This window comes from Haemaphysalis longicornis, unplaced genomic scaffold (assembly GCF_048455015.1).
Source record: "Haemaphysalis longicornis isolate Haplotype H1 unplaced genomic scaffold, Haemaphysalis longicornis Haplotype H1 scaffold_2, whole genome shotgun sequence".
Classification (NCBI taxonomy): Eukaryota; Metazoa; Arthropoda; class Arachnida; order Ixodida; family Ixodidae; genus Haemaphysalis; species Haemaphysalis longicornis.
This window is the reverse complement of record NW_027526295.1, coordinates 153,838,548-153,909,958: the sequence shown is the minus strand read 5'-3', so window position 1 is coordinate 153,909,958 and position 71,411 is coordinate 153,838,548. Positions and strand designations below refer to the sequence as shown.

At 48.4% G+C, this 71,411-nt stretch overlaps 1 protein-coding gene, 2 long non-coding RNA genes and 1 pseudogene across 4 annotated transcripts; 3 read left to right on the top strand and 1 right to left on the bottom strand.

Moving 5' to 3' along the window:
- The first annotated feature begins 13,872 nt into the window (after positions 1-13,872).
- Positions 13,873-21,493, top strand: LOC144168370 (uncharacterized; annotated as a pseudogene). Its single transcript, XR_013322176.1, has 3 exons — positions 13,873-14,038; positions 18,330-18,663; positions 20,928-21,493. The product of XR_013322176.1 is annotated as an uncharacterized LOC144168370 (transcript).
- Positions 21,494-23,974: 2,481 nt separating this feature from the next.
- On the top strand, positions 23,975-32,261 carry LOC144168369 (uncharacterized). Its single transcript, XM_077697372.1, has 5 exons — positions 23,975-24,001; positions 24,315-24,511; positions 26,375-26,532; positions 29,849-30,182; positions 31,768-32,261. The coding sequence occupies exons 1-5, from the start codon at positions 23,975-23,977 to the stop codon at positions 32,150-32,152; spliced, it is 1,101 nt and encodes a 366-aa protein (XP_077553498.1). The 3' UTR covers positions 32,153-32,261.
- Positions 32,262-47,514: 15,253 nt separating this feature from the next.
- On the bottom strand, positions 47,515-57,602 carry LOC144167457 (uncharacterized). The gene is made up of 3 exons (XR_013322003.1): positions 57,470-57,602; positions 54,931-55,033; positions 47,515-48,068 (listed from the first exon to the last, which is right to left on the bottom strand). It is a non-coding gene; the product is annotated as an uncharacterized LOC144167457 (long non-coding RNA).
- Positions 57,603-57,790: 188 nt separating this feature from the next.
- LOC144169353 (uncharacterized) lies at positions 57,791-67,606 on the top strand. Its single transcript, XR_013322430.1, has 3 exons — positions 57,791-57,923; positions 60,362-60,464; positions 67,339-67,606. It is a non-coding gene; the product is annotated as an uncharacterized LOC144169353 (long non-coding RNA).
- The last annotated feature ends 3,805 nt before the right edge of the window (positions 67,607-71,411 follow it).

The window sequence follows — 71,411 nt, the reverse complement described above, 5'->3', positions numbered from 1 at the left end:
CCGCAAGCAGTCGGTGCTTATGGCAACAGCACCACGCCAACGAGAACTCGCTAGCGCGCCAGTGCCAGCCTGCGCGCGTTCTGTGAACTAGTTCGTGGAGCAATGAACGTTGCGGCCCAAAAAAAGGTGAACTCAGTATAGAAAACACCGGCGGAAAACGAAAAAGTTAACTTATAAAAAAAAAGCACGTACTCGCGGTGATTCGAACTTGTGACTTGCAAAACACTCGTGCTGCCATACCTAGCGCTCCAAACCACTCGGCCACGGGTGAGGGGTGCCGACCTCGGCAATATAAGGTACATATAACCAGTTTACATGTATAACCAGTTTGCACTTTTATTTAGTTTTAGCATTTCAAGCAGCTTAGGTGACTATTTGTTGCTTTGCGCTCGTGCAGTAAGCATCCCCCAAGTTTCCACAATATCTCACGTCTAGCAATTGCATTTATTAGACGGAAAAGCGTTCGCAGATGCGTATTCGTGCTGCTGGCCGCTGTGCTTGTTCGCCCAGCGCAAAAAAAAGTGCTTCCCGCACCCTAGTTTTACGCTGTACGGTAAAAATATCAGTTGATTTTATTTCCTTAGTACCTATATTGACTTCGCTGACTCTTCTCCCGCCTTCAAGAGGCCTTATATTTTCCTACTGGCGTACCAGTCAGCGAAGCGTCGCATGTGCGCTTGTGTAAAGCGACCTTGACTTGGAGGTAGATACAGTGTACAAACTAACCAAGTAAAGAAATGCACATTCTTCCATTCACAAACGTGTCCTGGCTTCGTTTCAACTGAGCGAACGAATTGCGACGACCCGTCGGCGGCCGGCGGACGAAACGCTGGGCCGACTGACTCTGTCTGAAGGCCGGGGCCCGTGCAGTAGCGCAGCCAAGTGCGAGCTCGGCTCCTCCCGACGTCACACGAAAACGCCACAGAAAATGGGCGAGCGTAAAGAGAGGAGGACAACATTTTCGAATTCATTTTTCTACTAAATAAAATCGCGTAAACGCGCCCAGAGTGGTCGAAACATGGCCTGGAGACTCCGGACTGCAATTTGCGCTAGTAATCCCGCAATGTTTACACATCACTTCGGTGTCCCTTTAAGCACTATGGAGTCTCAGACAGTATATTTCAATACTACAGCGATGGTTGTGATGACACGTCCACCTCCGTCATGCCCATGCCGACGCCATCCTCTACACCATAACACCTTGCAACGCCAAGTGTACGTACAACTTCGCCGCAGTGTTCAGTCTCGCCTTGTCAGGAAACTCCAGCGCCGGCTACGGCTTGCAGCACTACAGAGTCGACCTTTCGCTTAGTGGAATCTACGCAACACCATGCCGCAGCGCCACAGGTTGTAGCGTCGGTTTCACCGACCCCAGCAAGTGTCGACTGCTTTGCCGCTCGTGGCTGCGAAACTTCTCTGCACGGCACGAGTGAGAGCGATCTTCATGAGCGCTGTACTGCAGGTGTACGACAGCCGTCTTCCTCGCCTCGGGTGGAACAGCCTCCAGCAGCCAACGACAGATCGAGGACTCCGGGAGTCGAAGCTACCTTCGAAGCACATCAGCTTGCTATCGACAATCTTCACACTCTGGCTACGATGGTGATATTAGAGCAAAGATTACGGAAAGACCCTCCCAACAACCATCGCGAAAGAAGTATTCCATGACCCCATGCAATCAAGAGACGCGTCAAAAGCTGGTCCCCAGACGTCAACCGATTCCCTGCTCCAGGACAGTGTTAGGTAGACGCAGTGACCGGGGCTGAGCCGTCTGTCTACAAATCAAATAGAAGAAACCAGCTTGCAGGATGGGGATCCGACGTCATTGGAGTCCAAGCGCAGCTCATCATTACAAAGCTCCTCTCTGACGCCTCCCACCGCGTTTGCGAAAGCAGCCCAGACAGCGATGAAGCCACAGAGACCACACAGGGGCACAGTCAACCCGCACTCCGGTCGTCATTCTGCTGCACCACCCTTCACCTTGTCGCTGTCCTTCGAGTTACGCCTGCCGTTCGCTCCACCATCAATTGAGCAGCCGCTTCGCACCCCGCAACGCGTCCGCGGCCGCACTCCCAGCCTCGACCACCAAATGTTGCCCCTTACCCAGACGCTACCTCTCCGACGACCAGGACCATGCCTTTTACTCCATCCCTGCCACTAGACCACTGACTGCCCACGGACTCTCTCTGGCTACGGACAAACATTACATGTGCCTGTGAACTTCGTTCGATAAGTGCTTCTCCTACCGCCCCCCCGCTCTAACGTACAGTACTGCACAAAACAACACCCAGCTCAGTTTTCTCTATCACGCTCCGCGCTAGGCGGGGAGCCCTGTAGCGCCACCATCATCATCTTCTTCAGCGCCACCATCATCATCAGCAGATTGGCCAGCTGGCACGGAAGACACTAAACACCTGGCACCCGGACTGGAGCGGCACCCCGGTTCTACTTGCCTCGTCCTGACCACGGCACGGCCAGCGCAACCTCAATAAACGTGGGCTCGGCCACACCGCCTCGTCGGCCGCTACACCAGAAACAAAAACAAAGTGCGGCGACACAAACCATAAAATGTAAAAAAAAGAACATCCACCCCTATGTCAAGGGACGACGATTGTTGAACACGAGGCTTTCTCGTGAGGCAGCCCTCGGTTCTAGTCTGACTTTGGACTTTGACGTGCAGAGGGTTTGAACTTTGACTCGCTGACCCTTGACTTTGACTCGCACGCAGTTTGTACCTTTCATCGCAGCGGCTTTTACTTTGAACCTTCGCCATTTGATTTCGCCCAAAGAAATCTTTGCGTTTAACCATCGCCGTCGTTAGACGGGGGAACGAGCCCACTCGTCACAAGCCCGCTCGTCCCCGGGGATGTCGTCGTAGGACAACTCGTATCCACGGCCTCTTAGTACAATGCCATCTCGAGATAAGCCCCGGATACATGGACTCGACGAGAAAGGGTTGAGTCGACTGGCGGGTTCAGCTACCTCGACCCCGCCCGCATTTGTAGACAAGAATTTCCACTGTGTACTGGGCGCCGCCATTTTTAAATGCGAATGCATTTCTTAGTCGGGGGTTGTCGTGCTCCGTCGGCGTGCGCCTGCATTCCTCCAGCGTGAGCGCACGTGAGCGCGCGCCTCGTAGTTCTGCCTTCGTCGTCGTCGTCGTCGTCTCGGCGCGGCGGACCCGCGCCGCTACAGTCGGGGGTTGTCGTGCTCCGTCGGCGCCCGCAGGTGTTATCTCTCCGCGCTCCTCCTCACCCCTAGCAACAGCTGTGGCGCGCCTAGCAACCGGAGCAGGTGGTAGCTCGGGCGGAAGTAGCGGAGGGCAAGGGGAGAGGAGGAGCGAGCTCGGGCGTGTGAGGGCGCTCGCATCGCGGAGCTCGGGCGGAGTAGTGGAGAGTGAGTGGAGATGAGGAGCGCGCTCGGGCGTGTGAGGGCGCTCGCATCGCGGAGCTCGGCGGGAGAGAGAGCTCGCGCGCGGGGCGGGCGTGTTGCGCGGGTCTCTCTCTCCTCTCCGCGTACCCTCTCTCCGCTCGCTGCGCTGGGAAATTGTATATAAATGCAGTGGAGCGCACGCCTCTCTCCGTTACTGCTTGCCGCAGCGCACTCATCGGTGCACCCAATGCATTCGCATTTCCGCACGATCCCATTCGGGGAGGTGGGGGGAGTTTTTTAACGACCGGTGCGCCATCTGGCGGGTATTTCTTGGGGACTGCGTTGCGAGCAGACGACGCCGCAGTCACACGCTGTTGTTTCGTGCCGTGCGTGGATATCAGACGTCCCAGCGGCATCAAAAATCGGTAGGTGACATTTATTCGGTATGTCATCAGCGCGAAGTTTAACAGTGCTTTAAGGAGAACGTTCAGAACGTCCGAGCGCTGTCACGTTTGCCCATAAATTCCGTTCTCAACCCGCTAAGGCGGCGTGCCACCCTGCGCACGCATTTTCCTCACGGGGGTTGCCTGTGAGGCTACGTTTCGCCGCGCCAGCAGAGCATTCTCTGTTCATTTTATTGACGGGGAGCCAACAGAAATCAACCCGACACATATATGCTGCAGCACGAGTACGCTAAAAAGGCGAGCCGAAAGCGAAATAGTAGCGTCGCGGTGGCGGAGCACGCCCGGTCGTGTCGGTAATTAAATTGCTGTTGGCGGTTCTCACCCACCGCTGAAACACAAGAATTCTTTTGAGCAAGCAAACGGCCGTTAAATCTTGGAGTACCTAATACCAGTGCCCTTCAAGGACTGCGCTAATACGTTGCTCCTGTGTTTGTAGCAGGAAATAGTGTTATGCGGCGGCAAATGTGTCTCCTGCGAAGCTGCGAATGCCTGCTACGCACGCCCAAAAGGCAGTGGTTTGCTACATTCAGCGAATGCCTCTGATCGCGCGGTAGGGCAAATTTATAAGCATGGCATCCTGCTGCCGGTGCGCGAACGTGAGTCGGTTCTTAAACCGTTGCCATGATATATTTGATTTGCCTGCACAGGTCGTAGACGTTACATGCTCATAAAAGTGAAATAAGTTTTAACAATATCTGCCGCCGCATAACATTCTTATAAACATGAGTAACATGCTCAAAAGAACTTTTGCGTTTCAGCGGCGAATGGGAACCGCCATCAGCAATTTAATTACCGACACGACCGGGCGTGCTCCGCCACCGCGACGCTACTATTTCGCTTTCGATCGGCTCGCCTTTTTCGCGTACCCGTGCTGCAGCATATATGTGTCGGGTTGATTTTTGTTGGCTTCCCGCCAATAAAATGAACAGAGAATGCCTCCAGAGCACAGAAATGTGCGATAAGGATTGAGCATGAGGGTGATTACACAGTGCTTACAAAATCAGCCCACGACCGTACTTGCCCTCGCAAATTTGCTAGGTTCGAAATCTTCCCGATTCAGCGCGACGACTCATTCGCGGCGGTACTCAAGGGACGCAGGAAATTTGTGCAGCGAGTAGACTCCGCCCATGCAGACACTTCTTTTGTCGTGGTGCACTTCGCACGTTTCTTGTATAAGCACTTTGCGCTTACGTTGATTGTTGTTGCAGCCAACAACGGTGTAGTGACGCCCGGACGAGTAGATTAAAAAGTCGGGCGTCTTTCTGGCGTGGCGAAACGTAGCCTCACAGGCAACCCCCGTGAGGACAAAGCGTGCGTAGGGTGGCACGGCGCCTTAGCGGATTGAGAACGGAATTTATGGGCAAACCTGACAGCACTCGGACGGTTTGAACGTGCTCCTTAAGGCACTGTTAAACTTCGCGTTGCTGACATACCGAATAAATGACACTTACCGATTTTTGATGCCGCTGGGTCGTCTGATGCCCACGCACGGCACGGAACAACAGCGTGGGACTGCGGCGTCATCTGCTCGCAATGCAGTCCCCAAGAAATGCCCGCCAGATGGCCCACCGGTTGCCGCAAAATGGCCGACTCGGCAAAATTCTGGTCTATATGAACCACGTCCAAAGAATCGAGGTGAGGGTAGCGGAGGGGTTTCCGGCAAAGGAGCTTCCGTATTTTCACGATTTAAACGCGCACCTTAAACGTGGTTTCACACACGTGGTATCCGCTCACTGCTACCACCCATCACGCTCTTCGTCTCGCTGTGTCACTCCACTCTTGATGAATTGAACGGAGGTTTGTCCAATGCAATTCAAATTTCCCACTTTCGCAGAGCTCGCACGCCCCCTGCCTGGAACAGCACGTGCGGGAATTCTGTTATTTTTTTGCTGCCCTTCCATGTCGCATGTGCCGGTGTCTTACTGCGCAGTTTGGAACGCGCCGTTTCTGGCGGCCACTTTTAGCGTCCTTCTAAGGGTCAGGAGTAGGGCGACACGCGCGTCTTTTGTGTCATCACTCTCACGTCTTCCCCCTCACTCTTGTTTCATGCGTCGCTGCCAGAGCTCTCTCCCCCTCCTTAGACGTTGAATCCAAACCACCGTCCGTCTCCCCCGTCTCCACGTGTGGGCGTAGCTTCGTCGGCAAGACGACGAGCTCTCGCTCCTCTTCTCTATGCGGGCCGAGGTTCGATCCCTGCCGGTTCCGGTAGTTTATGTAGGCAGGGTGTAGCCAGCAGCCAGTAGCAGCCTGTTATGTTTGTGTTGCCAGTAGTAGCCTGGGAGTTTTCTGCTGACGCGGACACGAAAATTTCCTTGGCTGGTTAAAGGTATGCTACTCCGCAGTAATAATCTCCTCCGCAGCCTGCAGGGCTGCGGGATCTCTGCGTAAGAGGTCAAGGGCTGCATGCGCTCGGGTTAGGCAACGCTGCTCTCGGCGCCTGCTCGGCGGATCAGTTCCCGAGCCATGGCGTCCTCCGCCTCGTTTCCAGGGATGCCGTGATGTGTCGGAGCCAATACAATCCTGATTAGCCTCTTCGGAGGCTGCTGCTGGATGATGCGCAGCGTTGTTGTGTGCAGGCGTCCCCTAGCGGAATCCCGACAAGCCTGTTGCGAGTCAGTGACAATGACCGCTGCATTAGTTTGTACGACGGCGAGGGCGACGGCCACTTCCTCCGCTTGTGCAGTATTGTCGCCGGCAAGAGAGAGGCTGCAACGGTGCTTGTTTTTGACTACTACTGCGGATACCGTTGCGGACCTACCCGGATAAGACTCCGTTGTTGGTTGATTGCCATAGATCTTGTATATGGCTTTTGCTATGGGTTCCCTCCTGTTGACATGGTGCACGGGTGCATATTACGGGGAAGGGGGTATAGCATGATGTTTTTACGGACTTCGTGCGGTAGGTTTCCCGTGAGTGCAGGGTGGTGGTCGAGTGGAGCCGAGAGCCCTCCCCGTGGGGACCGCCCTCCCCGTTTCCGTTATCCCCAGCCTATCTCTTTTGTTTGTGAGATGAACGTCCACTCATTCATTTCAGAGACAACTCGTCTGCTGTGCTAGAACTATTCGGAACATGTTAACTTTTTATTTCGTATTGCTACTCCGCTGCTCCCCTAGTTTCTCTTTTTTTTCTTCTTACTCTAGAATTCAACATACTCACTTAACTATTTCTTCTGCTCCCCTATTTTCGTCTTACCTAAATGGCTTTCATGACTAAAATTTTTTCTTGGACAATACCCCCAGTAGGTGTGCGCTTTAGGCCGCCACCACCACCACCGGTACCAGCGCTGCGCGGGTTCCCAGAGCGTGCCTCCAAATTTGACCCGGCGGCTTCCAAGCGCCCAGCTCCATCGGTGGTGGGCGTTTCTTCCCACCTTGCCGCCGCACGTCCCATAAGAGGACCCTTGGAGCTGGGAAAGCCAGCCGGAACCAGTCCCAGCGCGCCGCTTCCTCATCCCGGCCGGCCGAGCATCCCCCCTGAAGGACCGCCGCAGGGGTTCCTAGCCCGGGTTACCCAGGACAGTTCTCTTCGAGGAACTGGGCGAAGCAGGACACAACGGAGCCCGACGTCACTATGCTGGATGACTCCGCCCGCGAGCCACGGGCCAAAGAGTCGATGGAGAAGGTGGCAACGGGGCAACCCGTCCTATCGCGCTCCAAGGGGTCAAAGTCCTCCTTGACCAAGGTCTCAAAGGCTGAGGTCCCGCACAAGCCTCCCGCAGCCACTGAGTAAGCCTTGTTTGAGTTTCTTCGTAATACGGAACGAAGATCGATGAGCTGTTTTGGTTTTATCAGAACCGCCGTATACTAGATATTGGAGTTCAGACTGTTCACTTTGTTCGCACGTCCTTTATAATTTTGTGTGTCCTGTAACCTAAAGCGCCGTCTAACAATAATACGAAACCAACTGTCTCAATTTCTTCCCTTACTTACGTATATTGGAGATCTATAGCGTTTCAGGTCATTTGTGTTACAGCTATAACGGCTGTCTCAGTACCTTTGCGCTCGGTGTTTTTGTTCACACCATATTCGTCATGAATGGAAATAACCGCGGCGTGTAACGGAACTACCGCTATGACGAGCGCAAATGCACAATTCTTCAACTCCTACACATGATGTCCCCGCCTGGAGCGATGCAAGACAGAACTCAACCGGGCACGTTTCTATGTTCTTGTAGGGTGCGGATAATAAAGAACTCGTTCATGTGGTGTATGCACGAACAGGGAAACGGAAAGGGAGAGGCAAAGGAGGGGGGAATCTCCAAACTGTAACGAGGGGAATAAGCATTTCTCGCAGAAACAACTTTAGCACGAAAAGGGGGTGAAGTTCGCCAGGTATAGATATGCAGTTGGTGGCGGAAACAAACGAACAAATTTTCTTAAAAACCTAAAACCTAAATCGTGCACATCAGGGCAGATTTATACACGCGTGTGTTTTACAAGCTTTTACTTCGCGCTTTCAGTGCCGCCAAAGGCTGCCTTGACTAAGATCTCATTGCATTAGTTTTCCGATAGTACCAATCTAAAATACTTCAATAGCAGGATTGCAGCTCGAATGCAGGGTGGTCTAATCTGAGCTATCTCACTTTTGCTGATTTTTTTAGCCCGGAAGCACCATTAGACCACTTTGCCGGTTTCTTGGGAATTTTGTCAAATCTGTTTGTGAAGCCAGTGTAAAAAAGAACGCTTTTTGGTGAAGGAGAATTTTTTTTTTTCTTGGAGCCCTTTTCGTGAAGTACCTTTTGTGAAGCCTCTCGTATTTTAGTGCAAAGCACTATTAGTCTACCTCTGCCGGTTTCGCGGGAAACTTGTGAAGCCTTGATCGCGAAGCCAACTTATTTTAAAGCTCCTAACTCGCTTGCGAAACGGTTGTTAATACCCAGCAGTTGGTGGGGCGAAGAGAGACCGGCGTTTGGCTTAACGTCACGCTTTGGAGTGGACCAACGCAGTCAACTCGTACCCACATATCGATCCATAATGAACGTGACGTTCCTTAGCACGCAGTAAGGCTTGAATTCAAAGTATCCAACGTTACGCCTAAGCATGGGACGTCAGGTCTAACGTCATGCTTTGAGGTCCAACGTCGTAAACTTGTACCAGTGAAAAAAAAAGTACTCAGTTTGCTCATTGTACGTCAAGTTGTGTGTGCCGGTTGACGTAGTTTGACCTCAAGCGAAATTTTTGGCTTAGGGCACACATTCCTGGCAGTTGGCTGCTGTTAGTATAAAAAGCTATAGATACCCATGAAATAAAGCACACCCGCTGGGGTGTATTAGCGCTTTATGTACTGAATGCATGATGTCACATTAGTTAATTAATTAAATAACTGATAGATTAATTAATTATTTATTTAATTTGAGGGCAAGCACTACAAGGTTTAAATGTCTGCCGAATTCTGAGTTGTAGGCGCACTATAAAGCCTAGCAAAGTTTTAGAAAGGCAGTGAGTAGAGCATACCCTAATTATTTACTAATTAATTAATCAATTATTTATAATTAATAATAACGAATTAATTATTAATTACTTTGAGGTCAAGCACTACAAGGCTTGACTACGAGAAATTTCTGCCGTATTCTGAGTTGCAGGCGCGCTCTAACGCCTAGCAAAGTTTTAGAAAGACACAGAGCATACCCTCTTTGCGGTATTGGGCAACACTTGGGGAGCAGGAATGTTTGCTTCTTTCTCACAACATTACGTAGCTGCTGCAGCAGGACCGTTCGCCATGTTTTAGGGGCGAAGCCCCTTAGGGGATCTGGCTGTCGGCGCCTTCGGCCGTCGTCGTCATTTCATGTGGTCACGGTACTATAAAACACCGGTACACTGGACTTCCAACGCCTCGCGCTAGAACTTAACGTGTACTGGGACACTCGTTTTACGCCTCGCGCTAGAACATTTCATCTCGGTGGGCAAAACCGCGTACTTAAAGAACACACCGGGACACTGGTTTTACAGCGCCTCACGCTAGAACGCTTCGTGCTTCAAAGCCGCGAGATTTTTACAGCAAAGCTGTATACCTCTACCCCCGACGATTTCATTTCCGTGGGCAAAAATGCAAAGGCGCCAAGAATACTCTTATACACTGCATGCTTCGCCCCTCCCCAGGTTTCACGTTAGTGCAGATGATCCGGGATTTTTTCAATGAAAGGAGAGCTGGGATAAGGATGATGAATAAACTTCATTGTTGTGAGTCAAGGTGCTGATATTAGGGCACCCTTCCTGTGGGAGGCGTCTTTAGTCGAGGATTCCGTGGATCATGCTAAACATCCGGCCGTGCCCGCTCCCCCAGTCGTCGCTGGACTGAGAGGTCGGAACTGGTCAGCAGTTCCACCCACAGAGTTAGTTTTTCGACGAGAATGTGTGTCCTTCGGACAGCTTAACATTGGCATTGCTCCACTGAACGGTCTTTAAGGTCTACTAAAGATAATCAAAATATTGTCTCGTGCAACAAAATACGACTGAAATTCACTTGAAACGTTGCCCTCAGAGGGAACAATGATGAGGGCGCACTTTCGATACAGCGGCATGTCCACTAGGACTCGAGGTTGCATAATGAGGTAGAGACGTGTGAACACTCCGCGTAGGTTGCATGCTCTCAATTTTTGAAAGCCACGGCTTTCTTTGGGTGAAAGGAGCGTAAAATGTTTTCTGTGTGGGGGTGTGTTGCATGGACATCGAAACGATTCGGCTCCAAATCTAAACGCATGTTTTCGCGCTTGAGCACTGAACTAACTTTCATAGCACACCGCGCAGGAGGTAAGAATAAAGAAGGCTTCTGGATAAGTGAAACGAGAATGGGCTTGACGGGGGGAGGTGTGCGTTGTCAGAGTGCTCGTCTCCCTGCGCAAGCCGTCATGCATCTTTCTTGCTTTTTTCGGTAGCCATGTCATGCATGCTTCACGCGTTCATTCGAAAGGAGGAAAGAGGGTAAAGCCTTGCACGGCGTCGAGTCGGTTCTATCGGCGGCCACACGATAGGCGTGTAAAATCACGGCGTTGCGCACATATCGCAGAAAACGCTCCCACCCAACGCATTCCCGTCTTCATTTCATCGGCGGACGCATTCTGCGGACGCCTGCCAAAGCAGCAGCTTGCGATTGGCCAGAGAGTGTTTAAGCAGCAACCTGTGGTGCCCTGCTGGGGAAAGCGGTTCTGTTGTCACACTCCAATTGCACCCTCTGTTGACATAGTTGATGGCGATGTAAACCAATAGTACCTCTTTTTTGGGAGGCTAGAAAATTTAGTTCATCAGATAGCTGAAACGGTGCCGTTTTGCGGCACAGTTTTCGCTATCAGAGTAATTAATGCCCTGTAAGAATGCAAATGTTGCTGGTGTCGAACCGGAACCGAAGCGAAGTGAAAACCGGGACCGACCCGATATTTTTTCCGGAGCTGAACCCGAACACGAACTGTTATTTTTTTAGCACGCTGAACCAGAACCGGAACTGAACGGAAAAATATAAATAACTGTTACCGGTTCACGACAAAACGGTTTAACCATCCGTTGTTAATATTGCGTGCTCAGTGTCATTCAAGGAGTTTCCAGGTACCTACGCTTCCAGGTACACCTACACAAAATCAACGCTAAAATAACGAAAGAATTGTTTTTTGATAATTCTCTTGCGTAATATTTTACTGTTATGTATGCCACAAAAATGAAATTTAGCTTTAATTTTCCCGAAACCTGTCATACTGCGTTGGCAGGGCTATGGTGTCTTTTGTATTGGCCCCCTTACTGGATATAAGAATAAAACTAATTTCGTCAAAAAAGAGGCAAGCGATTGTCTGCTATTTGTCACGGGGGTGGCAGCAAGACCATGCCTCCCAGCGGCCTCCAGCGTTCTTGTCACGGCCCAAACTTGCATGGATGGGTCGGTGCTGCGCATCGCGCCCTCCCACTGCTCTGAATTCAGTAATTGCCGACTGCTATGGGGGTGGTCCTCAAGGCAGCCATACAATACATTGTTGCGGGGAAGATACTCTATTTACAAGATTCGTACAGCAAGATTCGTAGATTTCCTCGTCGAAGGCGACGATGAAAAGGCGGGCGGGCAGAGTGAGCGAACTCTGCCATGGCAGCTTGTAAATAGTGCGAATAGATCTTTAATAATCACTCATTTTTCGTGTCCTGCCGCGACTTAACAATATAAACAAAATCTCTTCTTTCGGTTTTACGTAGGGGTAATTGCGGTCGGCAAGCTCCTGGATAAACCAATGGTAATTTACAGGTGTCATAGATTTTATTAGTTTGGAGCTGCCTCCAGGTGGCTTGCTGTAATATTATTGGAGGATTTATGAGGTGGAGCATATTTGTGCATGCCTAGGCGGTAGTTCGTGACTATCTGACGGTACGTTTGCATGCGTTCCCTGGCCGATCTGGGGGAGAAGTCACCCACAGCCCGGTTCACAAAAAATCCCGCCTAATACGAAAAATGTGCAGTGGCTGGCATGCCACCAAATCGCTGCACCGCCAAACAGCGACCCACACCCTAAATGTGCCGACATTTATTTTAAAATTCATGGAGATGCAGAGGAATATAATTCCTTCATGCTGTTATATAAAGCTGCTTATGTTACACTTGGTGAACTTTCGTACCAACAATTCACCTCTGCATAGAGGTGAAGCCGACTTATAGAGGCTCGTTGCATAAAAGAGCGGCTGGAAAGGATGTTTACGCATTGATAGAAAACTGCCAAAACCTTTGTACCATTTTTTGTCGATTGTTATGGGTGTAAAAATGCCGGTAGAATGTGCTTTTTCCGGGCGTGAATGGCACCTCAATACCTAAGTTGTCTAAGTTAGTAGTCGGCGCGATTCCCCTGGTGCATCTACTTACACGCTATGCAAGTGAGTTCAAAGCAACCATGAAAGCAAACCGTGAACTTGTTTTATTAGATGTGGAGCAGCTTATGGTCGCGCCTGTTCCCTCCGCCGTTGTGCGTCCGCCGTTGTGCGGCGTCCACACCCCCACTGCGCATGCGCATCCTCCTCCGCCTCCTCATCTCTCCTTGCCTCGTTCACCTCTCCTCTCCGGCATTCCTCCTCTCATCTCCGAAGCTCCTTTCCTCTCCGGGATTGCGCAACGAATGGCAACACCTGCGGCTCTGTGCGCGATAATGCGAAGCAGCTTAGGGTTGGAGGCGCGACGGTAGCCGCTGCATACTCCGCTGGGGGCGCCACTGTAGCTCCGCGTTATAAATGACGCGCGCGCGTGCTCCGCTCCCCTCATTCTCTTCCCGCAATGCCGCGATCGAACTGAAAACTAATGGGAACTTGAGTCGACCCCATGGCTGCTTCGCATACTACTCAGGGTTCCCCTACGGGAAGATTCCCCTACGGGATAGTTGCCATTAAGACCGACGTCATTACTGTTGAAACAAACACATCTTTTGAATGAACCAAACTTGTGTTTTTTTTTTTTTTTCGTCGCGGTCCCTTTGAACTACGCACTGAAATATTTTTTTCACACTTAGTTATAATTAAGCTTCCGGACCGGTTCGCGAACCGGTTCAGGCTTGCGAACAGGTTCACAAACTGGTTCGGTGTGTAAGTCTGTTAAACCGGGACTGACCCGGAACTTAATTATTCCACACGAACCCGAACCGTAAGCGAATTGGTATTTTTTTCGGTTCGCAACAGTGACTTTACAAGCAGCTTTAAAAAATTCTTGACTGAAAACTGCTGGCTTCTGGGAGACGGAGTAAACTTCCGATAGTTGTAAACGTAAGACAGAGCTTCGCGCCGAACTCATAGGAAGAACCATGAATAATATCATGGTGGTGATGTTTCACGGCTCCGGAGGAGAGAAGAAACCAAGCATGCAGGTTTAAGTAAGGTATAACCGAAAAAAATCATTTTACATTTACTGCAACCAACGCTGCTCATACTACAATGTAGAAGCATTGTGCATTGTATTAGGGGCAACAATAAAAATAGAAGCGAAAGCCTGTTTCCTACACAGGCCTATAACTGACAAACGTATACTTTCCCAGTCCCTTATAAGTCTCTTCGTAGCTTTCTCACTCTCTATTTTCCTGTTTACGTGGGATGTCCAGGCAGGAGCGTCCTTACACCATCCGTGCTATCCGGAAGGAGGAGCTGGACGAGGCCTTCGAGATTCGCCGCCAGACCAACTACGTCTTTTCGAAAAGCAATATCGAGACCTCGTGGAAGCTGCAGCCAGAAAGCTTCCTAGTCGCTGTCAGCGACACAGGTGACTTGTGCGCTTACTTTTTGGTGAATACCACAAGAAATCTGTACAAAATAACACAGCGTGTTGCGGTAATTGAACAGTAGCTTGACGTGGGCGAGTTGGCGCAAAATAAAGAAAAAACAGTGCAATGACAAGCAGAACACAAGAACAGCGAACGGGCGCAGCGAACGGGCGTGCTTGTATCCTTCTGTCGTGTTTGTGCGCTGTTTTTTGTTTAAATGAGTCCCTTCAAGCACAGAGAAAGCTATCGCGGCACCTTTGACAACATATGAGGCGTTTTTTTTTTTTTTTTCTCGAAATGAGCAAGATCCACCTGGCGAGAATTTGAGAAACAAGCGGAAGTTTGTTATCGCACCTAAATGCAACGCCGTCAAAGCTATTATATATTTTACATGTCAGCTAGGGGAAGTTTATGGCCACAAGTAATTAAAGATTATGCCGTGAATTGGAGCAATATTGGGGTGATGAGTTTGAATATGGCTCATATTCAATTGATACACTCAAGTTGACGCGGCATTCATATGGAAACTTCATTTAAATTGACTATCAAGCATGCTGCGACAAGTAATTAAAATTATCTCATGAAATTCGAGCAATATTGGCACTCTTATGAGAACTTTATTTAAATTGACTATCAAGCATGCTGCGATTTACGTTTGGTGGGAAAGTCACTAAAAATTTGCAACAGGGCTTCAAGTACCCTAGAACTATACCAGGAGGAAAGGTGAGTCCTTGGCCCCATTACCAGCTTTTTTTAGAATTTTTCATTGGGATAACTTTCTTGGCCACGCCTGAAGACACTCATGAAATAAGCAAGTTCTTCAGTGCTTTGCCATGACTTTCCAAAACACTTCACAAGAAGGCTGCTCATGTCTTCTTTTTTCGCCTTAATGAAGTGGTTCGTATTGTCAGAGGAAGGGGGGTGTTTGCCAGTGCTTGTAAAGCGGCGGCTATTTACTTAAGTACTAAAATGGTAAATATGGGAGTAAAAAATAAATAAAGCTAGAGTTATTTCGTAGGGACAAGTGAGGCGAAATAAAATCATTGTTTGACATCTCAGTTTCCCTTCGTTCACTTTTTCTTCCATTCACTTCGTAATTGACATCTAGGGTTTAGATATTTCGCCGATCTCCTGATAACCGTCCGAATTCATAAAAATCGAGTTCCGCAAAGCAAACAAATAACATAAATTAATAACTTCCGGAAACACCCATGAAACAGACTAACAGTCAAGCAAAACGCAATGGGTTTGGCTCATTTTGATCCGTGAAACCGCAGGATATGGCCCATTTTCGATAAGAACTACGATCTGCATACACGATTTCAAAGCGTAATCTCAACTAATTTCTTGTCATCCCTTTTTCAGGGGAAAGTTGCCACGTTTTTCTTGCCAGTGCAGCTTTATCCCACTCAGTTCCGGTTTCTGGGTTTGGCTCATTTCGAAAAAAAAAAAAAAACGCCTTACATCTCAACCTTTTTGATGATTTGGGAAGGATGATTTGTCACCCATTTTTGTTGTCTTATGTGTTGGCGGATAAACGTTTCGCTTACCATTGCGTTGATCTTTCGAGCCCATGAGCTGCGTTGTGATGAACGCCCGTCACCTGTCGGAGAGTCTTGGGACGCAGTCGCGCTATCCTTCGGTAACGAACTCGTTCGTGCGTTTGTCCACAGGTGTGAATTCTTGGGATACCGTGGCCATTTCTTGGCCGGCACGCAAGCCAGCAAATGAGAGCCTTGTTAGCAATCAAGCTTTTCTGTGTGGGGGCTTTGCTGTGATGAAGAGGCACGCCCGTTAAGCAAGTAATCCCTTGTATTTACGGCTGTAGTTATGAGAACAAATTAAGTGTCCGCACAAAATGTCATTGAAACCTTTCGCGAGTTCAAGCTCGGCGGCACAACCGGTTTCAACCTTCTTGATACTTGAGCGGCGTCCTCTTCGGGGGCCATATATAGCTGACGTATAAAGCGATGCGTGGGGAATTCCTTCTAATACATTTGCGTAACGCTGAGCGTTCCTTCGCAAATTCGAAGCTAATGTCCACTCATCCAGACAGGCTCGTGCGGCAGGCTGCGGCGTCCACGGGAAATTTCCGCAGCCCTGAAAAATAAAGTTGAGTACTGCAAGTGGCGAGTGCGAGCGTGCTTTCCTAAAGCATCTATCGCTTTCTGACTGACGGTGAAAATGAGCTATGTCTCGCAGACATTTTTATTCTGCACTGCCCAGCTTTTCTTGCATTTACGTGGCATACAGTGTTTAAAAAGCATCTAAGGGGATGTCTACGTTGCATTTGGTCTTTGGTGGAGTCCACATGACGTACGGTAATGTGCAAGCGCTGCGATTAGGCTAAATCGCCGGTACATTCATGGCACGGATGTTTTGTAATCGTCGAGGTATTTTCCCTTGAGTTTACACCCTTCTTTTATTTCTTCGTAAGCGGTGTAATATTCGAGGCTAATATCACAGGACGGGGCGCAAGCTAGATCGCACATGCGCCATTAACTCGTACAGCTTTAGAAATCTGCCATGGAGACATCGCGTACCGATGGTTCGTAGGAGTTTGATATTGGTGTTACGTGAAACCAGTGGGGCCAGAACGGCATTCGCTAGGACAATCTCTCTCTCTCTCTCTCTCTCTCTCTCTCTCTATCTCTCTCTCTCTCTCTCTCTCTCTCTCTCTCTCTCTCTCTCTCTCTCTCTCTCTCTCTCTCTCTATCTCTCTCTCTCTCTCTCTCTCTCTCTCTCTCTCTCTCTCTCTCTCTCTCTCACACACTCCCGGAAGCGTGGAAAGATAGATCAGTCTCAGGATCGCTCACGAATCTCAGTTGTGGTTGATCGCGCGAGATGTCTATATATGACCACCATCTCCCAAGTCTGTTCTGCTGAAAGCTCCAACCGGGACGGGCACTCGCAAGAGGGACTAGATGTTTCGGCGCACAACATGTAGCCCCTTAGCATTTGCCAGAGGTACACGCAAAGCCCACAGGCACAAAGGGTTATGTAGTCTTTTATGTCATAAATGTCGCAGTCGCGTATTGTTAGCATGGCGCATACAATACTCGACTAAGAATTTCATGTCATCGGCTACCACCTACACCATTTCTACTATTTTGGAAAATTAATGTCACTTGGAAAATAGGCTCGTGGGGAATCAGAAACCGAAACCTTCATTGCACGGCAGGTGGGCAAAACACGCTTATATCTTGCAACCTTGCTCAAGCATGTCGACATTTTGTGTGGCGTTTATCAAGGAAATACATAGCTCGAGCTTATCGTGTTGCTGGTCTCATACCTGCGCCGGTAACAGCATAGAACAGCAGCAACAAAGTCGTGCTGAAAAATGCCAGCCGGGCTCTTAACCGCTGATGCTTGCAGCTTTACGTTGGCACATAATAACGAGAAAAGCTTCTCATTCTGGGCACATTTTTGAATTTGAACTGTGGGATCGCACTTCTTAGTTTTTTATGTGCAATTGCTCTGTTTTTTATAAATCTCATAAAAATGTGCATAGAAATCACTCCAGTAAATATGTCCTGCTGGCCGCTACAGGCTTGTTACCGCCGATGCTACAATTTCCGTTAACGCTTCCAGGCGAGACGGCTCTTTTCCGACGGGAGCTTTTGGCCAACCAGTAACACACAAACAGCTCTGCTGGGCATCTACGTTCACCAAGTGGAATTGTACTGACTGAATTTGTGTCCTTTGCTTGGGCCGGGTTCGATTCATCACACAAGTTTTACCCCATGCGTCAGTGATGAAAATGCGTCTAGGGCATACATTTATCTGCTGTGCAAATACAGGGATTAAAGAGATACCAGGAACACCACATACGTGCCTGTCGCCAAAACTGGTGGGACATACTTCGGGGGAGTGCAACTGCGAGCAAGATCTCCTTCACTACTCAAGAAAGGGGAATGTTCAGTTTTGAGCCCAAGCCGTGAGCAGAAACTTTGCCCTCGACATCAAAGACCACCACGCCCAGCACTACCCGGCATACTTTTTAGAAGTTCTGCCACCGTTGCTGGTTATGATTGTTTCCATCACACTGTTTTGCTTACAAGCACCGAAAGACCAACGAACACGGGCATGGCACGCTTCGGTGCCAGAGCCCTTGTGTCACTAAAGCCGACTTACTCATGCGATACTAGCTCCTATGATGGTTTTACACACTAAAGCCGACATACTGGTGCTATACTCCTATGGTGGTTTTAGAAATTGTGGGGGACTTGTAAACACAGTCTTTGTTGAGATGGCCGAGCAATCCTAGATGCTCTTCTTCGCGCGTTCCAGGCGAGCTGTACGGCACTGTGTCGATGGTGGACTACTGCGAGGGCGTGGCATACCTGAGCCTGCTGGCGGTGAAAGAGGAACTGCGCGCGAAGAAGATTGGCAACGATTTGCTTTTGGCCGTGCTCGAGAAGTGCGGCAAGAAGAACAAGTTCATGCGCTGCATTTTTCCGCTCGAGTCCGTGTTCAACCGCCTCGACCTGTTCATGGTGCGCTCCAAGGTGGCGCTGGGTCGCACTGAACCTGTCAAGGTGAATGTTGAAAAGCTGGCGGTGCCAGAGATGCCGGGGGTCACCATTAAGCCGTTCGACGAGACCCTTTTGGACAAACTCTGCAAGTACGGCCCTGCCCTGCATGCTTCAGAATGGAACTTGTTTCATTCGAGATCAGTGGGCTGTCGTGCTTTGAAGACGATAATCCTTTTTGGGCTACAAAAACGAGATGTTGCTGTCTGTCTGTCTGTCTGTCTGTCTGTCTGTCTGCCGGTCCGTCCGTCCGTCCGTCCGTCCGTCCATCCATCCGTCTGTCTGTCTGTCCATCCGTCTGTCTGTCTGTCCGTCTGTCTGTCTGTCTGTCCGTCCGTCTGTCTGTCTGTCTGTCTGTCTGTCTGTCTGTCTGTCTGTCTGTCTGTCTGTCTGTCTGTCTGTCTGTCTGCTTGTCTGTCTGTCACTATATTCAGCTGCCGGCCCAACGGAAAGAGGCCTCGAACCCAAAGTTATGCAGGCAGGACATATCCAAGGTACTAAAACTCTGGCATGCCACCACATATGTCAACATTATTCGGCGCAAAAGCAACTTCAGATTGATTTGACGCAAAATAGAAGTTCATAACGTCGAGCACCAGCGTTTGTCTAAGAAGAATACGCGTAGGATTTGTTTTTACCAAATACAATTAAAAATAAAAACGGGTTAAAAAAGGCACAGAAAGGCCAAATGTACGTATGTATAAATCTTTATTGGGCAAAGGGGAGACCAGTGGACTCAGAAAGGAGGGGGTATTTGGAAGGGGGTGGAGGGCTCCACTAGGCACTAAATTCGTCAGCCTATGCTTCATTCTTTTGCGGACACCCAGAGGGAGAGTAATGTGTCCTTGGCGTGATAAAAGCCCACAGAACAACAGCTCGAGCTTGTGCTGTCGCAGGCAGAAAAAGAAACGAAAGATTAACAAAAAGATGCGCGTTGTCCCGGCAGATGGCGCGTGAGCAGTGGGAAGGCGGGAAAATTGAATTGCTTTCAACAAACCTGCATCTAATTCGTCCTGAGGAGGGCGAGAGGTGTGATGGGTGGGCGTGGACAGAGGAGGAACGGTCATTTGGCAGTGGCTGCAGAAGACTCATCTTTAGACGACACTTGCAGCAAAGCAATATACGAAACTATAGGTATACTGAATTCATACGGAGAATTACGCACCCAGGCCTAACTAATGCAGAAAATTTATCTAAAACAAAAAAATCTACTGATTTGTCGGAATAGGAACATTTGACACAGTTTCCGCCTATTGTCTTAATTAAAGCACGAAATACGCCACTATGTTTTCCGGATGCTTTCCGTATACTCCGCAAATACGCAATTCATACGGGCCATGACTTGGCGCTTCTGGCGTTGGTATAGGGGCAAAACCATCGTTAATTTTTTTTAGTGTCGTACTCTATTTTTATTTGTTGCGGACACATAACGCTGTTTTTATTCCGGTGGTGTGTCAGCAAAGGCGAAAATTTTGTATACACATAAATTCGTATAGGGAACGTTTTATGAGCGATATACGAGCAATTTCCGTATTTTCGAGTGGATAAGACAGAAGGAGGAGAAGGGTAAAGGGGCTAAAAACCATACAGCTTATCGTTCAGACTATACTTAAAATGCCCGAAACGTCACACTATCTCATATTGAACCTATGTCGCACATGAGAAATACCCACTATATATGTGTTGAATCGTCCAGCAACGATGAAAACGGTGTGTATCCACATTACTCAATATATTTACTTTTTACGTCGTCGACAGAGTAAAAGGTCCAGAAGGTGCAAACTGTAGGTGTTCTTTTTTGTGCTGTTTTGACGTTTTTGTCTTTTCGCAGAGCGCTCTCTTCCGAGGGTGTCGGCGACTGCAATTCGAGCTGCAAAGAATGTCAACGTAGTGCGGCCAACACAGCTGCGCTCATATATCGTGTGTGACGGCAAAGAAATGGAGATGGATTAAACAGTAGCTAATTACGCATGAATTACAGCTTTATACGCGTGGTTTCGGTGTACAGTAACAACAGTAAAAGGGTCAGTTGCAGCATTACACGCGGGGTTTCCGTGCATAGTAACAGCTCGTGAGCCAGTTGGCGGCGATGCATGAATGGCAGTGTCGTTCACTGGGTTTCGCGTTAGAAAGCGTCTTAAAGCGTGGTAGTTTGTCTTTAAAAAGCCGGTTACCTTCTTTTTTTTTTCAAAATATGATAACAGAACCACGTTGAGAACGTATGGATAAATTAACTGAACGTTGTTGCAACGATAACGTTAAAGTCATGTACAGTCGAGGAATCACATCATTTTCTAACACTGACGACTCGCTTGGCAGTTCAAATGCACACGCGCACATTTGTCGGACTGTGCAGGTACGACCAAGGACTGTCGGGCGTGGACCGTTCCCGTGTGATGAAAGCCCACATCGATGAGGAAGGCTCGATGACCCAAGTGGCGCTGAAAGAGGACGGCTCTGTGGCCGGCTACAGCGTGGTTCACGCCATGACCGACGGTTCCTGGTACTTCTACCTGCTGGCGGCCGAATCGCAGGACTTTGCGCTCATGCTGATCCGAAACGTCGCGCTCTGCTGCCCGTCAACGAGGAAGGTTGGCGTGGTCCTGGTGAGCCCCCCTCTGGCCCAACGAAGAGGAGTCCTTCGTCGTGCGCTCGCTGGGCTGGAAGATCGTCCAGAAATCTGTGTGCCGCTTCACCGAACACGAGATCAAGTTTGACTACAGCAGGATCTTCTCCATGTAGAGCCAACCAATGAAGAAGGAAGGACTGCCCCATCAGGACGCGGAGCCGTCTTGGACGGGTCGTTAGCCAATGACGCAGAGAAACGAATAAATTCCATTCCAGCTGTTTCCGGGAGTTGACCTAGTTGCATATGCTATCGCGCTCGCGTGTGTTCTAACGCCCTGGAGAAAGGCTGCGGGTTACCACTTTTGAAAGTTTGGCATTAGGGCATGTTTCAAATGGAAAACTGCAGTCGACCTGCTGCTGCCCGTGCACGCCTGTAATGAATATTATCCCCGACTTTCACGCTTTGGCTGGCAGGGCCTGCCTATCGCGTGTTTGTATTGATTGTCGTTTTCCACCATGTAGGAAGCAGATGTTCGCAACCATTGCGCCCTTTCTAAGATGACAGAGCTCCCTAGCATACCAGACTCCGACACTTACACTCGCACATATTCGAACATCCAGGCCGAATTAATTTGTTTTTTGGCTCAATAAATAAACGGCTCAATGCAAATTTTGCCAATAATTAGTAATCTACAGAATACACTCCTGGAATACGTAAACAACCCAGCCCTACCGCCCTTCTTTATCCGTTCTTCCCCTGAGCTGTTGGACACATTGTTGAGCAGCTGTCTACTGAAGTACGAGATGCTCTCTTAATACCAACTACCACATGGTGGGGCCTGTCAAAACACCCCATCGCTCCCTCTCAATCCTAACCCTTCCTCCGAGCAGTGGGAGCTGCTGACGGGGGCTGCTGACCAGCCCCCGTCATGCTGACCACATATCTTACCCATGCCAGGGCTACAGCCAATACTCAAGGGTGTACCTGTACTGAGGCGAGCCCATCCCACCGAGTGACGGCTCAATGACCTCCGTTTGCTCTCCTCCCCCCTCCCCCCTCTCCCTCTCTCTCTCCCTCTCCCTCTCTCCCTCCCTCCCTCCCTCCCTCTCCTCTCTCCCTCCCTCCCTCCCTCCCTCCCTCCCTCCCTCCCTCTCTCTCTCTCTCTCTCTCTCTCTCTCTCTCTCTCGCTCTCTCTCTCTCTCTCTCTCTCTCCTCTTAAACACTGGACTGAGTGGTTCAACAGCAAGGACCGTACAATCCAGCTTGACCTGGTGAAGAGGGCCCGCGCAGCCAAGAAGTTACAGCCAGGGAATGGGAATCCCGGACCAGGGATGATGCCCTCCACAGGGCGGGGGCTTTGAAAGGGAAACTAAATAGTCTTTATCTGTTTTGAATGCGGAAGCGTTCATGTACATCCTGGAGGACGCTCACCGGCACCGGAGCGTCTTTAAAGTTTGGCCGTGTGGGCGGTGAAATGAAACCGGTCTAACCAGAGTTCCCGGTGAGGAAAGAGACAACTATCGCACTTGCCGTTGTGTTCACCAGGGCTAAAACCATGGTGAGTGATCTCGAAGCACCATTGCTAAACTGCGAAATCTGCCGCATCTCCAAAACATCAAGTTACGGTTCCCTGTGGGTACAAGCCAGGCACAGACACTGGTTCGCTTTGAACGCTCCCGCTATTAGAGAGTTTTAGCATAGCGGCTCCCGTACGCTACGCAAAGGTTAGCGGGTAGCGGGAGCGGACTGCGCATGCGCGCGCGGGGAGTGCGAGGAGGTTGCCCCTCAGCGGAGGGAAAGAGCGGGCATGGCGAAGGCAGGCCGCGCGGAACTAATCCACCCCACCGTGACGAATTTGCTCTCCCCAGTCGCGCCCCGCTACCCGCCGCCGTAGCGTTAGCGGACGGAGCACGCTATGCTAAAACTCTCTATTGTTTCGAGCGACGGCCACAAAGCTCCCGCTGTTCGGCCTTGTGGTCCCGAGGTAGAGTCCTGGGTGCTGATGGTGACGGTCAGAGTTCGAGTCCCAGCGGGTCAAACAATGTCCCGCATTTTTTAAAGTGCGAATGCACTTCTTAAGCGACCCTGAATCACGCGTCCACCGCCGTCCGTCCGTCCGCACCACATACCCACTTAGGGCGATTGGCCAAGAAGAGTTCCTAATTTCTTTAGAACATACCCACTTAGGGCGATTGGCCAAGAAGAATTCTTTCGCATCACCCGTGCATTCCCACTTCCCCATCGCGGACTGCTGCTTCGCCAGGAGCGGAAGTCGGGGCGAGTACTGCGGCGTCTACCTCGTCGGTCACGTCTACGCGAACCTCGTGTCGCACGCCGTGTCAAGATGCTTTCAAGATGTAAGTCTGCATGCTTGGCGTCAACTACAAGCTAATGCGTTTCGCAAACCTGCAACATCAAGCCACGTTAATGCCGAACTGTACAAAGATCACGGCAAGTCGAGCACACAGCGAGCCACACTCGCGCGCGAGATTTGGGCTTGGGATGCTCAACAACCAAAGCATTTTTAGCCATCAGTAGAGGGGAGCAATTGCAGACTGTTTGTTGCTTATCTGAGAACCGAAAATACAGCTCAAGGTCCTGCAAATTGCCGAGGTGCCGCTCGCTTCCAAGGGCTGCAGGCCAATATAGGCGAGAGAGAGAGAGAGAGAGAGAGAGAGAGAGAGAGAGAGAGAGAGAGAGAGAGAGAGAGAGAGAGAGAGAGAGAGAGAGAGAGAGATCCCAGCAGACTTCAATTTTCCCTTGCTTATTTCCCCCAGTTTTGGAAGAAATAAAGGTTTTATCATCTTCGTAGGCCCCGCAGCGACGTGAGACACATGGTACACCAGTCACCTTCCTGTTGGGTATGCGCCTATGCTGTAGCACCCGTCTCCACTGTCATAGCCACCATCACAGGGATCGCACGAGCGAGCGTGCTCTCGGCGCAGCGGCCATCGCGATTTCTTCAAATTCGTCCGAACGCCTCGCAGCCCACCTCGACTGGGGGCACCTCATCGGCCTTCGCGGAGCCGGCCCCAAGTTCCCCATCAAATTGTCGTCGCCGGGGGCCCGGTAGGCAGCGTGCGGCCCCAACGACATTCGACCGCCGCCGATTTCGCAACCGGGGTTCCGCGGTCGAGGAAGCACCGCACGCTTTCTTCGCCCTCCCTTTTGAAGCTCTCGGAGGTATCAAAGAAGCGCTTGGCCATCATGTTCGACTGCTGCCTCCGCCGGCCGTTGGAAGCCAAGGAGTCGTCGGAGAATCTGTCTCCGAGGCGCACTTTCTTAATGAGCGGTACGGGCAGGCAGCCGTCCCTGGGCCATCTTTCCGCGGCCAGGGCGGATTATGCCTCTTCCGAACTGGAGGAGTCGAGGTGAGCGGCCGAACGTCTTTCAGTGGCCTCATTATACGCGATAGACCGTGATAGGTGGTCGGGAACAGTCGTACATAATCCTGTCTGTGCGTTGTAGCGCTTTAAAAAAAGCCGTTTGAAAGCGACATTTCCTCTGCCCTTATTGCCCGGTGTAGGGGGTTGAGTTGGGGGCAATGCAGTTGGTTGTGAGCAGTTTGAGTACTTGGCCTGATTCTGTCGTAGAACGAAATAAAAATACGTCAAAACTCCTTATAGGGGAATTCATTGCCTGCCCCATGCCCATCGGCGTCCTCATGCATTGTTTATATTGTGTTTGATCGGCACCCTCGCCACAGAATGAGGCGGGCATTTTGCTTTACTTTGGGCCTGGGTTAATTCTTCTTTGATCTTTCACCTGCTCACTGCGTCGTTTCTTAATAGCGTTTCTTTGCTCTCATAAGACCAAGGTTAGCGTATTCTCAATTTAAAGTAGGCTGTAATTTTTGTTCAAGAACATATGTGCTTTGCACTTAATATTCTCGGGGCTACCTGTCCTCTACGTAATGTTTACATGCCTAACTGTACCACGCGAGGTAGTACTTTCGATATGTTTTGCGATTTTGCACTTCGTATTCAGGCTCGCTATTGCGGAGCGCGCTTGGTGGCTCTAGTGGTTTCCTGGACTGGGGAAAATAACGAGGAAAAACATGAAATATCGAACTCCGAAACCTTAGGTTATCAGCCCAAATATTTCTATGGATTAAAAAAAAACTTGCAGAAGAAAACGAAAGCGGGATAGAAGTGTGGGGGCATAAATATTGGTGCGGCCTAATAATTTCTGTGTTTAAATTGTCCGATCACGCTTTACTTATACTAAACCCTCATGAACATGTGCACAACTAAAATCGAGACAGGGCAATTGAAACCGAGCAGGTAACTACGAAATCGCTACGAAACCTCATAACTACGAAGTCTCTACACAGGCGCCTTTTTTTTCCATCAATAAAAAATAATCAAACGGCCGGCGGAAAGCGGCATCGAACACGCGACTTGCGTTTCATAGATCAGGGGCTTAGCCACGGAGACACCGCCGCGGGTGCGAGCCACCTCCTGACCGTCCTACAGACCTCAACGCACAGATTTGGCGCACGCTCAGTTCAAGGACCATTTGGCCATGACTTATCTTACAGTAGGAATTTGGCATTACATGGTCTACCTTCCTCTCTTTCCCCTAAAACCAAGTTGTCGCTATAAGAAAAAAAAAAATACGCTTGTGCCTTCTGCCTGTTGAATCTTTTCAAGATTGTAATTTTACTAAAAAGATTGTTTACTCTTGAATCGATGGCACTGATGGCTGTGTGACTTCATGTCTGGTCTAATCGCTGTAGTAGATGTAATTAGGCCCGTTTAGCGTAAACTGTTATGCAAGCGTTGGCATGATTGGGATTTGCTTTGGTATATTTTGGTATTTAAGAGGTTTAACGAGGCTTCTATTCATAAACCCCCTTTACCCAGCACGACATTTATTCCCTGGAGACGTAAATTCCGGAGTAGTGCCCACCACCAACAAAAGTGCGAATGCCTTTATTGACCGAAGCCCCAGCAGTTTCGTTTTGTTCAGTCTGTACACTGAACACAACTATACACACGTATTTTGTTTGCCTCCGAGCAATCTACTGAACTTAATTTCTGCACCAATCTGTACCGTGCTCTACTGGAAGTAGCTCCTCTGTGTAAAATTTTCATTCATTCATTCATTCATTCATTCATTCATTCATTCATTCATTCATTCATTCATTCATTCATTCATTCATTCATTCATTCATTCATTCATTCATTCATTCATTCATGCGGTGGTTCCTTCCGTTGCAGTTCTGGAGGCAGGTCACCTCGGCCTTACGTGATCAGGGCGATGCGTCCTGAAGAGCTGGACCAGGCCTACAAGATCCGCCTCCAGACCAACTACGTGTTCGCCAAGAGCACTATCGAGACATCGTGGAAGATGCAACCGGACAGCTTCCTGGTTGCAGTCAGCGATGAAGGTAGCTTATGCACGATCAGAACTGCGCTTTGTATTGGGGAATATGGGAAGAGCCATTTCGCAGTCACGAAGCAGCAAACCGGGATTTCCGAAATACGCCAAATGTTTTCACAGAAAGTTCCTGCTAGACCGACAAGTAAAATGTGTGTAGGCCGGTGCGGATGTGCCTATGCTCGAAATATGTCTTCGTAAGCATTCCAGATACTCTCTAGTTCGCTAAAACCGTGGTAATATACATAGTTGAGTGCAGTGTTTGTAGCGCTTGTAGAGCCCCTCTATTCTTTTATCCGTTTTCCTGCACTGTTTGAAGGACACAGGTTTAGCTGAGAGACTGTAGTGCCCACGAAGGGACTAAAGTGTGTGCGCGACCCCGCTCCTATCCCCCCTTTTTCGCCTGCCATCTCTTTTATCCCCTGAACACCCCTTCCCCAGTGCCGAGTAGCAATCTGGGCTCTAAGCCTGGATAACCTCTTGGCCTTTCCTTCCGCTTTTCTCCTCCTTCTCCTGCACTGTTTCCCCAGAACATATTTTCAAGAGCATGCTCCGTTCTGTTCGCTGTCTTCGTCAAGCTTTGTGTCTTATAAAGTTGATATCGTAATCCCAAGATGCCGCATCGACTCGCACAATCAGTATTCTTGCTCACCGTAAACCGAGCACATCCACAATTGCCGCGCACACTGCGGCGACCTACGGTAACTTTTCGATACTTTGGGGGAAGCCGTTTAAGGTATTTCATAATGCAGACACGCCGGTGCGAACATGGCAGAAAACGCTTATGCTCACACCCTCATGAAAACAACCCCTTGTGTTGCCGGTTGCCGTCGAAAAGCATGTCTTACAATGTATACCTTGATAACGCCACAGCCAATGCGATCCGCTATCGTAAGACATCTTCCCTCAAACAGATGCTGTCATTGCCTCAGGTAAAGGGGAGTACACTACGTTCAGACTACCGACGCAAAAGCCATATCGTGACCTATGGACGTCCAAAAACGGCACGTCACGCAGTTCGGTTGGCTGAGACGTAAAATTACGTCATTTTTTAAAGTTGTTACGACAGTTGCGGCAGCATTCTGCACCCGACCTTAGGCTATGTTCAGACTACCCACGTAACAGCCATATCAAGCGCTATGGACGTAAAAAACGGCGTTTCACGCAGTTCGGTTGGTTGAGACGTGAAATGACGAGATATTACGGTAGTTGCGACAACAGTCTTTATTGGGGGGGGGGGGGGGGGGAGGGGGGGGGAGGGGGGGGGGTGTAAAGCCGAGTTATAGTGGCCATAACAAAACGTCAGCGAATAACGCGCCTACACAGTTTGTATACCTTGCTGGACTCGCATAAGAGGATGCTCTTTCGGAAGCTGGGCGGTCGACCAATTTTCGGATAGTGAATTGTAGCGCCACAATCGTTTACGACTGGGATGACGCCTCGCGCTCAGCCGGCTCGCGCCCAGCCGTGCGCCGTTGTCGTGTTTATTTATTTATTTATTTATTTATTTATTTGTTTGTTTGTTTGTTTGTTTGTTTGTTTGTTTGTTTGTTTGTTTATTTATTTATTTATTTATTTATTTATTTATTTATTTATTTATTTATTTATTTATTTATTTATTTATTTATTTATTTATTTATTTATTTATTTATTTATTTATTTATTTATTTATTTATACCCCTCAGGACCCGAAGGCATTACAAAGGGGAGTGGGTAATACACAAATACAGTGAGTGAAATTAGAGGCAATATAAAGCACAAACATTTCGTAATTATACAGTTAGGTAGGTAACAAAGCAAAAAAGTACAGTAAGCAGTAATTAAAGGCAGGTAAGTACATAATGTTCTTAATATCCAATGTTAGCTAAGGTGTTTTTGAACAATACCGAATTTTGTATGCAGGCAATAGGGTCGAGAAGGTGGTTCCATTCTGAGGCAGTCCGGGGGAAAAAAGACTGTGAGAAGGCGTTAATCCGTGCGTGGGGTATCCTGACTTTATTCGAGGGGTCTAAAGGAGCAGAAATGTAATGAGGCGCTAGGATGAATTCGCTGCGTAGTTAGGGGTGATGAATATTTTAAGGAAAAGACACAGACGAAGAACGTTACGACGAGACGCTAGAGATGGTAGGTTAAAGCGCGAGACACATGGACGAGTGGCGCATGCGATTCGCATGCGACTGATCGTTACGACTGATCGTTAGGACCGGTTTTGGCGTAGTTCGCTGGTCGGAGGAGGCTCACGACGTGCGACTGGCAAGACAGATGCAGTCGTGCCATCGTTGCGATCGTCGTGCGGCCACACACAGCCAATGAGAGCCCGAAGGTGTCATCCCTGAGAAAGTTCCTTTCAAAGCCACCCCCTCCCCGAGGCGGCGCCAGTGGCAATTCCGAGTATTTTGTTGCGAGCACCTCACCACCGCCGCCGCCGCCGATCCGCGCGCTCTCCGCCTGGTAGACACATGTTGCCAGCAGTACCTACAGCATGGACGAGCGGAACCATTGGTGGTAAATGTTCCCACACCGCTGTACTGAACATATAAAAATTGATTGATTTGATTGATTGCAGGGTTTAACGCCATGACGCAACGTAGGCGATGAGGCACGCCGTAGTGGAGGGCTCCGGAATAATTTTGTTCACCTGGGGATCTTTAACGGGCGCCGAAATCTCGTACACACGGGCGTTTTTTTTTCTTTTCGCCTCCATGAGAAAAGCGGCCGCCGCGGCCGGGAATCGAACCCGCATCCTCGTGCTCAGCAGCAGAACGCCTTAGCCACTGAGCCACCGCGGCGGAACATATAAAAATCCAATGTATAACGTATTAACACTATTCACGTTCACTTCAAGTTATAAATTTTCTTTTCCTGCTCGGGTTTCTCTTGAACATATCTAAATCGGCCGGAGTGCGCCTGAACAGGGAGGCAACCATGGAGCTAAAACAGTGGGCGGAGCGGCGCCGACGACGCATCGCACGCGCGCATCGGACCATACCATGTGTCTCAAATTCACGCGTAAGACTAGTCGTGGCGACCGTCGTAACGATCAGTCGCATGTGATTCGCATGCACCAGTCGTCCATGTGTCTCGCGCTTAAGGCTCAATTTCATGTTTGTGACACTGTCGGTACAGTTCAATTCAAACGCCTCAGTATGGCCTGTTCGCCTGAAAGATGCTGCTGCCTAAAACCAAGGAAGAAATTTTGAACGGTGGTGCGCGCGTACCGACATGTGCCGGTCGCCACGTGCGAACCAAGGCGAACGTTTCGGCTCTTGAACCGGTCTCGGGGGCGTTTTTGCGAGAGTTCGCTGGTACATCCGCGTGGCATCCAGGCGAGGTGTACGGCACCGTGTCGATGGTGCGCTACAGCGAGGGCGTGGCGTACCTCAGCCTGCTGGTGGTCAAGGAGGGAGTCCGCAGCAGGCGAATCGGCACTGAGCTACTGCTGGCTGCGCTGGACAAGTGCGGCGACGACAACAAGTACATGCGCTGCGTCACTGCGCTCGAGCCGCTCTTCGACCGCATGCACCTCTTCATGCTCCGCTCCGACATTTCCTTCGGTCGCACCAGGGCCGCCAGGCTGGACCCCAAGAGGCTGGAGCTAGAGCACACAGAAGGGGTGACCATCACCCGGTACGAGGAGGACCTTTGGGAAAGGCTTCGCGGGTGCGTATTTTTGCTGTTGTTGTTGTTGTTCTTGTTGTTCTTGTTGTTGTTGTTGTTGTTGTTGTTGTTGTTGTTGTTGTTCTTCTTCTTCTTCTTCTTCTTCTTCTTCTTCTTCTTCTTCTTCTTCTTCTTCTTCTTCTTCTTGTCGTCGTTGTTAATCGTAGTTAAGAACCACAGAGTACAGTTCCTTCAAAACTAGCAAACTTAAACCTCCCCCCTCTCTTCTATTTATTGAAGAACGGTACCGAGGGGAAAGTAACGAGGTGTCTCAGAAACATGAAGCATCCTGACTAACCCCTGTTTAAATCCTTGATCTATACAAAACTAACCCCCAACGATAACATTTTATCGAAGGATCCCATGAAGACCTACCATCATAGTCATGAGGCTCTTTGCCTTTGTCCGCCTTGAGCCATCATCATCACCGGAAATGCAAAATTAGTAACCGCACGGTAACTGCGACGAGTTCGGTATAGATATTTGAAGATAATGCAGGAACGATGCCGGAGTGGGGAACCACCGTTCTCGACCACCCCGTAGTTCTGTCCGCTGTTACCACGGAAGTTCTGGAACGTTCCCGACTTCTATCTTGGATTCCGCAATACCCTGATGTGGCTATTGCAATACAAAGTAACGTGACTGGGTGGTTTTTGAGATACTGTGGAAATAATAAATCCGCCGTTTAACAAGGATAGAATCACAGTACCCTTCGCAAGGACGTCCTGACCAGACCTTTACATCCCAACCGTCGTTCGAGAGGCGTATACGTACTGATTATCCGTTCGTTTGTTTCGGTAGCATTATCGTCCGAGAGGACAATGACTGTTCTTGCGCGAAATGTTCGCTCGTTGTTTTAAGAGCAACTGACAAAGTAAACGGTAAAAGCCAACCTTCGGTTGTGGCAGCAGTTTTCCCCAACAAATAATTGGCAGTGAATGGTGAAAACGAATTTTTCGTCTGAGGAAACGCAAAATGTTCAATTACTGCAGTAATTGAATTCACTCATTTTCTTCATATAACGGCTGACGTCAGTTCCCCTCACTTTTTTAAGAACGTAGTAGTTTATAGATTAATACTCTACGTTATATTGCACTTCCAATGCGAAATTGGATCATTTAACTATCGCGCCTTAAGTTTTTTTAAACGATTATGACAGCGGCCTCAAGTAAGTAGACGCAAAACGCAGTGACGCCGGGGCTGTGGGACGTGTGTTAGAAACGCTGTACGTATAGTACATTTCAGAAGCTGCATAAAGCACTGTACAGGCCACATTGTTGTCAACAGCCCGCCCACTGACCACGTCGAACCAACATGAAGGGGGCCTTGAAATGACATTTCCGTCTCAGCTATGGGCAGGTGGAACCGTAAGAACCAGGTGCCTTTTGTCGCTTTCCTTCACGGTGAGTTAGGAGCCCTCAGTGGGCGGACTGCTTGCAACAGCGTAGCCTCCACAGTGATGCAGCCAGCTTCTGGAACGAACTATAGATTCCTCAACCATGTGGTATTCTGAGCGCACCCAAACGCGTTCGTTATAACGATGTCCGCTGTTATAACGATGTATGGGCTCCGCATACATGCAACGCAGGTACGACGTGGGTTTGGCGAGTGTCGACCGGTCGCACGTCGTGAAGATCAACGTGGAGCAGGAGGGCGCGGTGACCGAGGTGGCCTTGAGACCGGACGGCTCCGTGGCCGGCTACAGCGTGGTGCACGCGATGACTGACAGGACCTGGTACTTCTACATGCTGGCGGCAGACTCACCGAGCATAGCATGCATGCTGATCCACAGCTTCATCACCCACTGTCCGGGGGCCAACGAAGAGGGCCTGGTCTTCGTGAGCCCGCTGTACCCCAGCGAGGAAGAGTCCTTCGTCGTTAAGCTCCTCGGCTTGAAGGTCACCGTGTATTCGGTCAGCAGGTTCAGCGACTACGAGCTCAAGTTTGACTATGCTCGAATATTCTCCATGTAGTCGCCACGAAGGAGAAATATGCTCGTCGTACCATTGACTGCAGCCGGTGGACGAGCGTGACTTGAGAGGCAGGAACTGATTCGGGAACACTTTTACCGCGCTCGCTGCATCAGCGACTACAGATAAGGCCGTCAGGTGTCTAGAAATTTTAAACAAGTCTGGGGGCCTCAGTCGAGCGTGACGCTCCTGCGCGAGGCATGTACCACTATTAAAATTCAAACGCAAGATCATGCTAAGCTGTTGACTTAAATCTCCTATAAGCGCACTCCACTCTGGTATTATTTTCGAATATACTTTTGGCGAAACGTATTATGTTATGTCTATACCGTGCTGACTGTAGTCGCACTATGCCGTGCCGACACTTGTCAGATAATAATAAAGAACTGAAGGCATCAAGTCTTCTTTTTTCCTTTGATCTTGTAGTATAAAGTTTGGTTAAGCTTCTCTGTTGGTTGCGTGCAGCTGCCTCTGAGAGAGTTGTGGAAGCCTTGGCAACCGAACATTGCGAGGTTACCCTCGAATCTGTTGCCTCTTGTTGAAGTAGGGCACGGCGCAAATATACACTGTTAACGATCGCTGGGGAAAGAAGGGAGATAACAATGAGGAGACTTGCACTGGAATAACTTCTTTCCCTGCGTACAGATGCGTAACTTTATATTCGACCCAATTAACATTGTTAGTTTCATGTTTTTCGACGTCACTTCGTGCTGCCACATGCTGCAGCCCTCAATCTTTGCATCTGTACAAAAGACATGATCAGGCTTACAATGCGGTATTTTTGACTGTCAATTTGCGCTCCTGAAACCTACGTGGCTGTAGCAGTGCTTTGCATGAGCCTCTATTATACCTAACATTATATCTGGCACTCACAATCAAAACGAACTTCAACGTCTCATAAGCTACAGGTCTTGGATCTCGTACGCACATTTGTCGGCTTATTTGTCCTTTATGTCACAACGGGAATGGATCTAACCTGTCAATAGAGGCTTACAGAAACAATTTCCAAAATGAATTAGTTGGCTCAAAAGACCTTTTTCAACAATACCCCATTAGTTGTCTAAACCACCACACTAAAAATATGGAAAGACAAATAAGCATTATTCTTGCCAAGAATCTTTCGCCTGTTTTTCGTTATCACAATGGAGCCGTCGCCACCGCTCCGAAACGTTTTATTTTTTGACTTGGACAGTGACCTCTGCTTCATCTTTTGTGCCGATAATCTTAGGGGAGGGGTTGGGAAGAGAGGCAGGGAGATTCCGGAAGTTCCCCCATGACACGTCGCCAATAGACGTCCCGTTGGGCTGCGAACCTCTGCACGCGGCTGCAGAACAAGTGCTGGGCAGCATCTCGTGGCGTCGTTTCGCCAGCGACATTCTGATCATGGAGCAGCTGACGGTGCATCGAGACCACCACGGCCAGGGCATCGGCCGCGAGTTGCTGGCTGCGCTGGTCGACAAGCTCTCCGAAAACCTCATGGTGCGCATCCCGGAGCCCATCGAGCCGGACTTCGTGAGGGAAATGCCACCCTTTCCGTACAGGTGAGGGGGAGTCTGAGTCTGAGCTTATAATTTGCGGCACTCCCGCTAAGCCATCGGCTGCTTCACCTAACGCTATGCTGTTTTGTCTAAAACTTTTGAGTTTCAAGTATGACGCTTGACACGCCGACTCTACACCTTGACTGCGAGGCGCGCCGTAGTGGAGGGCTCCAGATTAATTTCGACCACCTGGGGTTCTTTAACGGGCGTTTTGGCTTTTAGCCTCCGTCTGAAAAGCAGCCACCATGGACGGGATCGAACCGCGACCTTGAGCTCAGCCGCACAACGCCTCAGTCACTGAGACACCGCGGGAGGTTTTCATGGGTTTCACGAAGACGTATTTTCATCGCGTCAGCCCTGTCAACGCTCCAACAAGTAACCGTATGCGTCTGCTTCGCCAGTGCGGCCAAGGGAGCAGATTTGAATGGCGAGGTTGTTCTCGCATTGTACATCGTTACAACGCTGACACAGCTTTGCAGTCCTATTGGCGGCTTAGGTCGGCTTAGGGACTCGCGCCGCTGTCGTCTGCTACTCCCCGCTTGTGAGGGGCAGCAGTGCCTAGAAATCGGCCGGTTTGGTGCTTCAGTGCATTAAAAAGCGTATTTCTAATAATTCGGTTATTTTTGCCAGCTTCTGACATAACTAAATAATTAATATCACCAAAAAGTTTGCAACACACGAGAAGAGAGAGTACAACTTTCTTCAGAGGATCGGTCAGAAGTTTGTAACTCGTCCTTTCTATCTTATTTGCGAGGTTTAGTGCTCACATCTTCTCTATAAGTATTCGAAATGCCTAGGCTTACCTAAAATATTTGTGAGATGCTCTTATGAAGACTCAACAGTCTGTAATGCGACGTACCAAGCAGCGGGTCTCTACACGCGGATCGCACAAGACGGCTGTCTATTTCTTTCGTTGTTGTGGGCTTCCGCGCCCAACGCATTATTTTTCTGCACCGTAACGAAAGTCTTATCGAGGAGCTTGGGGATGTTTGGGAGGCTCAAAAACATCGTGAGGATATTTTCTTCAGGTTGCATGGCATACATTCTCGTGTTCACAAATTGGCTTTCGTTATGGCTGCGTGCAAGAAGGTGCATATCCGCAGTGTGCGTTATTTATTCTGGTGCAAATGCAATGAGATGGTTTGTGCTAAGCCACCGCGATCGTGCCCCAGACAACGTTGTCCAGAGTGGTTGAAGGTGGCTTTGCTCCGAATTTCTATCTTAACCACGTTATCATAACGAACTGACTCTCAACCCGAATTATTGGGACATGATTATGGCGTTGAAAGCCTGATATACTCGCTAACGAACACAATAAATAGTATACGTGCATATATTGCAAGAATCGAAACCGGTGAATATTTCCAAGCAGCTCTTTATTGTTTTCAACCCTTCCAGGCCTAAAGAACAAATCGATCAATTGATTGTAGGGTTTAATGCGCCGACGCAACGCACGCGATAAGGCGCGCCGTAGTAGAAGGCTCCGGATTAATTTTGGCCACCTGGAGATCTTTAACGTGCGCCGAAATCTCGCACACACGGGCATTGTTGCTTTTCGCCTCCATCAGAAAAGCGGCCGCTGCGGCTGGGAATCGAACCCGCGTCTTTGTGCTCGTAAAGAACAAATCCTGGTCTACTCAGGATGACGTTCTATGAATTGAAGAAAATTACTCTTACTCTCTTGTCCTGTACTGAGGACCCAACCCACTAATGAGCTCGATTCTATTGTTAAATAAAGTTTTATCCTCCTTCCCCTCCTCCTCTTGAGTGCAGCTTTTCTATAGCGCATATCTAAATATTTTGAAGATATGGTTGTCGCAAATGTACCGAACTATCCCTCCAAGTCTGAACAAACGTAGTGTTACTGTATCTTAACCATAGACGTGACTCGTTTTGCTGAATAAACCTCCATACTGGTTAGAAGCCTGGTATAAAACCAGCACGCGCCTATACACACAGTTGGTTATTTGAACTAAACCTTCAGTTTTTGCAGCCCATAGTTCATGTAGGCATACTTTCATGCTATGACAACGTAAAGTGATGTGATGCAATACTTTTGAGCGTTTGGAAAATTTTGCAAAACTGTTTTACCTTATATATGATTACCGGGAATCGTAATGCGTTCTGTCAAAGCCGAGCCCTGAAGGCCTGGAATTTGTTTTGGTCTTGTATTTTCGCTGTTGTCCGTTACTAGCAGCTAGCTGTTCCTTTGTTCGAAAGAATAGGTAATACATAAGCTGACGCCTAGCTCCGACTCTTCGCGCTCCGCACAGGACCGGCTTCGCAAGGAATGGGGCGACGCCGCCAATGTTTCTTCCGTATAGCGGTATCCAAAACTAAACTTTAACTCACACCTTGAGCTAGTGTATGTGATTTTAAGTCTATTATTGTCATAAAAAGCTACGCATACGCAAAACCTGGTGCGGGCAAGCATGAGACATCAACCGAACGCAATGAAACAGCAGGGAGAGCGAGCCCGAGTGCAGCAGAGGACAAATGCGAGAATCCTAAGCCGGCTTCAGGAGGGCGCACTTCGCAGCGCCGCCCGCGGTCGCTCTCACCGCCAATTGTAAACTGTGGGCCATGATAGCTCGTATTCCTGGCCGCAGTGCTTGCATTGACGGCGCATGAAGGTGCATTATGGTTAGCAGACCTACGGGCATTTTTTTTATTTATTTATTTCAAGGTGCACGCCCACAGGTTTCTCGTTCTGCAACACTTCCGATACATGCGTTCCCTCTTTCCTTCACGTCTGGATGTACTGTGGAAGCTATAGTTATCGCCAGCACGGAGCGGCACCGTGCGTGATTTGCTCGTCGCAGCAGACACGCCTTCCGTTTCTGTTTTGCTTTTGGGATTTTCTTTTTAAAGTGGCTTTTGAATGCGTTGATTGCGGCAACTGAAGGAAAGCCAGCCAATAGCCGCTACCCTGCTGTAATGACGTAAATCCAATGGTCGAAGAATTCCAGAACCCGGAAACAGACAAAAGTCTTTTTAGCAGGTTTCTAAATTATGTAATAGGCATAGAGCAGTAATTTTTTTCTGGGGTGCTGTGTGACCCCCTACGTGTTGCAGGGCCCCTATAAATGTTTGGAACGTACCAATTTAGAAAACACAGGACAAACTTCATTTTAAATCATGGCGCAAGTCTCGCGAACATTTCGAACATTCAGTGTTACACTTGAAGCTCCGCCTCATGCGAACGAATTGTTCGGATGCTCTTGAAGCTGGGATACGCAAAACTGCATTATTAGCGAATGAGTCACCGCACATGTTCTCAATTTATTGGGGGCGTTGGTAGGGATGAGTAATTTTAAAGCGTAGAAATGCATCAGTTTTATATTTTAATCGTTTTCTGGATTAAGTAGTAATCGAACTAGGAAGTACTCTTGCCATCCGCACCGCTTCCACGGTAGTAGAGAATGGCGCCTCCGGGCTTCACATACGGAATGTTTTAGTTTACGATATTTTGCTACCGTCATCTGCGCTGCCATACAACAATTCGCCGATTCACTTGACAAACACGCGGGCTGAATTCCTGGCGGAAGTGAAAGACATAAGGCAAAACTCCGGCTTCAAGGGACTTCTTTTCGGAGCGCTCCGTTTTTGGGCTAGCGGATTCGTCAGTACGTGTATTCAATCGGCCAAAGCGAACGAACAGCGCAGGGGCGATGAATGTGCGGTGAGAGCGGAAAGAGTGCTACAAAGAAAATGCAGGAAGATTGGACCGTAACCCGCCGCTTTCAGAAGTTCTAGCGCGCTATCAGAAAAACCGTTCCGTGTTAAGGGTAGCCCTTTCGTTTGGGATAAAGAAGACATGCTCGGCAAAAATCAATTGTCTGTCACCGTCATACGGCTCGCCTCATCGCCTGCGTTGCGTCGGCGCGTTAAACCCTACAATCAATCAAATCAATCAATCGAAGATGGGACCGTAGAAGCGTGCGGAGGAAAACTAGCGGATGAGGTGTTTACTGTGAAGATATGCCAGGGGGTGACGTACTCTGGTACCTTGTGTGGCGACTGCTGCGGAACGCACAGCCCTCGTACAGTCCTCTCACCGCCGGCGCCAAGATCACGTGGTGTGCGCCACAAAAGCAGTAGCGAAGAGTGATTTGCTGTTGCACATATACGCATGTTTCTCACGACTTCTTTACCCAACTGTATTGCACATCCGAATTTTCCAAACAGATGCGTTCAAAATTACTTTACCGCTAGATGTGTAAACATCAGACCAGTTTCCTCTCAACAGTGAGAACAATCCAACCCCGGTTGGAACATTAGTTTATACCTCTAAACACTGCATCCTCAGTTTTCTCATCCTTTCCCGTCGATGCGCTGTTTTTGCGTTCTCAAACCTTCCTGTCCTCCACAGCTGAGGGCCCGTTAAGTGTTCCTATTGGCCACTGCGGAGCACCTTCTTACCATGCAAGTAATGCCTTGGGGCATAAATGTAAAACCCATTTGTACTTCGCCATCTTCGACCCCTTCACGTATACAGGTCGCACACTGTCCTGCTGAGCACATGGGCAGCGCCACTTTGCCTCGAGCGGATGCCGGCTGAGCCTGACGGTGTGACCGTGGAGCCAATCAAGAGCGAGGACCTGGACGGCGTGCTTCGCTACGACCGTGACGTGTTCCACTGCGACCGGGCCGAGCTAGTCACGCGCCTCGTGCAGGCATCGCAAAGCGCATGCGTGTTCGCCCTCAACGAAGAGTTCGAGGTGCGCTATGAGGTGCCGAAGAGGACTCGCGAATATCGAAGTGGTGACAGCGGTTTTAAATGCTGGCACGAGCACGGCCTCTCGGTTTACACCGAGCGGCCTTCCATTCCAGTCATTTGTATCAGTGTTCTGCCCATAGTCATGCTATATATAATGCGATTCGTGTCTGCATTTTTTATCTGGTGCTGAGAATTCACAGAAGGCGGTGGGCTTTCGCCAGAAGGGCATGCTGAACGATGGGGTCTCGGTTGCTGAATTTTAACAGCGGAGTTGTTCAACCTTTTAGTTCCACCGTATAGGCTTACCAGAAAAAAATACCAGGAAAAAATACCGAGCGCACGTGAGCGTGCGCCTCGTAAGGAGCCCCCGGCGCCGGCAAAATCGACTTTTGAGAACACTCTGACGGGGCGTGATCTCTCGCTTGCTCTTCTTCTCGCCGTTCACGCGCGTTTGTGCCTGAAGTGTGCAGAACAGACGCTGAGTTCGCGCTGCAGACGCCGAGTTCGCGACACTGGTTGCCGCTGTTCTAGCGCGTGCTAATGCGGTCCACTTTGGGAGAGATGTGGAACACTCCGGACAAAACGATCCAGGACCGCCAATCATGTAGATCTCTCAGCGACAAGTTCGGAAATCCATCCGGGGTGCAGCAGCGGCGTCTCCGACGAAGGGAAAGGGGACGCCAGCTCTACTGTTTCTCCAGCCTTGTACCACTAGTGCAAGCTGGGCCGTTTTTTTTTTTTTTTTTTTTTTACAGCAAAGCTGTTTACCTCTAGCCTCTGTATGCCCCCCCCCCCCCCACCCTCAATTTCTTCCCTAAGGGTTACCTGAGCCGGAAAAGGCCGGAAACAGGAGGCGTCCGCGAGCAGAAAACCGGGTATGGAGGAACGGCGCCGCTCGGCAGCAGCTGAGGCAGGTAGAAGGTGGAGAGGGAGTGGCGTTGTAGCACGGCGTTGTATTAGAGCCGGTTAATGGAGGAGATTGCGCGGGGAAGAAGCATCGAAAACCCGTGGTAAGGGCGAGAGAGTGTGGCGTCGAGCGTGACAGCCCGTCCCGCCGCCGATAAGCCTTTTTCCAAGTGCTTCACCTGCGCATGCGCTTGGAGGCGCTGCCGTTGCTTTTGGGGGCTTGATGTTATCTGAGTCGCCGCTGATGAGTTACGCGGTTTTCACTCAGGGCACAAGTCCAGACAGGTTGTGGCTGATATTCGGTGGCCGCTGCAAACTTGCTACGTCATCAGGCGGCCTGTCACTGACGTTGGGAAAAGTATAAAAATTTTTGAGCTCCGCGCGCAAACGGCGAGCTCCGCGCATGAAGTTGTAAAGTAAAGCGCTATAAACATGCCAACGAAGTCTCGTAGGTTATAACCATTGGGGTGCTCCGTCAATAGCCATACAAAAGAACGGCAGCACCAGCAACCATAGTCGAAAGAGCCCCGGTTGTGCTTCTTGTAACCTCCGCTATTCTTGGCATGGGAAAGCTCAATTACGTGAGCACCACCGGCAAACAAGCCGCCGGCTTAGTTTCGTGCACTTCTTTGGTCGGCGCCCCGGCCAGTCAGGTTATGTTTCGTGGATGTGTGCAGCCCAATGAAACCGAAACAGCTTTGCAGAGTAGTACGCGCCACCCTATAAATGATTCGACCCGCAGTTTTTTTATGATTCGACTCTTCAATTAGCATTTGAGGTTGCATTCACTCAATTGAAACGAAAACAGACTTATATTGCGCACATTTCCTTTCGTGCATATTGAGTTGGCGTGTTATATAATCCAGAAACATACAAAACATTTCCAATGCAACTGCCGGAAATCGTTTTATTCTAGTGCCAACGGCAGGGAAAATTGAAAAGTGGCAACGATCTGCGCCCAAACGTTTTAATAGCAAATGTAGGGGCATCACATCATATGTTTTGTACCGCCACAAATTCTGTAAAGCCGCACTTAAAAATCTCAATACAAACATTTGTGGATATTTTTGTTCTGAATAACATTTCTCAAACCTTCTCAGATAAAACTTAATTCGCCGCTGGCTAAGCGATAGTGCCAGGCGTGACTAGCTACCTTGTTACAAATGAGTTTCCAACTGGCACGCTTGTTTGATTTTATATTCCGGAAAAAAGTAGTATTCTATGGGGCACTTTCCCAACAGCGGTATCACCAACAGCATTAACCTGGTTCTTTTGCATCCGAATAAAAGCACCTTGTGGGGCCTGCTAGCCCTTCTATTGACCAAAAATTGAAACACGCTACGCAAGCGGGTCTAGCAGATAAACGTCGTATATGATAACGTTATAATGCGCCGTCGCGTCCTGTTTTATTTTAGAGCATGTCTTCAGACAGCGTTTCCTTATTCTTATATACAAACAAGCGGAAATCGCCCTATGTTTTGGTGTCATGTTTGGCACCATTCAGCTTGGATGCCCCACAATCAAAAACCGTCAGTTGCGCTAAAAGGAAGGTTCATTAATGTTTCGTGACATTTCGAGAAATTAAAGCCACTTTAAGTTATAGACGTTTTAAAGGGGCCATGCAGACAAAATACAAGTTTGGGTCATTCGAAAGATTGCCTCGTTAGAATCATACTGTCACCACCTTTGACGTAAACTTCGCTCAAATAACTTACATAATTAGGAAAAAAGGGAATGCCCATCCGACTCACTAGCTCATTTCCGCACACATATGACGTCATATGCACAGCTGATCGATTGGCTGAGGCCGGGAAAAGCAAAAGCAAGTTAGGCAGAGCTTATAAGCTTGCAAAGCGAGTGAGTTTTGCCGTACTGTAATGCATATTTAATTTATTGCAGTAAGAATAGTACGCTGAAACAATGCAAATTACGAAAGTACACGGAAACATAGAAGTACCAGTGCGTACCGCTGTTGTTACTGCGCGCAATGTGCTTGTTATAGCTGCACAGCAGTGCGGCGCTTTGGGATTGTCTCAGAATCACACTGGCCGATCGGCCTAAACTACATTGTCTTACATGACCCAGGCCTATTTGCCGAACATACCCCATGTTTCACTAAACGATTGCTACCTACCGTAACAAAAACAAGCCAGGTTCAAGTCCAGTCAAAAACAAAGCAAAGGCGAAGAGCGGGGCAGAGCATTATGGTGACGCCATCTAGGAATAATGACGGTAAACAGCTCCCCGCAGCCCGCTGCAGTCTTAACAACTCTCTGGAAGTTCGCTTGAAGACTCGTACATATGACGTCATAGCAGACGTCACGAAACACAGAATTTGGCGGGAGAATAAAAATAATTTCCCAATAGCAGACGTCACGAAACACAGAATTTGGCGGGAGAATAAAAATTTTAACTTAATTTCCCAGTGACTAAAGCCTCAGTTGCTGCCGTAAAAGTGCGGCGGCACTATGAAACACCAAATTTTTCAAATAAAACGAACGTGTATTTTGTCTGCGTGGCCTTTTTCAGTGGCGCTTTGCCCGTATCTTTGGCGGGAGTGTTTTTTCTTATAGTTGTGGACAGTGCGTGTTGCGCTGGCTAGGCTACTGCTTACTTCATTGGTGCAGCAATATTATTTACGTATCCACTGACAGCCTTTATGACTGTTACCGTAAGCGGTGTTGGCAGGGCCAAAATTTTAGCCATACGCTGCACTTTAGTCCCTTCGACCGTTATGGTGGCTTGAAGATATTGTGCTGTGTTTCTAGGTTGCGTGCGCTCGTAGCAGCAGGCTCAGCTGTGTGACACCGCGTTTCATTACCATCTACAGCCCACCCTAGGATCAAGGCGGTGGGACAGGATGCATAGAAGTCATGGACGCTGTTCTGAGTGCCATCGGCCTTGCGCTAAAAGCACGGCTAGATTACCATTCCACCGCATTATTAATCTTAGGGCTATAGATAGGCTGGCGCGGAGCAGAACGGTGATGATAATAGTGTAGAGGTTCTGTCTCAGCTCCGTAATGAGAGGGGTGGTTGTTCGATTCCTGGTTTTTCCAGATCGTTCTTTTTGTGGTTGGTTTCAATAGTTGTGATTCCTGGTGTTAGTTTTCGTTGCTTTCACACTGGACGTCACTTTAGTGGAGTACTTACAGTACCGTCAAGCGATACCCTGGACACAGTGAATCACGGATTATATGTAGAACAGACAACGCGCACAGAAAGAAATGAAGGCAGCGGACACTAATAGCATCGCTTTTACAACCCGGACCATGCGCGCAGATTCTCGGTTACGCCGTGGTCCAGGAGATGAGCAACGACACGAGGGACGTGTCCGTGCTGCTCGCCGACGACGCGGTCACCGCTGCCAGCCTGCTGCGGGCGCTGATACAGCAGGGCGACCTGTCGGTGAGCCTGACGCTCACCTCGCCCGCGCCGCCCGACCGCCGAGGCCAGTGCTTCGCCATCCGCGCGGGATTCCAAGTTCGGGAGGCCTACGTGTGCCGCTTCACCCGTCAAGAGCTGCTCGTCGACTACGCGCGGGTCTTCTCGTTTGGAACCTTGTGAATGTGGCTCCCGTCGTCACCAAGCGCACGATTGCGCCACCTCACTTTGCACGGGACGGCGCAATACCTAGTGCGCCTAATGGTCCTGCAGTGCAGTGCTCTCTCTTTTATCTTATTTAGGGTACATCCAGGGCCTCTTCCTGATGCATAATAGTAGAATGAATAGCTGTTATAATGCTTTCGGTGCATAGCAAGTACAAATAAAGAAAATGAAGGAAGTTCACGCTAACGTTTAAGTGTTGCACGTTGCGAAGCTGTACGCAGCCTTCATGGTTATCACTACTGTTTAAGTCCACGATTGCAGCTGATGTGCTTATTCTTCGCTGCCGCAACGACTTTTACTCCATCTCTGTAGCTATAACGGCGAAGAAGAAGCAAATCGATAAGCTGAACTAACAAACGAAACGCCCGCACTAGGCACCCGCAGTTGCAACGTGTACCCTATCACGTGTTTTGTGTCGAGCAGGTGGCGTGGTTCCTCTCCCCACAGTCACAGCCGAGTACGCCGTTTGACTCTCGGGTACTAACTCACGGTAGTAGGCGAGTGCAATAAAGAAAAAAAAAACGGTCGTAACCAAGGGGGTAAGACGACTGACTCTCTAACTCCGTTGATCTATCAGACAAGTCCGAATCCTGCCGGTGACGGTGGGTTCTTTTTCTTTATACTCTTATACTTAGTTTGGTAAAATGACGAAATCGACGAATCGCTAAACGTATTCGCGGTTAAAAGCTCTCGTTCGTGGACTGGTATCCGTAACTCTGGCGGCAAGCAGAATTAACCCGGAAAGCCACATGTCTGATGGCCTTCCAAATGTCGCGATTGGCGAGAGAAGCACACAATTACGGTACTCTCGGATCAAAGGTAATGGTAACCAGTACATTCTGTGCATAACAACTTTTAAGGCTAAAAAAGTTACTGTACAACGCTTTACATAACCGCAATCACGCAGGCTCAGATCGGAGGCACGGTATCAACGAGTGAGGTCGCGTGGCCTTGTAGTGTGCCGGTTAAGGCCAAAATCATTCGTGGCAATGAGGTGTTTGAGTCACCCAACATTTATTACCCTACACTTATGACACTAGACTGTTGTCGAGCATGATATGCTGTATACTTGGATTCGAGGAAAAATTTGTTCGTGCGCAACATACATCGGAGTCGTCATCATCCGAGCGCTTTTCATCTAACGGAAGAATGACCGTCTCCTCAGTTACGTTAGGCCGCTGTGTAACAAGCGGGTTCAAGATCCCACTTTCGAGTGACAGTGGAAGGTCACCCGTCTCCCCGCTGGTGTCGAAATAGAAGTGGGGAGGTGGGTCGTATATGGAGCGGCCTACTGTTGCGGAAGGGTAAATTCATGACGGAAGAACGCACGTTCAGAGTCAGATTTCTCGCGTTATCGGCACTTACATCACATTTTGCAATAAAAAGGGTAAACGTGTACCACGGGGATTTTAACACCGACGAGCGAAATTGTGCCCAACTACACAACGACGCCGCCTCCGTTGTTCGGTGGCCCATCGCCGGCGGCGATGGTGAAACTGAGAGAAGCCAACCAAAAACCACAGGTGGTCCAAATTATTCCGTAGCCTTGAACCCGCTAGGGCGCGCCTCATAGCCCTGATGTAGCTTCGGCGTAGCTTCCTCGGGCATGTTCGCACTCTTGTTGGACGGTGGACGTCAAGTTGCGACTCTAAAGAGCACACAAGCCGGCCTGCCTCAAGATATCGCGAGTGGGGCTCCCCGGTAAGTTGCCGATATCAATGCACCAATGCGTGCGAACGCTGACACGACAAGCTCCACGACAGCCGTCATCTCAGGTGTTGGGTCAAGATTGCTCGGTAAATCTTCTCAGATGGTCTTGTTGATCCGTAGCCCTCCACTATAGCCCGCGGCTGGTGGTCCAGGTGCACTGCGACACGTACATAAAATACCATTTTTTTTAGATGCGACGCTGAGAGCATCTCTTGTCGGCGGCCCTGTCCTTCCTGCGTGCGTCCGTCGTTGTTGTCCGCACCGCTGCGCCCCTCCTCCTCTCGCCGTGATAGCGCGCCCTTACCCCCAACATCTGTGGCGCGCGCAGTGCGGCGCGCTCTCTCACTCGGCCGGTGAGTGGCACTGCGCGCGGCGCAAGCGCGCTGTGCGCATGTGCAGCGCCCTCTCTCTCCGCGGTCTCCCCTCCTTCGGGCGCGCGCTCAGGCCGGTCTCTCAGTCGATGGTCGTCCGCGCTACGCTTGCTCTCTCTCTCTCTCTCTCTCTCTCTCTCTCTCTCTCTCTCTCTCTCTCTCTCTCTCTCTCATTACCCGACGATTGCTCACGCAATTCGAGTAATCGACCCAACGGAAACGCACAATGGAACCCCCTTCAGCGTCGCATCACACCAGGGTTCCCGCGAGGGCAGGTGAGCGTAATTTTTTTTTATTTTGTTGCTGCACAATATAACCACGTTTAGAGTACGTTAACGTACCCAGCATGTTCATTACAGTTATTTTTGTTGTGCCTCGACTGTATGCTGGTATTTTATTTTGCCTAGCCTTGTTACCTGTTGCCAACGGCCACTTGGCAACCGTGTTGCGAATGGCCACTTTGTTGCCATTTCAGGGATATAACTCACTCTCTTCGCTGTTGCTGGAGAAAGTTAGGCATGAAAGACCAACCAACTTTCCGTACTGTGCCTCTCCCCCACCCCTCGCCTTAGTTTTTGACAAAATAAAGTTGTTCATCAACCTCATCAACACATGCCAAACGGGCTTAGCTGCTTTCGCTTAACATCGGCTCGAACGTCCGCAACTAGTATTCGTTTCTAGATGCATTCTGCTCATTTCTCGTACCACTATAAGCACAGCTCTCAACACCTGTCTTTCCCGTCAGCCTTTCAGTTGAGAACACTTCATTCTCAAGTTAATTTGTTAGATCTCAAATTACAGCCGCATAATTAATCCCCGCGGCAATACGCATTGTTTTTTAAGGGAGTACGGAAGTTCTTATTTTAAAATAGCGACAGCGCGAACAGTAACAAGGACACAGAAAAACGACGGGGCGAGCGTGGAAGGAGAAGGCTTGTACAGCGCTCGTCCCGTCGTTTTTCTGTGTCCTTGTTTCTGCCCGCGCTGTAGCTATTTCAAAAAGAACCACCAACTCGCCCGACAGGACACCTTGTAACGGAAGTTTTCATTTGTTACTGCTTTTAAAGTGCGCGCCATTTCGGGCTAACTCTTGGTCTGAGCTCTCATTCGTGATTTGCTGCCGTATGTACAGTCTTTGTCAACCGAGCAGGGGCGCTGCGCTTGCCACTGTCGGCTGGTTGCGCGGCTAAAAAGAGCGAGGGAAACTTCTGCTCTTGCTTTCGTAGTGTGCCCGGAGCAACAAGGGCTGCGCAAAGTGCCTGCGCTGAAGCGAAGTCCGCCTGCTCTGAGAAACCGGCCCCGCTGCACTTATCGCGCCAGCCCTACTATATACGAAAGGAAGCGCGAAAGTTCCCCTCGCCCTCTTTAGTCGCGCAACCAGCCGACAGCGGCAAGCGCAGCGCCCCTGCTCGGCCGCGCGCCTGCTCCGGCCACGGTCGCCGTGGCCCACATAATTTTGACAAAGGCTGTACGTGCTTCTACCGCTACTTTACTTACACAGCATTCGGTGCTGTTCAGTGCCAACCATGCTACAAAATCTTCCTCCAATGCCTCAGCCGCCTGTGGCGTATTCCGGTTTCGGCGATGCATCACCCACGAAAGGGAGAAAAGGAGGAGTGCGAGAGGAAAAGGCGAAGGGTTGCGGGGCTGTTCTGCCGGCGCACACACTCCCCGCTCTTGGCGCGGCGGCCGGCCGGCAGTGAATACCGAAGCGTGCACCCTTTTCGCTTGCGAAAACCGGCAAGTGTTTCATTTGCGCATTGGATTTCGCCTTCTGGGACGGCTGCGCTGTGATTCAACCACACTCCTAGATCTGGATATTTTCACGAAGTTGAAAGTGCTTCAACTGTGCCTGTGTTGGATTTCGCGTCCCCTTGTGATACCCACCGCTGTGCATTTCGAAGTGCTTCAACCGGGTCGTTTGATTAAGTTTTACGCTGCAACAGTGTTCTAGGTAATATTACCTAAATACTTTGTCATCCGTGCTGTTTTGCAATCGCAGTGTAGCGTTCGAAAATTGTCGCGTGAACGGTTGCTACGCAAGCGTGCATCCACAGTTCACCCTGTGATCGGCCGCCGCTGTGAAAGTCAACCTTTATTATGAATGAATTCCTGGAGTGTGACAAATAGAAATTTAGCCTAATGCCCCATGAAGTTGGGCCTAAGTCACGCTGGGAATACGCGATAAGTATAATCACTTGTAGCCCACCTTGAACATGTTGGTACTCAGATTTTCTGACGATTGCTTTCAACCTTGTCACGATGGTTTCACTTTGTGCCCTGCTGCTTTTTATGCGATCGCACAAACAACCGGGTTGCTTGTTTTGTTTCAGACGAAACGGCAGTTGGCACTAAAGTTTTGCCCAGGCAGAATTAGAACTGTCAAATACTCCTGCTCTGATCTTCGCCTCTTAGATTTAGACACGCAGGACTACCTTTGCACCGCCTCCTCTTCGCGATCGTGTGTTCACGGGTCTTTTTCTTTTTTGCTTGCAAGCCCCAATGGTGCTAGCACCCACATTTATTTGCGAGTTGGATTATGAAGCCTCCACTGATGACTTACGTTTGCCCACACACACTGACCAAAACAAGCTACAAGGGGCTTTGGTATCCAGTATTCTTACGCTGGAGCATGCTTCAAGGCATGTGATCACAAAAGCACTTAAGTTTACAGCAAATACAGGTTCTCAAATTGACTGAAAAACTGAAACATAACATTAAGACTTATAAATCTTTACCTAGTATGTGTGCTAGTTCTGCATCAATTGCTCAAAAAAAAAAAAAAACCCCGCAACACATGCTAATGAACTGATCATGAAAAAGTGACGTAGTGAATAGTAAATCTGTCTGCTGAAAACAATTTTTTAATAAAACTACAGATTTGAATATAGATTACATGTTGCAATGTATGGGCATATGAAACAGCAGAAACCAAGTCCCAAAGCTCGAAAATTCTTTATTAGATGCTTTATAACCTCAAATATGCATACAACATTTTACGTGCCCATCACGGTTTAGGCCAGGAACGTCTTGGCTCAAAACTTTCCACAATTTCTCAGTCAGCACCTGCAACACCAAAAGAAACAAATAAACGCTTCCTTTTACAACCACACCGCAAACGTCAAGTGAATCTAAATTCACAATTGATGGTGAATTTTGTCCCATATATGGCTACATTAATATGTACACAAAAGTTAGTTTAGCCTGCTTTTGAACTATTCTAACTGCTTATTCTGAATTTTTTTTCTACGTGACACCAGAGATCCTTTGCTGATGCAGTCTTGTGTCTAAAACCTGCTTTAGTCCCTTCACACCAAATGGTATTTTTGACTTTTTTGAGAATTTGTACACGGCCAAATAATGGCTTACACTAGTAGGATTAAAGTTCTGAGCTAAACTGCTTTGATCTCTGATCTCGTTAACAAACTGCACTGCCTTTCCCAATAGCTAAGTAGGTGCTTACAGTGTATCTGACAGAACAGCTGTCACGCAATGGCCATACAGGACAACTGGGTCGGTTTATCAGTAAGGAATTATATGAGGTGGCACTAGGCTGAGCCCAACTCATCGCATCACTGCTGCAAAAACAAAGTGGAAAAAGATTCTATTTCGGGGGGTTGTAGTTGCCGAGGCCGCTCTTGGGCTACGAAGCGTGACACAGTGCTAGGTTCGATTCACGTTAATCCTGACATTTGGGCATCTTAACTCGCACTGAAATCTCCACACACGAGCGTTTTCGATTCTTTTCTTTTTGCCTTCACTAAAAGGACAAGAAAAAAGTCCTTGGGCTCAGCTGCACAATGCTTTAGGAACTGCGGCTGCTGCTCAGGCACAAGTTGGAGCCATTACTTGACTAGGCACAAATCCTCAAGAGTTGAAAACTGATTTCAGCGCAAAGCGGCAAAACAGCACTTTATTAAAAACAAGAGAAGTGGGAAAGACCTTATAACAACACGCGTTAAAGAACGACCTCTTTGAATAAACACAGTGTCACTTTGTAAATCGTCAATGCCTGGATAGCATATCCTTCATGCACAAGTATACTTAGTTGCTCCTTTAGACCGACAACGATGGCCAGAAGAAGTCAGGCTGCTGCCTTGCACGCCTTGTACTTGCTGCGTCGCCTTAATATTACCATAAGTTAGGAGCCAAGTATCTTAAATACCCATCTGTTTGATGCTTTGAACGTGCCAAGTAGGTGTTGTCGTGCAGTAATCCTCATTGGACGACGAGAACGAATGTAAATTAAATGACTCGCGAGCGAAAAATGACGTTACCAAAGTTGATCAGTTCACGACTCTTGCACCGCTTTACCATTGAGCCAATGCTGTGGACTTGTTTGTAAACAACCTGTAATTTCTCTGCGCCACGTAACATCATTGATAGTGGTTGCGGACTGAAGTAGCGTAGAAAACCGGGCTAGTTGGTGCAGATTCATCTTCGCAGCGCACAAATAACGGGACAAAAAGGAGGATAACACTGGACAACCACTGAACCAAAACCGAATTTTTATTGAAGAGACAAATATAAAGCCATCGAAGCTATAAAACAAAGATAAAAACATGACACATGAACCCACTATAAGCAACTGTACAGACAAACGCTCTCAAGTACTGCTCTCTTCAAGATACGCCAATTCTGCATCTAAAAGTGCTAAAGACGAGCGCTAACACACGAGTCAGACATTTTTCGAATTTTATGTGCTTCCACTATACTTCCCTCACCTTTTGTTCATCGTGCGAGAACAGTACCGTTGTATCATGAAGGAAAAGCGTACAACCACAATCTTTGAAATGGGTGGGAAGACGGCCAGAAGGCACTCAGTGAACTGGCCAACATCAAAGCGACCACAATTGAAAGGAATGCAATAAACCACGTTTAATCTATAAGGAACAACCTGTTTCTCATGTTTCACACCACAGCTGTTTGCTCGGCCCTTATTACTAATATTCTTTTCGATGGCGGGACAGCTGCAGTTTAACTTAATTTTGGCTGAAAACACCACATTGATGTTATATCTGCTCCCCACTTCTTTCAAGCGGTGAGATACATCGTGCAGGTACGAGATTACAACTATCTTTTCCTTCACAACATCACAAGCAGGAGACAAGTTTTCTTCACCATATCCAACAACTGAAGACAGGCCGACCCAATGACTTCGTCACCGTAGCCAGCATTTTTGGGTCCAACTAACTGTTCACCAAAGCTAGACTCAATTGGGTGAAAACAAGACTGAAAACAAAACAAGATGGCTAACCTGAGGCAGTTGACAACAATCCCATATTACAATCCTAGAACGTGCTGATGAAGAGTTCAGTAAAGGCTTCTTCGATCGTGGGCTATAGAGCCAACATACATGATTCTGCTCGAATTTTAACAACAGGTCCAAAAACTGGATTGTTCTTTGGTTTAGCGCCTTGGACATAAAGGTCAGCCTAAATGCGTGCCGTTTGAATGCTTTTAAAATGTCCACCATTTTTCTTGTAGGGTCATAGTTTCCACAAAGTACTAGATAATCGTCAACATACCCGAAAGTTTTAATTGCCAAACCCTCCGAGTCACGTTCCCATACACGGTCAACATGAGCCAAGAAATGTCACTAACAAGGTGAGGAAGTTTAGACCGTCTACAGATTCCAGATCTCTGCACAAAGACACTGTCACACCATCCTAAAATAGTTGATGCTAAGTAAAAACGCAGAAGCTCCAAAAAGGATTCCACGGAAATCCCACAACTTTGCATAAACTTAACCTCGCCGTTGTAGACGGTGATACACTCTTTCACAGAGACCAAAACTTGTTCATGCGGAAGGGAGTAGAAAAGGTTTCCAGCGTCAATGCTGAAAGCAGAGCACCAGCCTGGATTACTGCGCGCACAGTAACCTCATTTGTGTGCTGTGAAGATGAAGAGGCTTGCGCAGCGTGCCCTATCCTGGTCCTCTTGCATTGCAACATCTGCTACCTCAAACACGGAGCTGCGCAGTGGACGCCAGGTCGGCACAGAAATTTTGGCACTCGATGGAGCCCTCTGGCCGACTATGCCACTTATGGTCGTCTCCCATCCCTGCGACCGCAGCACCTTCTGCGGCACTGACGTTGATGACTGGATAAGCACCTACGAGAGTGCGAGCGCTCATAACCGATGGGATGCAACCTTGAGGCTGGCCAACGTAATATTTTACCTCAAGGGCCTAGCCAGACTATTGTTGGTTTGAGACACACGAAGCAGACCTGACAAGCTGGGAAACCTGCAAATTGACATTACGTGAGCTGTTCGGAAAGCTTGTTGGCCACCAACTAGCCGCGAAGAAACTTTCTTCCAATGCCAAAACCTCGATGGAGTCATCCGTCGCCTATATTCAGGATGGTGTTGCTCTGTGTCACAAGATAGATGCCGACACTTCAGAAACTGGCAAAGTAGGCCATGTGCAGAAAGGAATTGCTGATGGCGCTTTCAACCTGCTTGTTTATAAGGACTGCACCACCACAGACGGCATCATTACAGAGTGCAGACCGTTTAAACATCTCGAAAAGGGCCTCGCAGCCTCTGGAAAATGTTTCTTTGGTTATCAACGTAACTAGTTGATGCATTTCTTTTTGTTATTCCCCCCACTGTAATGCCAACAGGCGCTGTGGGTACCAAATAAAGCAAGAAAGAAACAAGCGAAAGCTCACTGTATTGCCCCACAGTTCACTCGACTGCCTAACACGGGTCCCACATCCAATTACAAGTATACAACTCCACTGGAATGTGCCCTTCTTTGTTCGACGACTTAATGAAAATAGTACGCCGTGAGCTGGAGGCTACGGCTACGGCTGCCCTACTAGCCCCGACCCGTGAATGAACGTCACCTTCCATCTCCCTAATCCATGCGATATACAGCAAGAGCTCGCAAGCCACACCATTCCACGCATTTGCTCTGTAGCTCACCCGAAAAACGCTTTCACTGTTCCTCGTGTCTTAACTGGTCCCCACCAATATGCCCCACGCCATTTTCAGACACAAAATTCCGAAGAGTGGAGTACTCCTGAAAACAAGCCAATATGCTTCCACTGGGCATGTGGCCCGCTACAGCTTTTGACATTGCCACGCTAAGCCTTCGCCTCACCACAAGACTAATCAATGCAGCTCAAGGAGGTAATACTGCATCTGTGACCTGGACGACAGATCCTCTATTAACCAAGGAGTCTAAGCCCAATTTCCTAGACGTTACTGTTGATGGTGTTGCAGCCCAGGCTCTCACTGACACAAATGCTCACATCTCTGTAATGAGCTTAACCCTCCGCTGGCATCTCCGCAAAGTTCTGACGCCACCCATGCAAACATTTGTTCGAGTTGCCAATGAGAGCACACCTTCAATTGCCGGAATGCGTACCGCCTGAATATGGATTGCCGACCACGATAGTGTCGTTCTCTTTACCGTCCTTGAAAAATGCCCCATGACATTATCCTCGGCGTCGATTTTTTCTCGAACCGCTCTCATTCACTGTTCTGCGGGACTTCTCTCTTTTGAATTTCCTTCTGCCAAAAATGCTCAAAAGCACCGTTGTCGTTCCACAGATTATGTCCATTTGCTGTCAAATGCTGTAACATACATGCCCCTGTGATCAAGCCCACCTGTTTCTCACAGTTATTTCTCACCAGATTGTTCGACAAGCCGAGCGGAAGCTACTACGAGCACGTATCCTTGAGTGCCGCCAGAAGCTACGAGCTTTGGAGAAGCAAACCTTCTTTGCACGCCGGCAACTTGAGTATCTTATTCCTGAGGACTGCCCAGATGTGCAGCTGCACGCAAACTTCACCGCTAGCATGGGAGAAGGCCGTCATAGAACGTCGCAAGAGAGGAAACTGCAAGCACTCCGGCCGGACGTGCACAATGCACCCAAGAGGTCATCAACCTATCTCCGTACACACCGAACGAAGAGGAGGCTAAGGTTTTGTCCCGTGGTGTGAATTTTAACACGGAAGCACCCCCGGAGCCAGGAAAGGTGATTTGTGCGGTCGAACGCGCGGTCGGCCAGCTTCCCTCTGAAGTACGGCAAGAAGCGCGCACCCGTGCTATTGGTGTGCTCTCTGGTTTGCGAAGACATTGTGCAAGACTGCATTTATCGGTAGCGGAGAGGCAAGCCATCAGGAGCCTGCGGAATAACAGCAGTATCGCAATCCTTCCTGCTGACAAAGGCAATGCCACGGTCTTGCTAGATAGCAGTGACTACCACAAGAAGATGTTGGCCCTTCTCGAAGACCAGCAGACATACGCTCCTCTAGCCCGTGACCCAACTAGCAGGTTACAGTCCAAGCTTCAAGAACTGCTAACCAGGCTTTTCAAGCTAGTCCCTCCGCACCACAAGGGCCTCTACTTCTCGAGGCCGTCGACTTCTCGAGGTCACCGCTCTACCGACTATCGGGCTACCTTCACCAAGTGTTGAGCCCTCTAGCCGGTAAGACGCCCACGCACGTCGCAAACTCGTCCTCTTTTGTTTCGAAGCTGAAGGACGTAACTCTAACTGAAGACGACGTCATGGTTTCGTTCGACGTCAAGTCTCTTTTCACTAGTGTCCCAGTGGATCTGGCAGTAGCCACGTGCGAAGAAGCACTAAACGCGGACATTAGTCTTCCCGATCGCACTCCCTTTGACGTCCCCGAGCTCTGTGAGTTGCTTATGTTTTGTCTGAGCAACACCTATTTTTCTTACGGGGGAAGCCTCTATCAGCAGACCCATGGCACGGCAATGGGTGCATCAATATCAGTTACTACGGCCAATCTAGTTATGGAGGCTTTAGAGGGGAAGGTAGTGGCAACCTTCACACCGGCACCGAGGTTTTTTTGCCGCTATGTCGACGACTGTTTTTGCATTTTAAAAAAGCAAGATGTCCCATGTCTTCTGGACAGCCTCAACGCCCAGAATGTGCATATACAGTTCACTGTGGAGTTCGAGCAAGGCAACATGCTTCCCTTTTTTGGATGTTCTTGTTCGCCGCGATGCGGGCACTCTCTCCTTCTCAGTGTACAGGAAGTCCACACACACGGGTCGTTACCCCAGTTTTGAATCTTGCCACCCTCTCGGCCACAAGACATCCGTTGTGTCGTCCTTGATGAAGCACGCCGTACGCATCTGCTCAGATGACAGTGCACTGAAACGTGAATTAGGAACGATTCGCCGCGAACTAATCGCCAATGGCTATCCTAAGCGACTTATTTGCCGAACCAAGAATAAGGTACTACAGCCAAGAATGGCCAACAACAGGACATTACGAGCACGCGCAGCCATCCCCTACGTCCCAGGAATAAGCGAAGCATTGTCGCACGTCTTTTCAAAATACGACATGCGCATTGCCCATGTACCGACCAGCGAGCTCCGCGACGACTGAAAGAGCACCAACGTGATGTAAGAAATCATAATCACATGACAAATGCCATTGTAGAGCACTCGCACAAACATTCCCACAAGATTGACTGGGAGAACACCGCAATTTTAGCTAAGGAAAACAACACATCATCTCGGCGTCTGCTAGAGTCACTTTTTATCCAATCAACGCCAGCCACAATGAACCGGACGGATGGGACTTTGCCTCCCGTCTACGCACGCTCTCTACGTCATGTGCTGCCTATATAATTGACGACGACGGCTTGTCTTACGTAGTGAACAAGGGACTCGTATGTGGTTCCGAAACGTCAATATATTTTTATTCTTGGTCAGTGTTCGCTTTTCTTTTGCAAGTTATTATATGGTCTTCCCTATTACAGACGCGCTGCTTCTGTGAAACGTCACTCTGCCACACATCATCATTACTGTGGAAGAGAACCAAACCTGCCTTCCCTTTCAGTTTTTCAACTTCAGTTTCACACCTCAAGTCCTTCCCAAGGGGATTTCGCTTGCAATGCTGTGCCCTTTCTGCCATGAATGCTAGCACTCCTGCAGATTTACCTCCTGCAGTGCAGGCGTCCCATCAAGCACCATCAATCAAGGCAGTGGCTGCTTCAGACCTCCCACCGGATCATACCGCCGATCTCCCTCGTCTTCTGGATTCCTGCAAGGACATCTTTGACTTAGACAACCAACCACCAACCCAAACTTCTGCAGTCACCCATCATATCAACACCAACGATGCTTCACTAGTGTACAGGTGGCCCTATTGCGTATCACTTGCTGAACGACTCGTCATCCAAAAGGTAAAAAAAAAATGCTCAGTAAGGATACAGTCGAACCATCTTCCAGTCTGTGGGTGTCTCCAGTCGTGTTGGTCAGAGAAAAAGATGGGACGTAGTGCTTCTAGATGGATTATGGAAACTTTAATATTATGAAGGAAGGCCTTATACAGTGGGATCTCATTGATACAATTCTGCATAATACGTTTTTCTTTTCATTCCAAGCAAAAATCCCTTAGAAATAATGCATTTTCGTGCATTTGATACGATCACATTTTTGCTAAAAATTGGATGGCACGACAACGAAAGTGAACCTTGACCATTTTTAGAAACCTTACATTTATTCTTCGGTATACTAGCTCAAACCCCATGTCAACAACCCATGACCTGCATGGCAGCGCCGGTTCTGCGACAAAAACACTGCTGCCGGGCGTGGGCGCTCTGTTCAATGAGGATGATATGTGAGGCGAGGCACTGTGCCATCTAGTGAAACATATCATAATCACAGAGTTTCTCAGTTTGATCATAATCGAGGAAGAAGGTTCCAATGCTCTTGGCAGGCGGCGACTTCCCTCCCCAACTTCTCGCCATGCTCTGTGCTTCCCGCTCCGTTCTTTGTTCTCTTTCTGCGCTGTTCCTGTGTTTGGTGGTGTTGCTTATGAGGCTATTTTTGTTCTTGTTCTATTTGACTAGTCTTGTTCTCCTTAGGCTGCCTTGTTGCTGTGCGGGGTGTGCTGCCAGGCTTGTGGCAATGTCGAGGAAACGGAAGGCACTCAGTATTAAAGGAAAAGTGGAAATTGTACAGAAATTGGAAGAAAACCCGAAGAGGATATGCGTGGATTTGGCACACAAGCTCGGTTTGCCAGTGTCAACGCTCAACACTATTGCCGGTCAGCAAGAGGAACTTCAATAGAATCTGCAAGTTTCCGGCCCTGATGCGAAACAAGCACAAGGTGCGAAGCACGACCAAATGGAAGACATCCTGCTCACATGGTGGGAGGAAGTTGGAGCGGCAGGATGAACGCCGATAGGTCAGTACTACGCGAAAAAGTTGACAACACTGCGCTCTCCTTGGGCATTGAGGACTCCGAAGCGTCTGGTGGCTGGCTTCACCAATTCAAGGCACAACGTGAAGTGTCATACAGAACAGCATCCGCCCAAGTGAAAAATACCAGCAGCTTTTTTTTTCATTTTTACATTTCCGGAGAATTTTCTCCCAGACTTCGAAAAGAAAGTGCAGCACAAATTTACCAGCTACTCCACTGTTGCTCAATAAAATTGAGTTGCTGACGGAGAATGCAGATTTTTCTCCTTTTTTTAACAAACTCTTTGGATAATACGATTTTCACATAATGCTTTTTATTTCCCGGTTCCCCTGAAAAACGTATCAACGAGATTTCACTGTACATGATACATAGACAAGATGTGGCTGGCAACTTGTGAAGGGAGGTAACTTCGTGCAACCAAAGCCTGATTAGTCATGCTAATATCCTATATTTCAATATGGTCTAACACCAGCTACCCCACTTCGGCAGAGCCAGTGGGGAACATTTCAACACTACTGTCACTGTGTACTGCAGAACGAACATCCATCCCGCATTTAAAAACCCTGCATACGAAGCTGCATCGCGCAATGTTGTTCTATGGCCACTGAAAGTCCTCGCTGAATGTCAAGGAAGCGTCCTCACCGACGCGCTTTCGCGTCGTCTATCAGCGGATTCGTATGTATACAAGTGTTTACAGCAAGAACGGTAAATATATTACTACGCCCTTCAAGCACATGTCGGCAAAATGCAATTACTTCGCCGCGTTCGCAGGATTGAGCCGCACAGTAGAGAACACAGTCGTAGCATACTAGCAGGAATGAACGCATCGTACGGCTTCTTCCACGTTTCGTCACCCCGTGACTACAGTTTACCTCAACACCAATTTATAACGCACGCCCTTAAAGAGCTTACACTCTAAAAAGCGCTACAACCTTTCTAGTAACCTTGAGTGAATGTAAAAGCGTAGCCACCGCGCACATCACGTCGTAGCTAGCGACGACTTCAATGCGAACGCGGTCGTCGACGCGGCTACGTGAACGTACCGCTGACAGCCTCAAGGAAAGTGTATTTGGGGGCTCTAGAACAACGTATTTAAATTTAGCCCATGTTTGCGAATAACAAATGATTCCTTGAGTGCTTTAGTTACATTGTCATTCAGAATGTGCCTAGCCAGTTACGTCCAACATACGGAGAGCGCACGGCGTTTGCAGTACACGGACAGGTATATAATTACCCATCCCTCTTGATGCCAGCCCTTAAAAAATATCTTACCTTTCGTTTATGACGCAAAAAGATGCCGAGGAGAAAGCAGCAGGTTTCGTTATCTACAAGAAATCGATGCTGGCTTGCGCTTTGAAACTCGTACACAACAGGCAAGTGGCTTCGGCTTGACGTGGCTTGACCAGTGTTGCTTTTGCCTTGCGCAAAATTAAATCAACTAAAATCCTCTGTTACACAACTTTTATACTCTGCTACCTCCACAAATAACAGATCACGAGCGGCTGTATTTAGCCGGTCGTGTGACAGAGTTTTTTAGTTGAATTAAGTATATTATCTCTATGGAATTAAGTTTGCACAAGGCAAAAGCAGCACTGGTCAAGCCACGTCAAGCCGAAGCCACTTGCCTATTGTGTACGAGTTTCAAAGCGCAAGCCAGCATCGATTTCTTGTAGATAACGAAACCTGCTGCTTTCTCCTCGGCATCTTTTTGCGTCATAAACGAAAGGTAAGATATTTTTTAAGGGCTGGTGTCAAGAGGGACGGGTAATTATATACCTGTCCGTGTACTGCAAACGCCGTGCGCTCTCCGTATGTTGGACATAACTGGCTAGGCACATTCTGAATGACAATGTAACTAAAGCACTCAAGGGATCATTTGTTATTCGCAAACATGGGCTAAATTTAAATACGTTGTTCTAGAGCCCCCAAATACACTTTCCTTGAGGCTGTCAGTGGTACGTTCACGTAGCCGCGTCGACGACCGCGTTTGCATTGAAGTCGGCGCTAGCTACGACGTGATGTGCGCGGTGGCTACGCTTTTACATTTACTCAAGGTTACCAGAAAGGTTGTAGCACTTTTTAGAGTGTAAGCTCTTTAAGGGCGTGCGTTATAAATGGTGTTGAGGTAAACTGTAGTCACGGGGTGACGAAACGTGGAAGAAGCCGTACGATGCGTTCATTCCTGCTACTATGCTACGACTGTGTTCTCTACTGTGCGGCTCAATCCTGCGAACGCGGCGAAGTAATCGCATTTTGCAGACATGTGCTTGAAGGGCGTAGTAATATATTTACCGTTCTTGCTGTAAACGCTTGTATACATACGAATCCGCTGATAGACGACGCCAAAGCGCGTCGGTGAGGACGCTTATTCCTTGACATTCAGCGAGGACATTCAGTGGCCATAGAACAACTTTGCGCGATGCAGCTTCGTATGCAGGGTTTTTAAATGCGGGATGGATGTTCGTTCTGCAGTACACAGTGACAGTAGTGTTGAAATGTTCCCCACTGGCTCTGCCGAAGTGGGGTAGCTGGTGTTAGACCATATTGAAATATAGGAGGAATTAGCATGACTAATCAGGCTTTGGTTGCACGAAGTTGCCTCCCTTCACAAGTTGCCAGCCACGTCTCGTCTATGTATCATGTACAGTGAAATCTCGTTGATACGTTTTTCAGGGGAACCGGGAAATAAAAAGCATTATGTGAAAATCGTATTATCCAAAGAGTTTGTTAAAAAAAGGAGAAAAATCTGCATTCTCCGTCAGCAACTCAGTTTTATTGAGCAACAGTGGAGTAGCTGGTAAATTTGTGCTGCACTTTCTTTTCGAAGTCTGGGAGAAAATTCTCCGGAAATGTAAAAATAAAAAAAAACTGCTGGTATTTTTCACTTGGGCGGATGCTGTTCTGTATGACACTTCACGTTGTGCCTTGAATTGGTGAAGCCAGCCACCAGACGCTTTGGAGTCCTCAATGCCCAAGGAGAGCGCAGTGTTGTCAACTTTTTCGCGTAGTACTGACCTATCGGCGTTCATCCTGCCGCTCCAACTTCCTCCCACCATGTGAGCAGGATGTCTTCCATTTGGTCGTGCTTCGCACCTTGTGCTTGTTTCGCATCAGGGCCGGAAACTTGCAGATTCTTTTGAAGTTCCTCTTGCTGACCGGCAATAGTGTTGAGCGTTGACACTGGCAAACCGAGCTTGTGTGCCAAGTCCACGCATATCCTCTTCGGGTTTTCTTCCAATTTCTGTACAATTTCCACTTTTTCTTTTTATATTGAGTGCCTTCCGTTTCCTCGACATTGCCACAAGCCTGGCAGCACACCCCGCACAGCAACAAGGCAGCCTAAGGAGAACAAGACTAGTCAAATAGAACAAGAACAAAAATAGCCTCATAAGCAACACCACCAAACACAGGAACAGCGCAGAAAGAGAACAAAGAACGAAGCGGGAAGCACAGAGCATGGCGAGAAGTTGGGGAGGGAAGTCGCCGCCTGCCAAGAGCATTGGAACCTTCTTCCTCGATTATGATCAAACTGAGAAACTCTGTGATTATGATATGTTTCACTAGATGGCACAGTGCCTCGCCTCACATATCATCCTCATTGAACAGAGCGCCCACGCCCGGCAGCAGTGTTTTTGTCGCAGAACCGGCGCTGCCATGCAGGTCATGGGTTGTTGACATGGGGTTTGAGCTAGTATACCGAAGAATAAATGTAAGGTTTCTAAAAATGGTCAAGGTTCACTTTCGTTGTCGTGCCATCCAATTTTTAGCAAAAATGTGATCGTATCAAATGCACGAAAATGCATTATTTCTAAGGGATTTTTGCTTAGAATGAAAAGAAAAACGTATTATGCAGAATTGTATCAATGAGATCCCACTGTATAAGGCCTTCCTTCATAATATTAAAGTTTCCATAATCCATCTAGAAGCACTACGTCCCATCTTTTTCTCTGACCAACACGACTGGAGACACCCACAGACTGGAAGATGGTTCGACTGTATCCTTACTGAGCATTTTTTTTTACCTTTTGGATGACGAGTCGTTCAGCAAGTGATACGCAATAGGGCCACCTGTACACTAGTGAAGCATCGTTGGTGTTGATATGATGGGTGACTGCAGAAGTTTGGGTTGGTGGTTGGTTGTCTAAGTCAAAGATGTCCTTGCAGGAATCCAGAAGACGAGGGAGATCGGCGGTATGATCCGGTGGGAGGTCTGAAGCAGCCACTGCCTTGATTGATGGTGCTTGATGGGACGCCTGCACTGCAGGAGGTAAATCTGCAGGAGTGCTAGCATTCATGGCAGAAAGGGCACAGCATTGCAAGCGAAATCCCCTTGGGAAGGACTTGAGGTGTGAAACTGAAGTTGAAAAACTGAAAGGGAAGGCAGGTTTGGTTCTCTTCCACAGTAATGATGATGTGTGGCAGAGTGACGTTTCACAGAAGCAGCGCGTCTGTAATAGGGAAGACCATATAATAACTTGCAAAAGAAAAGCGAACACTGACCAAGAATAAAAATATATTGACGTTTCGGAACCACATACGAGTCCCTTGTTCACTACGTAAGACAAGCCGTCGTCGTCAATTATATAGGCAGCACATGACGTAGAGAGCGTGCGTAGACGGGAGGCAAAGTCCCATCCGTCCGGTTCATTGTGGCTGGCGTTGATTGGATAAAAAGTGACTCTAGCAGACGCCGAGATGATGTGTTGTTTTCCTTAGCTAAAATTGCGGTGTTCTCCCAGTCAATCTTGTGGGAATGTTTGTGCGAGTGCTCTACAATGGCATTTGTCATGTGATTATGATTTCTTACATCACGTTGGTGCTCTTTCAGTCGTCGCGGAGCTCGCTGGTCGGTACATGGGCAATGCGCATGTCGTATTTTGAAAAGACGTGCGACAATGCTTCGCTTATTCCTGGGACGTAGGGGATGGCTGCGCGTGCTCGTAATGTCCTGTTGTTGGCCATTCTTGGCTGTAGTACCTTATTCTTGGTTCGGCAAATAAGTCGCTTAGGATAGCCATTGGCGATTAGTTCGCGGCGAATCGTTCCTAATTCACGTTTCAGTGCACTGTCATCTGAGCAGATGCGTACGGCGTGCTTCATCAAGGACGACACAACGGATGTCTTGTGGCCGAGAGGGTGGCAAGATTCAAAACTGGGGTAACGACCCGTGTGTGTGGACTTCCTGTACACTGAGAAGGAGAGAGTGCCCGCATCGCGGCGAACAAGAACATCCAAAAAAGGGAAGCATGTTGCCTTGCTCGAACTCCACAGTGAACTGTATATGCACATTCTGGGCGTTGAGGCTGTCCAGAAGACATGGGACATCTTGCTTTTTTAAAATGCAAAAACAGTCGTCGACATAGCGGCAAAAAAACCTCGGTGCCGGTGTGAAGGTTGCCACTACCTTCCCCTCTAAAGCCTCCATAACTAGATTGGCCGTAGTAACTGATATTGATGCACCCATTGCCGTGCCATGGGTCTGCTGATAGAGGCTTCCCCCGTAAGAAAAATAGGTGTTGCTCAGACAAAACATAAGCAACTCACAGAGCTCGGGGACGTCAAAGGGAGTGCGATCGGGAAGACTAATGTCCGCGTTTAGTGCTTCTTCGCACGTGGCTACTGCCAGATCCACTGGGACACTAGTGAAAAGAGACTTGACGTCGAACGAAACCATGACGTCGTCTTCAGTTAGAGTTACGTCCTTCAGCTTCGAAACAAAAGAGGACGAGTTTGCGACGTGCGTGGGCGTCTTACCGGCTAGAGGGCTCAACACTTGGTGAAGGTAGCCCGATAGTCGGTAGAGCGGTGACCTCGAGAAGTCGACGGCCTCGAGAAGTAGAGGCCCTTGTGGTGCGGAGGGACTAGCTTGAAAAGCCTGGTTAGCAGTTCTTGAAGCTTGGACTGTAACCTGCTAGTTGGGTCACGGGCTAGAGGAGCGTATGTCTGCTGGTCTTCGAGAAGGGCCAACATCTTCTTGTGGTAGTCACTGCTATCTAGCAAGACCGTGGCATTGCCTTTGTCAGCAGGAAGGATTGCGATACTGCTGTTATTCCGCAGGCTCCTGATGGCTTGCCTCTCCGCTACCGATAAATGCAGTCTTGCACAATGTCTTCGCAAACCAGAGAGCACACCAATAGCACGGGTGCGCGCTTCTTGCCGTACTTCAGAGGGAAGCTGGCCGACCGCGCGTTCGACCGCACAAATCACCTTTCCTGGCTCCGGGGGTGCTTCCGTGTTAAAATTCACACCACGGGACAAAACCTTAGCCTCCTCTTCGTTCGGTGTGTACGGAGATAGGTTGATGACCTCTTGGGTGCATTGTGCACGTCCGGCCGGAGTGCTTGCAGTTTCCTCTCTTGCGACGTTCTATGACGGCCTTCTCCCATGCTAGCGGTGAAGTTTGCGTGCAGCTGCACATCTGGGCAGTCCTCAGGAATAAGATACTCAAGTTGCCGGCGTGCAAAGAAGGTTTGCTTCTCCAAAGCTCGTAGCTTCTGGCGGCACTCAAGGATACGTGCTCGTAGTAGCTTCCGCTCGGCTTGTCGAACAATCTGGTGAGAAATAACTGTGAGAAACAGGTGGGCTTGATCACAGGGGCATGTATGTTACAGCATTTGACAGCAAATGGACATAATCTGTGGAACGACAACGGTGCTTTTGAGCATTTTTGGCAGAAGGAAATTCAAAAGAGAGAAGTCCCGCAGAACAGTGAATGAGAGCGGTTCGAGAAAAAATCGACGCCGAGGATAATGTCATGGGGCATTTTTCAAGGACGGTAAAGAGAACGACACTATCGTGGTCGGCAATCCATATTCAGGCGGTACGCATTCCGGCAATTGAAGGTGTGCTCTCATTGGCAACTCGAACAAATGTTTGCATGGGTGGCGTCAGAACTTTGCGGAGATGCCAGCGGAGGGTTAAGCTCATTACAGAGATGTGAGCATTTGTGTCAGTGAGAGCCTGGGCTGCAACACCATCAACAGTAACGTCTAGGAAATTGGGCTTAGACTCCTTGGTTAATAGAGGATCTGTCGTCCAGGTCACAGATGCAGTATTACCTCCTTGAGCTGCATTGATTAGTCGTCTGATGAGGCGAAGGCTTAGCCTGGCAATGTTGAAAGCTGTAGCGGGCCACATGCCCACCATGACAGCAGTGGAAGCATATTGGCTTGTTTTCAGGAGTACTCCACTCTTCGGAATTTTGTGTCTGAAAATGGCGTGGGGCATATTAGTGGGGACCAGTTAAGACACGAGGAACAGTGAAAGCGTTTTTCGGGTGAGCTACAGAGCAAATGCGTGGAATGGTGTGGCTTGCGAGCTCTTGCTGTATATCGCATGGATGAGGGAGATGGAAGGTGACGTTCATTCACGGGTCGGGGCTAGTAGGGCAGCCGTAGCCGTAGTCTCCAGCTCACGGCGTACTATTTTCATTAAGTCGTCGAACAAAGAAGGGCACATTCCAGTGGAGTGGTATACTCGTAATAGGATGTGGGAGCCGTGTTAGGCAGTCGAGTGAACTGTGGGGCAATACAGTGAGCTTTCGCTTGTTTCTTTCTTTCTTTATTTGGTACCCACAGCGCCTTTTGGCATTACAGTGGGGGGGAATGACAAAAAGAAATGTATCAACTAGTTACGTTGATAACCAAAGAAACATTTTCCAGAGGCTGCGAGGCCCTTTTCGAGATGTTTAAACGGTCTGCACTCTGTAATGATGCCGTCTGTGGTGGTGCAGTGCTTATAAACAAGCAGGTTGAAAGCGCCATCAGCAATTCCTTTCTGCACATGTCCTACTTTGCCAGTTTCTGACGTGTCGGCATCTATCTTGTGACACAGAGCAACACCATCCTGAATATAGGCGACGGATGACTCCATCGAGGTTTTGGCATTGGAAGAAAGTTTCTTCGCGGCTAGTTGGTGGCCAACAAGCTTTCCGAACAGCTCACGTAATGTCAATTTGCAGGTTTCCCAGCTTGTCAGGTCTGCTTCGTGTGTCTCAAACCAACAATAGTCTGGCTAGGCCCTTGAGGTAAAATATTACGTTGCCCAGCCTCAAGGTTGCATCCCATCGGTTATGAGCGCTCGCACTCTCGTAGGTGCTTATCCAGTCATCAACGTCAGTGCCGCAGAAGGTGCTGTGGTCGCAGGGATGGGAGACGACCATAAGTGGCATAGTCGGCCAGAGGGCTCCATCGAGTGCCAAAATTTCTGTGCCGACCTGGCGTCCACTGCGCAGCTCCGTGTTTGAGGTAGCAGATGTTGCAATGCAAGAGGACCAGGATAGGGCACGCTGCGCAAGCCTCTTCATCTTCACAGCACACAAATGAGGTTACTGTGCGCGCAGTAATCCAGGCTGGTGCTCTGCTTTCAGTATTGACGCTGGAAACCTTTTCTACTCCCTTCCGCATGAACAAGTTTTGGTCTCTGTGAAAGAGTGTATCACCGTCTACAACGGCGAGGTTAAGTTTATGCAAAGTTGTGGGATTTCCGTGGAATCCTTTTTGGAGCTTCTGCGTTTTTACTTAGCATCAACTATTTTAGGATGGTGTGACAGTGTCTTTGTGCAGAGATCTGGAATCTGTAGACGGTCTAAACTTCCTCACCTTGTTAGTGACATTTCTTGGCTCATGTTGACCGTGTATGGGAACGTGACTCGGAGGGTTTGGCAATTAAAACTTTTGGGTATGTTGACGATTATCTAGTACTTTGTGGAAACTATGACCCTACAAGAAAAATGGTGGACATTTTAAAAGCATTCAAACGGCACGCATTTAGGCTGACCTTTATGTCCAAGGCGCTAAACCAAAGAACAATCCAGTTTTTGGACCTGTTGTTAAAATTCGAGCAGAATCATGTATGTTGGCTCTATAGCCCACGATCGAAGAAGCCTTTACTGAACTCTTCATCAGCACGTTCTAGGATTGTAATATGGGATTGTTGTCAACTGCCTCAGGTTAGCCATCTTGTTTTGTTTTCAGTCTTGTTTTCACCCAATTGAGTCTAGCTTTGGTGAACAGTTAGTTGGACCCAAAAATGCTGGCTACGGTGACGAAGTCATTGGGTCGGCCTGTCTTCAGTTGTTGGATATGGTGAAGAAAACTTGTCTCCTGCTTGTGATGTTGTGAAGGAAAAGATAGTTGTAATCTCGTACCTGCACGATGTATCTCACCGCTTGAAAGAAGTGGGGAGCAGATATAACATCAATGTGGTGTTTTCAGCCAAAATTAAGTTAAACTGCAGCTGTCCCGCCATCGAAAAGAATATTAGTAATAAGGGCCGAGCAAACAGCTGTGGTGTGAAACATGAGAAACAGGTTGTTCCTTATAGATTAAACGTGGTTTATTGCATTCCTTTCAATTGTGGTCGCTTTGATGTTGGCCAGTTCACTGAGTGCCTTCTGGCCGTCTTCCCACCCATTTCAAAGATTGTGGTTGTACGCTTTTCCTTCATGATACAACGGTACTGTTCTCGCACGATGAACAAAAGGTGAGGGAAGTATAGTGGAAGCACATAAAATTCGAAAAATGTCTGACTCGTGTGTTAGCGCTCGTCTTTAGCACTTTTAGATGCAGAATTGGCGTATCTTGAAGAGAGCAGTACTTGAGAGCGTTTGTCTGTACAGTTGCTTATAGTGGGTTCATGTGTCATGTTTTTATCTTTGTTTTATAGCTTCGATGGCTTTATATTTGTCTCTTCAATAAAAATTCGGTTTTGGTTCAGTGGTTGTCCAGTGTTATCCTCCTTTTTGTCCCGTTATTTGTGCGCTGCGAAGATGAATCTGCACCAACTAGCCCGGTTTTCTACGCTACTTCAGTCCGCAACCACTATCAATGATGTTACGTGGCGCAGAGAAATTACAGGTTGTTTACAAACAAGTCCACAGCATTGGCTCAATGGTAAAGCGGTGCAAGAGTCGTGAACTGATCAACTTTGGTAACGTCATTTTTCGCTCGCGAGTCATTTAATTTACATTCGTTCTCGTCGTCCAATGAGGATTACTGCACGACAACACCTACTTGGCACGTTCAAAGCATCAAACAGATGGGTATTTAAGATACTTGGCTCCTAACTTATGGTAATATTAAGGCGACGCAGCAAGTACAAGGCGTGCAAGGCAGCAGCCTGACTTCTTCTGGCCATCGTTGTCGGTCTAAAGGAGCAACTAAGTATACTTGTGCATGAAGGATATGCTATCCAGGCATTGACGATTTACAAAGTGACACTGTGTTTATTCAAAGAGGTCGTTCTTTAACGCGTGTTGTTATAAGGTCTTTCCCACTTCTCTTGTTTTTAATAAAGTGCTGTTTTGCCGCTTTGCGCTGAAATCAGTTTTCAACTCTTGAGGATTTGTGCCTAGTCAAGTAATGGCTCCAACTTGTGCCTGAGCAGCAGCCGCAGTTCCTAAAGCATTGTGCAGCTGAGCCCAAGGACTTTTTTCTTGTCCTTTTAGTGAAGGCAAAAAGAAAAGAATCGAAAACGCTCGTGTGTGGAGATTTCAGTGCGAGTTAAGATGCCCAAATGTCAGGATTAACGTGAATCGAACCTAGCACTGTGTCACGCTTCGTAGCCCAAGAGCGGCCTCGGCAACTACAACCCCCCGAAATAGAATCTTTTTCCACTTTGTTTTTGCAGCAGTGATGCGATGAGTTGGGCTCAGCCTAGTGCCACCTCATATAATTCCTTACTGATAAACCGACCCAGTTGTCCTGTATGGCCATTGCGTGACAGCTGTTCTGTCAGATACACTGTAAGCACCTACTTAGCTATTGGGAAAGGCAGTGCAGTTTGTTAACGAGATCAGAGATCAAAGCAGTCTAGCTCAGAACTTTAATCCTACTAGTGTAAGCCATTATTTGGCCGTGTACAAATTCTCAAAAAAGTCAAAAATACCATTTGGTGTGAAGGGACTAAAGCAGGTTTTAGACACAAGACTGCATCAGCAAAGGATCTCTGGTGTCACGTAGAAAAAAAATTCAGAATAAGCAGTTAGAATAGTTCAAAAGCAGGCTAAACTAACTTTTGTGTACATATTAATGTAGCCATATATGGGACAAAATTCACCATCAATTGTGAATTTAGATTCACTTGACGTTTGCGGTGTGGTTGTAAAAGGAAGCGTTTATTTGTTTCTTTTGGTGTTGCAGGTGCTGACTGAGAAATTGTGGAAAGTTTTGAGCCAAGACGTTCCTGGCCTAAACCGTGATGGGCACGTAAAATGTTGTATGCATATTTGAGGTTATAAAGCATCTAATAAAGAATTTTCGAGCTTTGGGACTTGGTTTCTGCTGTTTCATATGCCCATACATTGCAACATGTAATCTATATTCAAATCTGTAGTTTTATTAAAAAATTGTTTTCAGCAGACAGATTTACTATTCACTACGTCACTTTTTCATGATCAGTTCATTAGCATGTGTTGCGGGTTTTTTTTTTTTTTTTTGAGCAATTGATGCAGAACTAGCACACATACTAGGTAAAGATTTATAAGTCTTAATGTTATGTTTCAGTTTTTCAGTCAATTTGAGAACCTGTATTTGCTGTAAACTTAAGTGCTTTTGTGATCACATGCCTTGAAGCATGCTCCAGCGTAAGAATACTGGATACCAAAGCCCCTTGTAGCTTGTTTTGGTCAGTGTGTGTGGGCAAACGTAAGTCATCAGTGGAGGCTTCATAATCCAACTCGCAAATAAATGTGGGTGCTAGCACCATTGGGGCTTGCAAGCAAAAAATAAAAAGACCCGTGAACACACGATCGCGAAGAGAAGGCGGTGCAAAGGTAGTCCTGCGTGTCTAAATCTAAGAGGCGAAGATCAGAGCAGGAGTATTTGACAGTTCTAATTCTGCCTGGGCAAAACTTTAGTGCCAACTGCCGTTTCGTCTGGGCGGAGCGCTAGATACGATAAAGAAAAAAACAAAACAAGCAACCCGGTTGTTTGTGCGATCGCATAAAAAGCAGCAGGGCACAAAGTGAAACCATCGTGACAAGGTTGAAAGCAATCGTCAGAAAATCTGAGTACCAACATGTTCAAGGTGGGCTACAAGTGATTATACTTATCGCCTATTCCCAGCGTGACTTAGGCCCAACTTTATGGGGCATTAGGCTAAATTTCTATTTGTCACACTCCAGGAATTCATTCATAATAAAGGTTGACTTTCACAGCGGCGGCCGATCACAGGGTGAACTGTGGATGCACGCTTGCGTAGCAACCGTTCACGCGACAATTTTCGAACGCTACACTGCGATTGCAAAACAGCACGGATGACAAAGTATTTAGGTAATATTACCTAGAACACTGTTGCAGCGTAAAACTTAATCAAACGACCCGGTTGAAGCACTTCGAAATGCACAGCGGTGGGTATCACAAGGGGACGCGAAATCCAACACAGGCACAGTTGAAGCACTTTCAACTTCGTTAAAATATCCAGATCTATCAGTGTGGTTTAATCACAGCGCAGCCGTCCCATAAGGCGAAATCCAATGCGCAATTGAAACACTTGCCGGTTGGCGCAAGCGAAAACGGTGCACGCTTCGGTATTCACTGCCGGCCGGCCGCTGGGCCCAGAGCGGGGAGTGTGTGCGCCGGCAGAACAGCCCCGCAACTCTTCGCCTTTCCCTCTCGCACTCCTCCTTTTCTCCCTTTCGTGGGTGATGCATCGCCGAAACCGGAATACGCCCGCCTGTGGCCTGGTCTTCAAATACTGAGTCATCGATTTCCTTTGGCAGCGCAGTTTAATAACAGCGGGCTTCCCATGCCTGCAGAGTACCGTGCCGGCTCTTGGACCCAGATAGAGAGGGAGTGGAAAGGAGGAGCGCATATATTACGGCCCCGAATGGGACCCGCTATATTTTTTTCATAAATTAAGAGTCGTTAAGCAATGGCGCGGCGCTCAAAGAGAACGCGCTCTCCAGACCGGCGCCATCCATATAGCAACAGGGCCTGCAGGGCCCATGCGTTGCTGTCTTTGGGCGATTGGCTAGACGGGCCTGCTGGTGATGACACTCCTCTCTGCGGCGGATTGCGCAGAAGAGTGGAATTCCGGTTCGTGATGGGGCTCTTACTAATGATCAATTTTTCATGCCTTACCTTACGTAGGAGGTGGCGTGGGAACAGGTCGGCTAGAAAGCGCGTCTGCAGGAAAACTGGAGGGGGAAAGTTTCATCACTTTGTTTTGTATATGGCACGTCTAAGCGTTTATTAGTTCTGCGTATAAGGTGTATTAGTTCATTGCCTGGGCTCAGTGTATATTAGTTTTTGTAGTTCACCACCCATACTAAGCTTATATTAGTTTTCTCTCCAAGTTTGCCGCATCAGCGAGGAGTAAAAGCAGGTGAATAGCTTCTCCATCTTATTTTTCTGATGGCGCTTGCTCCGTTTCATTTACTTTTGTATACCTCATTCTTTATGGCAGCCGGAGAGACCGCCGCCGCTTGGGAAAGCCCTGCATTCGACGGTTGCGCAGTGCGGTCGAGAACAGCGAAATTGCGAAATATACAAGTAAAAGCTCCCGCGGACTCCCTTCTTTCTCTCTAGCTCCGCTCAGATATCTTTGATGAAGTTTTTCATTGCGCAACGCTGTGAGTGCATTAAGGCTGAAAGACGGCTGAGTCTCCATCCTTCAGCGAGCGCTCTCATTATGCCACCGGGATTACATCGACTTACGTGTCAATTTGTCAAAGGTGTCGGGAGCTTTGGACCTGCTCCCTTACTCGCCCGTTCTCTCTCTCTCTCTCTCTCTCTCTCTCTCTCTCTCTCTCTCTCTCTCTCTCTCTCTCTCTCTCTCTCTCTCTCTCTCTCTCTCTCTCTCTCTCTCTCTCTCTCTCTCTCTCTCTCCATCTATCTATCTATCTCTCTCTCTCTCTCTCTCTCTCTCTCTCCATCTATCTATCTATCTCTCTCTCTCTCTCTCTCTCTGTCTCTCTCTCCTCCTACGTCACTCTCTGTCCATCTATCTTTCTCTCTCGCAAGATCTCTCTCGATGTCTACGCTCAATTTTTCCAGTGCTTTACATTTTATCCTGGCGTAAACGAAATTTCGCAATGTCCAATTACCTTTCCATAAGTGCATACACTTTAATGCATACTTTGATATAAAACGCGTGAACTGTAACGGTACACTGGCAACTTACTGCGTTGCTTGTTACAACATCATCTGAACAAAAGTTATGGCAGCAATAACTGGCACCAGACGTGCGTTAGGCGTGTCAGCTTGACCGTTAACACGCTCCGCCTGTAAAAAAAAAAAAAAAAAAAATTGCAAATGAATGCAGGCGCAAAGCCCCAACTGAGGTACGCAATGGCCGTTGATTTTCAATTAACTGAATGACTTTAATCATCATTAACCAGCTACTTAGGTCCACTGCAGGAAGAAGGCCTCTCCCATTCGCACACAAAAAATCACGACCAACGAGACACTAAAAGCTCTGCTGTACAACATTTAACGGGCATAACAGAACGCACCCCCCGTTAGGTTTTGCGATGCCCTTGTTAGGGTAGGCTGAGTGTTGAGGGGTGAGGCCAAGTTTAGCCGGGTTTTACAAGGCCGTTCCAATCGGTCTCCCACACTGAAAGTGGATCCCAGGGTGGAAGAGGCTAGGCCGACCCCCAGCTCCACTGTTTCTCCAACCGTGCACCACTAGTGTGCGAAAGCCGCGGCCTCACTCTTGAAGTTGATACCCTATCTGCGGTGGCGCACCCTTTATAAGCGATGCAGTTTTAATGCATAGCATTCTTTGCCGAGTACCCCCACAGCCAGGATCCTAGAACACCCTGCATTTCCACGTAAATGCAGATATAGCAGAAGTTCCACCTGTAGTCGCTTTAACAGCGTAAATAGAGATAACTGGTCGCACGAAATTTTGAAAAATTAAAAAATAAAAAGATGCAAAAAATTGCGGGAAATGGAGAAACCTGTAATGTCCTGCATTTCCACAATAATGCAGATTTCGCGAAAGTTCCACATGTAATCCTTGTAATTGCGTAAATGGAGATCATTGGTCCAACTAAATATTGAAAAAGTAAAAAAAAAACAAGAAAAATATAAAATCATTACGGAAAATGTAAAGACGTATAACGCATGGCATTTCCACAATAATGCAGATATCGCGAAAGTTCCACGTGTAATCGTTACAATAACGTAAATTAAGATGCTTGATCGAACGAAATTTTTAAAAACTAAGATAATTGAAAATATATAAATAATTTGGGAAACTGGCGAAC

What these genes read in the sequence shown, in the direction of transcription:
- LOC144168369 (XM_077697372.1), top strand. Translation starts at nt 23,975, where the DNA reads ATGGTACACCAGTCACCTTCCTGTTGG. An exon ending in TCCGAACTGGAGGAGTCGAG is followed by an intron (nt 24,512 to 26,374) that starts GTGAGCGGCCGA and finishes TTCTGGAGGCAG; the next exon opens with GTCACCTCGGCCTTACGTGA. An exon ending in GGTTGCAGTCAGCGATGAAG is followed by an intron (nt 26,533 to 29,848) that starts GTAGCTTATGCA and finishes CGTGGCATCCAG; the next exon opens with GCGAGGTGTACGGCACCGTG.